This window comes from Theropithecus gelada, chromosome 20 (genome assembly GCF_003255815.1).
Source record: "Theropithecus gelada isolate Dixy chromosome 20, Tgel_1.0, whole genome shotgun sequence".
In the NCBI taxonomy this organism is placed as follows: Eukaryota; Metazoa; Chordata; class Mammalia; order Primates; family Cercopithecidae; genus Theropithecus; species Theropithecus gelada.
In genome coordinates this window covers 16,783,166-16,855,254 of record NC_037688.1, presented here as the reverse complement: position 1 = coordinate 16,855,254, position 72,089 = coordinate 16,783,166, and positions in this window count along the sequence as shown.

The window sequence follows — 72,089 nt, the reverse complement described above, 5'->3', positions numbered from 1 at the left end:
CGGTCAATTATTGTATTAGTCCATTCTCAACACTGCTGATAAAGACTTACCCAAGACCGGGTAGTTTATAAAGGAAAGAGGTTTAATGGACTCACAGTTCCACATGGCTGGGGAGTCTTCACAATCATAACGGAAGGCAAAGGAGAAGAAAAGGCACGTCTTACATGACGACAGGCAAGAGAGCCTGTGCAGGAGAACTGCCCTTTATAAAACCATCATATCTTATGAGTCTTATTCACTATCATGAGAACAGCACGTGATTCAGTTACCTAATACTGGCCCCTCCCATCACACGTGGGAATTATGAGAGCTACAATTCAAGATGGGATTTGGGTGGGGACACTGCCAAACCAAATCAGTTACATTCGGAGATCTGTAAGGTACAGTCTTATGGCTGCCACATGAAGTAAAATACAGGTTTCCGGTTTTTAAGAAAATTTTCTTTTTTATGTATTTTATTAATATGATGATTAATGTGGAAAGCAGATAGTAATTAATAAATACAAAAAAAGAGGAAATATCTTAATTCTCTCCAAATCTTCAGCTACTGAGTTTTGAAACAATGGTTTGGTGACTGAGTAAAACACATCCTCTCCCAACATCTCTCCCAAGCTCCTTCACAAGGAGAAGGGTTATTAAAATATTTTGTCAATGTCTGGGACACAAATTGGGCTGTGTTTATTAATGAACAGGTAACTATTGCACTGAACAGTAATTCACATGGGTGTACCTCATGCTTATTTTTCATTTCCTTCCTCAGTGTAAATTGGTAAATTGACTATGAGACTCATCTCAGAGTATCTTTATCATTGTTTCATTCCCCCATGTATTGCATCAACCCATAGAGTTGATAATAAGGTCCTGTGCTCTAGATTTGGGATTCAGAGAAACTGGCAGTCTTACATAAGCCTTAAACCTAAGACATATGCTCCAAAACTGCTTTCCCAAAATGCTGCTCTGAGGAGCAGTGAGCCTTGGCCTAACCAGCAATGCAGAGGCACTTTGTTTTCACTTCATATTATTGTGTTCACTTCTTCTGCTGACGTTCAAAAAGAAGGAGACTCCTGGAGGCATAATCCATTTCAGTACTGACCAAACTTAATCTCACCCAAAAGCTTCAAAAATAAATAATATATAAATACAAAATTAAAATTATTAATACAACATAAAAACCCAATCCATATTAAAATGTTGTTAGCTACCTAAGACCATCTGAGACCCAAGTCAGTTTGACCACCTATGTTACTATAATGTGAGAATTTCTAGCATTTTGAAGAGTTGAGAATTAATTATATAACTGATTTCTTATGTCTTCTTTTTTTAGATATTATTTAAAATATCTATATCTAATCAGTAGAACTTTCAAAACCAATCAGAGTAAAAGGTTGGTATTTAAATATGTTTATCCTCTAAACAGGTGTTTTCATTGACATCCTTATGCCCTGATTCACAAACGTAAGATCAATATAAAATTGCAGATCTTGAGGAAAAGGAGAATTTTAGGCTGGCGATGCACATGATAAATAGAAATACAATATTCACATATTAAAGCATAGTATTACCATGGGCCTTTCTTCATAGGGTACCCCCAATTCTAGTTTTATACAACAGTTTTATACAACAGTTTTATGAATCTTCATAAATGGCTCTATATGTGTGTGTCTGTATATGCACACACACCAATATATGTATGTGTACATATTACATATATACACAAATATATATTATATACACGCACTTCTTGATCTGCAGTCCAATGTTCTACCTCTGAGCTATACCCCCTTCCTCACACCCACCTACCTAAGTTGCTCACAGCAATGTCCTTGAAAGTAGTCATTTCAATGGTTAAGTTACCTTTTGTGACAAGGCTACAAATGCCTAGCAGTATCTGTAGCCCTTGCAACACTACTAAACTAGATTCCTCAGACCCTACCATCAAAGTGAAGACATATGACTGAGTTTTGGCCAATGGAGTATGTGTCACAGTTATATATGCCACTTCCAGGCCTAGACCCCTAAGACCAGTATTGGCTGCTGGAGAGGCAGAAGTGGGGTAGAAGGAGTCATGTGTGTAGCATTTGCTAATTTTCTATTATGTAAATACTTTCACCATGGCTAAATTCAAGGTACCAGTGTAACATCACTGAGTGTGGAGTCAGGAGAAATGTATTAAGCAGTGCAGTTGACCTTTTGTATCCGTGGGTTCCACATCCATAATGTCAACCAACTGAAAAATCAAATAAATATATATATAAATATATATATTATATATATATTTAATATATAATATATATAAATATATTTATATATATTATATATATTTATATATAATAAATATATTTAATATATTTATAAATATATATTTATATATAATTAAATATATTAAATATATTTATAATTTATATAATCATAATATAATTATATATAATATAATTAAATATATAATTAAATATGTTTATATATATTTATATATATGAAATAATTAAATATATAATTAAATATATTTTTTTATATATATATATCTTAAACCCCAAAAAAGGCCAGGCATGGTGGCTCACGCCTGTAATCCTAGCACTTTGGGAGGCTAAGGCAGGCAGATTGCCTGAGCTCAGGAGTTCCAGACCAGCCTTGGCAACATGGTGAAACCTCGTCTCTACTAAAAATACAAAAAATTAGCCAGGCATGATGGTGAACGCCTATAATCTCAGCTACTTGGGAGGCTGGAGCAGGACAATCGCTTGAACCCAGGAGGCACAGGTTGCAGTCAGCCGAGATCATGCCACTTCACTCCAACCTGGGCAACAGAGAAAGATTCTGTCTCAAAAAAAATAAACAAACAAAACTCTAAAAATACAAGAATTTAAAAATACAAATAAAAAAATACACTAAAATAATTTGCATAACATTACACTGTATTAGATGACTTAAAGCATACAGGAGGGTATGTGTAGCTTATATGCAAATACTATGCCATTTTACACATGAGATTCGAACATCTCTGGATTTTGATATTTGTGGGAGTCCTGGAACCAATTCCCCGCAGATAGCAAGGGATGATTGTATTTCTGCCCTACAGATACAATAGATGTAAATAACCTCAAGACCATAGATAACAGCAAAATATAGTAATAGAATTTGGAAATGATGTTTTGGTTTTAATGTGATTTATTATTCATAGATGTAAATAATTTAATTTTTCATAATGGTCATATTTAAAAACCAGCTCACAAATTTCCTAAAAATTTAGCAATTGGCTCTCACAAGCCGACAAAGCCAGCTCCAGCATGTCACTGCCAAGGTCTTTCATGTGACACTGCACACACTCTTTTCTTTTCCTGTTTCCTAATCAGACCCCTGCCACGCCGCAGTTTCGGGGTCCACAGAACCATTAGGAGAGCCTGGTCCCTGGCTGACTTCATGGAACAGTTCCCCCTTTCTTCTGATCCTGCTGACCCACAGTGGGTTGAGAGTAAGAAACAACACTCCCTATGTTATGATACGTGATTGTGGGGCTATTTGTTGCTGCAGCTGGTACCAAAAAAAAAAAAATGCATTCTTTCATGTATTGGTTTTCATGTTTGATTAATCTTCAAACCCAGCTGAGAATGTTTGGTGAAATATAGATTCCTGGATCCCTGGTGATCAGGACTTTGGGGTTGGAAAGACTCCCTGATTATCGGTCAGGCTCGGGAACTAGTGACGCAGTTAGTCCCACCTCTCCCCAGTTGTTTTTACTAAAGCATCCTACAGCTTTGCAGAAGGAAGGAATTATTTAAGACATATAGGTCATAATTAGAATAAGCCAATTTCAAATTTGAAATTTGTTCAAAATTTCTCTTTCATCTTCAATATTTATTCAAATTCAATATTTTGTTTCATAGTAAATCTGTGTTTTTGCTGTAATATATTTTTTAAGTTTCGAATTATTTTTCAGTTACGTTTCTTGACTTCCTCCCTTTTCCTTTCAAAACCTGTGAAGTAAAACTAATGCTTCAGAGAGACGCCTTGTGGTGTTAGGTTTTGAGAACCATATCATTATTCCACCTCCCTTTGGAGGTACCCCCAGTAAACAGTTAACCGAACTCTGCTTAAACACCTCCAGAGATGGGGGGCTTTTTATTACTCCAGGCAAGCATCCCTTCCCATTATTAAATACCTCTAAATATCTGAGAGCTCTTCCTCATAATGAGCTAAAATCTAAATTTGTTATTTCAAGGAATCAGGTTTGTTCCTTTTGCCCACAAAAAGCAAATCGAATTTCTACCCATATGACAGTCTTTCATCCTATAGGACAGTTATCATGATTTGTCACTTCTGATTATTCAGTTCCACAATCCTAATATGGTCAAGATCATAGAGAAACAAAGAGAGGGAGCCACCCTGTCTGCCAAAGGAAACTCAAACAGTATTTACAGGAAACATTTCAACTTGGCCTTGTAGTAAAAGGACAAGTTTGAAAGGCAAAAAGGGAAGCAAGTGCAGTGCTAGAGGAGAAAATTATCTGAGCAAGGTTTAGGAAACGATTTGATATGTTCAAGATTAACATGAGAGTTATGACGTACAGTAGACAGAAAATGGTGAGAAAAGTTGCAAAGATTAAAAGGTCTGTTTTCTTGCTTCAACAGTGATATGGTTTGCCTCTGTGTCCCCACCCAAATCTCATCTCGAATTATAATTCCCATGTTGAAGGGAAGGAGGTGATGATTGGATCATGGGGGCAGTTTCCTCCATACTGTTCTCATGAGATCTTACAGTTTTATAAGCATTTGACAGTTCCTCTTTCACATCCTCATACCCTCTGCTGCCGCCTTGTGAAGAAGGTGCCTGCTTCCCCTTCCGCCATGATTGTAAGTTTCCTAAGGCCTCTCCAGCCATGCAGAATTGTGAGTCAATTAAACCTCCTTTGTTTATAAATTATCCAGTCTCGGGTAGCATCTTTATAGCAGTGTGAGAATGAACTAATACAAACAGCAACATCACCCGGGAAACTTTTAGAAATAAAAAATTCCCAGGCCTTACCCTACACTTACTGAATCAGAATCTGCATTTTTGCAAGATCCCCATGTGATTAGTATGCCCATTAAGACTGAAAAGCAGGGAAGTAATAATAAACAATCTACATAAAGACTCATCAAATGCTCTGGCACTCAAGAGAGGAGATGGAAAAAGAAAATTTGATATTACAAATACAAACAAAATCCACAAGTAGCCGCCATGGGAAAAATGATAACGTTTTCAGTTTAGCATTGTTTTCATCTTTTATTACATATGAAGTATGTACTATAATATTTTCAGTGCTTACAGTCTCTAAAGGTTTTAGCCTAGCTCTTTTGTTATATCTAAGACTTTGAATTTTAACTTGTAGGGAATGAGAAATCATTCAGATAGAGAACGACATAGTCACATGTGAATTTTAGGACCTTCCCTCAGGTACATGTATGGAAAGTGAGAGTAGGAAGAATGATGTTTCCAGCATACTGTTAGTTTTGTGCAGTTTTGTTTGATCCATAATTGCCTGGAAATACAGCATTGTGCATAAATGCTCCTTCACTTTTCTGTTGTAAATAACTTATTTCTTTTAAAAACAATCTGAACCATCTCCTCTTTTGCATACAGTCACATCTACTTTGACCCTAAAGATTCCGTTGTCCTTCTGACTGTATTAAGAGTTATAATGCTAATCCTCATTTCAAATTCAAATAGGCCTTTGTTGTAGGGCAAAGATGTCATTGAATCTGTCAATCTCTGGCCCAGCATGGTCTACTCTAACTATGAGGAGACACTGGCTGGTATAACATGAGAACTGTGGATCTGATGAGAATGCTTTTTCCTCTGTGATGTCCTGGACCCCAGAGGGTTAGAAATAGTGCAAGTCTAAATATTTCTAGATAACTGCAGATCCACAACCATTTCTGTTGGTTAATGGAAAGAGGTAAGTCAGGGAGAGAGATCAGGAGAGAGACAGTGATGGACCTATATTACTACTCATGCCCAGTGTGTCCTTGGGGCACATCCTTTCCCCATCCTCAGCCCCTGTGGTTTAAGAGGAGCTCCCTCCCTTGCCATTCCTGTGGGACATAGAAGGGGGTGGTTCTGCCAGTAAGGACACAGCATGAACCCTGCCCAGTGATAGGTTCAGGATGGACATGAACCAAGCTGAACGAATGAAAACCAGTGTCTAGAACTTCTTCAGGAATCATCAAGGAAAAGAAAGTCCTTCCACTTAACATGAGAATTGCTAAATTCCATTCATATATCCCTAGAGCTGTTAGTGGCTATTTTTGCTCCACCATGCCACGTCCACATAACCATAAATTACCCACAGAAGAAAGAAGAACATAAAGATGGAAAAAAACAGATTGCCAATAACATTATGAAGTCCTGCCTACTTCCATCATGCATGAAATGTAACCTACACTTGAACTACACTATTTATAAGCCAATACATTCCCTTTTAGCTTAAGCAAGAGCAAATCTGATATATAGTATTTGCCACCAAGAAAAATATTTACTAATATAAAGTAAAAACAAAAAACGGGGTGGTGGAGCAGAATGTACTCAGGCAAATGACGTGGATGGAGTTTGAAGCCCCTCTCCCTTTGTCGTAGAAGCAGCAACACGTCTGTTGGGGCAGGATGTAAAACTTAGGCAATATTTAGGATGATTAAAGGTTGGCATCTAGAGTGGACTTCCTGGGTTCAAAGCCTGCCTCATTAGTAAGTTGAGCGATGCCAGGCAAGTCATTTGACCCTACCATGCCTCTGTTTCTTCATCTGTAACTTGGGGTGAGTGATGGAACCTACTCAATAGAGTTGATAAATTAAGTGAGGTAATAACATGAAGCGTTTAGAGGGACTGGCCCTGAGTAAGCATAACTGTGATGGCTATCATTATTTTTAAGCCCTCCCTTCTTTCCTAAGTCCAACATTTATTCTTCTACAGCAGAGAATGCACAGTGCTTAGGAACTGAAGATGGACACCCCTAAGTCTGGCCCTCAAATTTCGCAGTCTGATGCAGAAGACCTCACACCTTATTATGAATCTGGGTTTACGTGCCACATGTGCAATGATTAGGCAGCAGGAACTAAGAACCAGATTTCTCCCCCAGCCCCAGTGTGGTTAAGGAAGGTTTAGGGAAAAGTATCACTCAAGACATACACTACAGTCACTGTAGGGCATGGTGATGATGTTGTGGGAAAATGCCTCCTTAAGGAGATTTGTAGAAACATCCCACATTGGTGGCTGGCAAGATGGCCAAATAGGAACAGTTCCTGTCTGCAGCTTCCAGTGAGATCAATGCAGAAAGCAGGTGATTTCTCCATTTCCAACTGAGGTAGCCGGTTCTTCTCACTGGGACTAGTTACACAGCGAGTGCAGCCCACGGAAGGCAAGCAGAAGCAGGGTGGGGCATTGCCTCACCCGAGAAGTGCAAGGGGTCAGGGAACTCCCTCCCCTAGACAAGGAAAGCCATGAGGGACTCTGCCGTGAGTAACTGTGCACTCCAGTCCAGATACTACACTTTTCTCATGGTCTTCCTAACCCATGGACTAGGAGATTCCCTGGGGTGCCTAGGCCACCAGTACCCTGGGTTTCAAGTACAAAACTGGGTGGCTGTTTGGGCAGACACTGAGCTAGCTGCAGGATTTTTTTTTCATACCCCAGTGATGCCTGGAATGCCAGTGAGACAGAACCGTTCACTCCCTTGGAAAAGGGGCTGAAGCCAGGGAGCCAAGTGGTCTAGCTCAGTGGATCCCACCCCCACGGAGCCCAGCAAGCTAAAATCCACAGGCTTGAAATTCTCGCTGCCAGGAGAGCAGTCTGAAGTTGACATGGGATGCTCCAGCTTGGTGGCGGGAGGGGCGTCCACCATTACTGAGGCTTGAGTAGGCGGTTTTCCCCTCAGTGTAAAGAAAGCCTCCAGGAAGTTCAAACTGCCATAGCTAGGCAAAGCTGTTGTAGCCAAATTGCTCTCTAGATTCCTCCTCTCTGAGCAGGGCATCTCTGAAAGGCAGCAGCCCCTGGGGGGGATTATAGATAAAATTCCCATCTCCCTGGGACAAAGCACCTGGGGAAAAGGGAGGCTGTGGGCGCAGCTTCAGCAGACTTTAACATTCTTGCCTGCCAGCTCTGAAGAGAGCAGCAGATCTCCCAGCACAGTGCTCGAGCTCTGCTAAGGGACAGATTGCCTCCTCAAGTGGGCCCCTGACTCTTGTACCTCCTGACTGGGAGACATCTCCCAGCAGGAGTCGACAGACACCTCATAGAAGAGAGCTCCAGCTGGCATCTGGGGGGTGTCCCTCTGGGAAGAAGCTTCCAGAGGAAGGAATAGGTGGCAATCTTTGCTGATCTGCAGCCTCCACTGGAGACACTCAGGTAAACAGGGTCTGGAGTGGACCTCCAGCAAATTCCAACAGACTTGCAGCAAAGAGGCTTGACTGTTAGAAAGAAAACTAACAAACAGAAAGAATAGCATCAACAGTAGCATCAACAAAAAGGACGTCCACACAGAAACCCAATCTGAAGGTCACCAACATCAAAGACCAAAGGTAGGTAAGTCCACGAAAATCAGGAAAAAACAGTGCAAAAAGGCTGAAATTTCCAAAAACCAGAACACCTCTTCTCCTCGAAAAAAATCAGAACTCCTTGCCAGCAAGGGAACAAAACTGGATGGAGAATGCGTTTGACAAATTGACAGAAGTAGGCTTCAGAAGGTGGGTAATAACAAACTCCTCTGAGCTAAAGTAAAGGACCATGTTGTAACCCAATGCAAGGAAGCTAAGAACCTTGAAAAAAGGTTAGAGGAATTGCTAACTAAAATAACCAGATTAGAGAAGAACATAAATGACCTGATGCAGCTGAAAAACACAGCATGAGAACTTCATGAAGCATACACAAGTATCAATAGCTGCATCGATCAAGCAGAAGAAAGGATATCAGAAATTGAAGGTCAACTTAATGAAATAAAGCATGAAGACAAGATTAGAGAAAAAATAATGAAAAGGAATGAACAAAGCCTCCAAGAAATATGGGACTATATGAAGAGACCAAACCTACATTTGATTGGTGTACCTGAAAGTGACAGGAAGAATAGAAACCCTCTTCAGTATATTATCCAGAAGAACTTCCCCAACCTAGCAAGACAGGCCAACATTCAAATTCAGCAAATACAGAGAACACCACAAAGACACTCCTTGAGAAAAGCAACCCCAAGACACATAATTGTCAAATTCAACCAGGTTGAAATGAAGGAAAAAATGTTAAGCGCAGCCAAAGAGAAAGGTTGGGTTACCCACAAAGGGAAGCCCATCAGACTAACAGCAGATCTCTCAGCTGAACCCCTACCAGTCAGAAGAGAGTGGGGGCCAATATTCAACATTCTTAAAAGAATTTTCAACCCAGAATTTCATATCCAGCCAAACTACGCATCATAAGTGAAAGAGAAATACAGACAAGCAAATGCTGAGAGATTTTGTCACCACCAGGCCTGCCTTACAAGAGCTCCTGAAGGAAGCACTAAATATGGAAAGGAAAAAACCGGTACCAGCCACTGCAAAAAAATTATCAAATTGTAAAGACCATCAACACTATGAAGAAACTGCATCAACTAATGGGCAAAATAACCAGCTACCATTATAATGACAGGATCAAATTCACACATAACTATATTAACCTTAAAGGTAAACTGGCTAAATGCTCCAATTAAAAGACACAGACTGGCAAATTAGAGTCAAGACCCATCGGTGTGCTGTATTCAGGAGACCCATCTCATGTGCAAAGACACATGTAGGCTCAAAATAAAGGGATGGAGAAAGATTTACTAAGCAAATAGAAAGCAAAAAAAAAAAAAAGCAGTGGTTGCAATCCTACTCTCTGATAAAACAGACTTTAAACCAAGAAAGATAAAAAACAACAAAGGGCATTACATAATGGTAAAAAGATCAACACAATAAGAAGAGCTAACTATCCTAAATATATAAGCACCCAATACAGGAGCACTCAGATTCATAAACTAAGTTCTTAGAGACCTACAAAGAGACGTAGCCTCCCACACAATAATAGTGGGAGAATTTAACACCCCACTGTCAATATTAGATCAACGTGACAGAAAATTAACAAGGATATTCAGGACTTGAACTCAGCTCTGGACCAACAGACATCTACAGAACTCCCCACCCCAAACCAACATAATATACATTCTTCTCAGCACCACATCGCACTTATTCTAAAATTGACCACATAACTGGAAGTAAAACACTCCTCAGCATATGCAAAAGAATGGAAATCATACAAACAGTCTCTCAGACCACAGTGCAATCAAATTAGAGCTCAGGATTAAGAAACTCACTCAAAACCACACAACTATATGGAAACTGAACAACCTGCTCCTGAATGACTACTGGGTAAATAATGAAATTAAGGCAGAAATAAAGAAGTTATTTGAAACCAATGAGAACAAAGACATAACATACCAGAATCTTTGGGACACAGCTAAAGCAGTGTTTAGAGAGAAATTTATAGTACTAAATGCCCACAGGAAAAAGCGGGAAAGATCTAAAATCAACACCCTAACATCACAATTAAAAGAACTAGAGAAGCAAGAGCAAACAAATTCAAAAGTTACCAGAAGACAAGAAATAACTAACATCAGAGCAGAACTGAGGAAGAGAGAGACAAAAAAACCTTCGAAAAATCAATGAATCCAGGAGCTGATTATTTGAAAAGAGTAACAAAATAGACCACTAGCCAGACTAATAAAGAAGAAAAGAGAGAATAAAATAGACACAATGAAAAATAATAAAGGGATATCACCACTGACCCCACAGAAATCCAAACTACCATTAGAGAATACTACAAACACCTCTATGCCAATAAACTAGAAAATCTAGAAGAAATGGATAAATTCCTGGACACATACACCCTCCCAAAGCTAAACCAAGAAGAAGTCAAATCCCTGAATAGACTAATAACAAGTTCTGAAATTGAGGCAGTAATGAATAGCCTACCAACCAAATAAAGTCCAGGACCAAATGGATTCACAGCTGAATTCTACCAGACGTACAAAGAGGAGCTGGTACCATTCCTTCTGAAACTATTCCAAACAACAGAAAAAGAAGGACTCCTCCCTAACTCATTTTATGAGGCCAACATCATCCTGATACCAAAACCTGGCAGACACACAACAACAACAAAAAATTTCAGGCCAATATAACTGATGAACATCAATGTGAAAATCCTCAATAAAATACTGACAAACTGAATCCAGTAGCACATCAGAAAGCTTAGCCACCATGATCGAGTCAGCTTCATCCCTGGGATGCAAGGTTGGTTCAACAAATGCAAATCAATAAATGTAATCCATCACATGAACAGAACCAATGACGAAAATCACGAGTATCTCAATAGATGCAGAAAAGGCCTTCGATAAAATTCAACACCCCTTCACACTAAAAACTGGGAATAAACTAGGTAGTGATGTAACGTATCTCAAAATAGTAAGAATTATTTATGACAAATCCACAGCCAATGGGCAAAAGCTGGAAACATTCCCCTGAAAACCAGCACAAGACAAGGATGCCCTCTCTCACCACTCCTATTCAACATAGTATTGGAAGTTCTGGCCAGGGCAATCAGGGAAGAAAAAGAAATAAAGGGCATTCAAATAGGAAGAGAGGAAGTCAAATTGTCTCTGTTTGCAGATGGCATGATTGTGTATTTAGAAAACCCCATCGTCTCAGCCCCAAATCTCCTTAAGCTGATAAACAACTTCAGAAAGTCTCAGGATACAAAATCAATGTGTAAAAATCACAGGCATTCTTATACACCAATAATAAAGAGAGCACCAAATCATGAGTGAACTCCCATTCACAACTGCTACAAAGAGAATAAAATACCTAGGAATACAACTTACAAGAGATTTGAAGGACCTCTTTAAGGAGAATTACAAATCACAGCTCAACGAAATAAGAGAGGACACAAACAAATGGAAAAACATTCCATGCTCATGGATAGGAAGAATCAGTATCATGAAAATGGTTATACTGCCCAAAGTAATTTATAGATTCGATGCTATCCCCCCATCAAGCTACCATTGACTTTCTTCACAGAGTTAGAAAAAACTCCTTTAAATTTCATATGGAACAAAAAAACACCCTGCATAGCCAAGACAATCCTAAGCAAAAAGAACAAAGCTGAAGATATCACACTACCTGACTTCAAACTATACTACAAGTCTACAGTAATCAAAATAGCATGGTACTGGTACCAAAACAGGTATATAGACCAATGGAACAGGACAGAGGCCTCAGAAATAATGCCACACATCTACAGCCATCTGATCTTTGACAAACCTGACAAAAACAAGCAATAGGGAAAGGATTCCCTATTTAATAAATGGTGTTGGGAAAACTGGCTAGCAATATGCAGAAAACAAAAACTGGACCCCTTCTTTACACCTTATACAAAAATTAACTCAAAATGGATTAAAGACAAACATAAAATCTAAAACCATAAAAACCCTAGAAGAAAACCTAGGCAATACTCTTCAGGACATAGGCATAGGCAAAGACTTCATTACTAAAACAGCAAAAGCAATGGCAACAAAAGCCAAAATAGACAAACGGGATCTAATTAAACTAAAGAGCTTCTGCACAGCCAAAGAAACTATCATAAGAGTAAACAGGCAAGCTACAGAATGAGAGAAAATTTTTACAATCTATCCATCTGACAAAGGGCTAATGTCCAGAATCTACAAGGAACTTAAACAAATGTACAAGAAAAATAAAAACCATCAAAAAGTAGGTGAAGGATATAAACAGACACTTCTCAAAACAAGACGTTTATGCAGCCAACAAACATGAAAAACAGCTCATTATCACTGGTCATGAGGGAAACACAAATCAAAACCAAAATGAGATACCATGTCATGCCAGTTAGAAAGGCAATCATTAAAAAGTCAAGAAACAACAGATGCTGGAGAGGATGTGGAGAAATAGGAACACTCTTAAACACTGTTGGTGGGAGAGTAAATTAGTTTAACCATTGTGGAAGACTGTGTGGCAATTCCTCGGGGACTAGAACCAGAAATACCATTTGGCCCAGCAATCCCATTACTGGGTATATATCCAAAGGATTATATATCATTCTACTATCTATAAAGACACATGCACACATATGTTTACTGCAGCACTATTCACAATAGCAAAGACTTGGAACCAATCGAAATGTCCATCAGTGATAGACTGGATAAGGAAAATGTGGCACATATACACCATGGAATACTATGCAGCCATAAAAAAAGGATGAGTTCACGTCCTTTGCAGGGACATGGATGAAGCTGGAAACCATCATTCTCAGCAAACTAACACAGGAACAGAAAACCAAACACGACATGTTCTCACTCATAAGTGGGAGTTGAACAATGAGAACACATGGACACAGGGAGGGGAACATCATACACCGGGGCCTGTCAATGGGGTGGGGGGCTAGGGGAGGGATAGCATTAGGAGAAATACCTAATGTAGATGACAGGTTGATGGTTGCAGCAAACCACCATGGCACGTGTATACCTATGTAACAAACCTGCATGTTCTGCACAAGTATCCCAGAACTTAAAGTATTAAAAAAAAAAAAAAAATCCACATTGATTCCCTCCCAGCTAAGGCACAAAGCACTTCGGTGTGGACCAAGTATGAAGTTGTGGGCAGTGCAGACACTCAAATTAACATGACATTATTCCTGAGAAAATACAACTAAGCTGTTTGGAGCTTTAAAAAACATATCTCTAATTGCTGCCAACTCTCTAACTCTTTTTGCACATTATGAAAGTTGGGGCTTGCAAGTCAATACAAAGACTAAATGAGATCCTGATGGTTCTATTATTAGGATGTGAAAAAAAGAAGTCAAAAGGCAGAGTGAGGGCTGTGATTAATGTGAAACACTAAGATCTCAGGAGTGTTTCGATCTGCACAGGTGAGTCATCTCGACATGCCTCCAGATAGCTGGGAATCTCCCCAAAGCCTCACCTTTGGCAATCAACACCCTGCCAGGGAGTGTGATGCCAATTTCCATACAGCTGAACTGCACAGGCCAAATATTTTGGTTTATAAGAATTATTTTAGTCTGTAACATATTTGTGCATTGCAGCTGGAAGATGCAAAACGAACAGATAAACAGGTGGATACAGAGGCACACATACCTATTCACACTCACGGCACCACACATCTATCACAACTACACATGTATGGCAATATCACCCACACAGGCGTGTACACAGTGCCTACCACAGGATTACTAATGCTCACAATATTACATTCATATACATGCCCTCCACACATTCATACCAAACACACTGAGCACTGCATGACATGCCACCTGCATACACATGCCTCCCACACCCCCAACACCCAAGGCACAACCATCATATGTGCCAGACCAGGTATGTCACACCAGAGGTATATATATCAGGCTGGGTGCAGCGGCTCACACCTGTAATCCCAGCACTTTTGGAGGCCAAGGTGAGCAGACAGCTTGAGCTCAGGAGTTTGAGATCAGCCTGGGCAACATGGTGAAACCCTGTCTCTACCAAAAATACAAAAACTTAGCCAGGCATGGTGGTGTGTGTCTGTGCTATCAGTTACTTGGGAGGCTGAGGTGGGAAGATCGCTGGAGCCTTGGGGGGCAGAGGGTACAGTGAGCCAAGATCACGCCACTGCACTCCAGCCTGGGTGACACAGTGAGACTCCGTCTCAAAAAAAAAAAAAAGGATGTATCAGCCCCACACCCCAGGTAGTCATCCAAAATATGCATCTTGATATGCACATGCACACACAAAGCGCACTTAAAATTACACTCTAAATTTAATGGTCTGTCACTAGATATGAACATCTTTATTTCTGAAGAAGTACAACAGTAGATGGGAGCAAAAAGAGGAGATACTTTTAATTTTAAACATCATCAAGAAGATCCATGCTATTAAGATTCAACATTTTTTGTATAAGCAGGCTAAAGGTGTCCTGGAAGATGTATGCCACGTTTGCTTCACGCTGCGCCAGGCATGCAGCTAGAAAAGGTCTGAGGAAGCTGTCTCCTCAGAGCTCCTCATAAAGCAGGGCCTCTGAGTGTGGCGCTCAGTGAGAGGAACGGTGGGAAGGCTTCACTCTGTCCCTTCCTTTGGCTCTCTCTTTATGCCTTCCCCAGGAATCCACAACCTCAGGGTGAATCTACAGGGCTCAAACCCCTAAGGTGAAGAAAAGCCTGATGAGACATGAGAGCATTCAATTCTTGCCCCAACAGAGACAGAAGCAGCACCACATGATAAAGGCCACAACTTAAAGTGAAACCCCTGCCATGAATGGCACAGTACTACACCGTAAGAGAGGAAGAAAGGGAGAGACTCCATTGAGTAAGTAACTACCATGCAATAACTCCGGGCTGAATGTCTCAAATATATTATCTCACCTATTCTGCACAGCACTGACAGTGCCCTAAGATGGGCCCATTCTACATCTTCTGCATAGGTTAAGTTGTCCAGCAACACATTGTTTAGAACTAGTTTTGAACCCAGGTCTCTCTGGCTCTAGAGCCTCAGTTCTGCCTACATTGTTATCTGGCCTGTTATTATTCTAATTGGCATCATGTCTGTATTAGTCTGTTCTCACACTGCTATAAAGAAATACCTGAGATGCGGTATGTTATAAAGAAAGTAGGTTTCGTTGGCTCATGGGTCTGCAGGCTGTACAGACAGCATAGAGGCATCTGCTTAGCTTCTGGGGAGGCCTCAGGAAAACTCAAAATTATGGCAGAAGGCAAAGGGGGAGTGGCACTTCACATGGCCAGAGAAAGAGCAAGAGAAGGAGGGTGTAGATGCTACACACTTTTAAACAACCAGATCTTGTCAGAATTTAGCACAAGAACAGCACTAGGGGGACGGTGCTAAACTATTCATCAGAAACTGTCCCCATGATCCACTCACCTCCCACCAGGCCCACCTCCAACATTAGGAATTACAGTTCAACATGAGATTTGGGTGGGGACACAGATCCAAACCATATCAATGTCCACACACAGAGAATCAGGGTGAGGTCGGGAGACATTGCCATGAAAATCAGGAAAAGGAAAACCTTAATACCGCTTGATTCATGTGCAACCAAACATAATTAATACTTACAATTTTAGGTTATTGTAGGTAGATTGCTGCATTGGCAAACAAATGTGATATTTTGCCAAGGGAGTCAGCTGATTTGGAACTACTGCATAAATATCATGCTAAAAGAAAAAGCATGAAGCATCTCCTTTCCATCCACATTACAACCTTCCCCCATCATTTGTCTCCCTTGAGAAAAATATATCTCATTTGTCTTTACCCCTAGTCCTGGGCACTCAATAGGCACATGATACTTTGTTGAATAAATAACAGAAGAAATGAATAAAATTTATTGTTTTGCCTAAAACAATGGAAATTTATGGAGCCCCAAAACCTGGAAGCAAGACCATTTGCATGAAATGGCTCACTCTGAGTTTGGAAATGAACTCACAAAAGGAAGGCAGAAATGGCAAGGCTATAATGCTAACTCATCATGCCAAAGCTTTGGTCCTTTGAAATCAGAGCATCCTCTCCAAGGGGTGAGACCATAGATTTGTTTCCAGCAATCTCTTTTCTGATATCTGAGGGCGATCTGCTGTCCTTTCTGATCCTGTAATCCTACCAGTGTTTATAAGGTTTTTCTGCACAGGTACCACAGTCATTAGCAAGAGCACAAATTTTAGATCCTGCCCAACAGTTCTCTGTAGAATTTCTACAGAGAAATGTTCGTTTTCAAAGTTATTCATCATGGAAAAGTCTCTAATATACTAATCCTGTAACTGCTGCTGTTGAATGAAAGAATAAACGAATGAATGAATTTAAAGCAGAAGGGAAAGTAGGAACAGAGTAAAAAGAAATGGGGATAGAAATAAAAGAAACAATAACCAATGAAATTAAGGATTACATATTAATTGTGGAGTCCTAATTAGGGAAAAGGAGTCGGGCTGGCAGGACCAAGGGAAAGCAAAAAAAAAAAAGAAGGTAAGTTGTAAGTCTGCCTTTGTTCATGGTCCAGGACACATAGCCCTCTTGTGCAAATAACTGACAATCTTCCTGCACCCAGCTATCACCAGACACCTTGGTTGATAGAAAAATGCAAGTGAGCTCACTGCAACCTTGGCATTGTCAGCACTGCACAAAGCCCCCTTCAGCACACAGCACAAGCACTGTCCTGTAAAATCCCCAGCAAGCCTCTGTCTCCTTACAGTCAGCTCCTCTCTTGCTGACTTGCCTGTTGCTTTCTTAACAATGTATTTTCCTACTTTCTTTACTAAATCTGCCTTTCTTTAACTATGACTTGGTAAATTCTTTTTACCATGCACACAATATCAGCCCCAGGTAGTCACTACCCACAACATTAATTATTGTTAAAAGCCACACCCCTTGTTCTATACATTTCATGCTTTATCACACTTAGGATCTGAGAGCTACTATTATTACCCCCATTTCTCAGAAGGATAAACTGAGATTTGGATAAACTAATTTATGGAAATAGTTAGGATGGCACTACGATTCTGACTCAATACCCATACTATCTGTCTATGGATCTTTTCTTTTTTTTTTTTTCTTTTGAAACAGGATCCCACTCTGTCACCCAGGCTGGAGTGCAGTGCCGTGATCTCAGCTCACTGCAGCGTTCAGTTCCTGGGCTCAAGCAATTCTCCTACCTCAGCCCCAAAAGTAGCTGGGACTACAGACACCCGCCACCATGCCCAGCTAATTTTTGTATTTTTAGTAGAGACGGGGATTCATCATGTTGCCCAGGCTAGTCTGAAACTCCTGGACTTAAGCGATCCGCCTGCCTCGGCCTCCCAAAGTGCTGGGATTATAAGCATGGGCCACCACACCCAGCTCAAGTTTTCTCTTTAAGGCAAGAGAAATAAATTTAAAATTTTGTTTGGTTGGTTTCGATTTTGTTTGAAGCAGGGTAAAGGATTAGGGCTTTAGAAATATTAATCTGCAGGGGGCCGGGTGCAGTGGCTCATGCCTGTAATCCCAGCACTTTGTGAGGCCAAGGCGGGTGGATCATGAAGCCAGGAGATCAAGACCATGCTGGCTAGCATGGTGAAACCCCGTCTCTACTAATAATACAAAAAAATTAGCGGCGTGGAGGTGGCAGGCGCCTGTAGTCCCAGCTACTCAGGAGGCTGAGGCAGCAGAATGGCGTGAACCCAGGAGGCAGAGCCTGCAGTGAACCGAGATCGCGCCACTGTACTCCAGCCTGGGCGACAGAGCTAGACTCCGTCTTAAAAAAAAAAAAAAAAAAAAAGAAATAGTAATCTGCAGGCATTTAGAGGATACACTGAGACAGTGCACTGCATATACAATGTAGCCAGCGTGCAGCCAGGCTGCTACAGGAATCCAGGCAAAGGTCACAGAGTTTCTACCTAAAAATACCTGATAAAAATGTTCCCAGAAAAATGTACTATATATACATCATGGAATACTACACAGCCATGAGAGAGAAAGAAAAAAAGAGAAAGAAATCACGCCCTATGCAGCAACGTGGCTGGTGCTGGAGGCCATTATCTTAAGTGAACTAACTCCGGGTTGGGAGAAAAAACAAAAACATGTTCTCACTTATAAGCGGGAGCTAAACAATGGGTAAACATGGACATGAAGATGAAAACAATAGACACTGGGGATGTCAAAAGGGGAACAGGTGGGAGGGGGACAAAGACTGAAAAATTACCTATTGGGTACAATCCTCGCTGTTTGCACAATGAGTACATTAGAAGCCCAATCCCACCAATATACAATTACCCATATAACAAACATGCACATAAACCCCTGACTCTAAAATAAAATTAAAATTAATTGTTCTAGGAAATCAGTTGAAGAAATACCAAAAATATGTTAAAATTAGTGTAGACTAAGTAGAAATAAAGATGGAGGAAAAAAGGTTAGATTCAGTGAAAATTGCTAGAATGGGGACAAATTTATGGGTGTTCCTACATACTTATTCATTTTCTAAGTAGCTACAATATGGATAGGAGTAACAGGAAAAAACAATCAGCACAATTGTACCTGCCCAATGGGTTCTTCCTGCCCACTGCACAAACAAAATCAATTCATAGAGACCATGGCATTGCAGTAGAGTTTACTGGACAAGAGGCTGGCTATGCCACGCAGGAGACGAAGTTATTACTCCCATCAATGTCATCAAAGGCTCAGAGGTTAGGGATTTTCCAAAGGTAGTTTGGGGATAAGGGGTGCAAGTGGCTAGGCAATAAGTGCTTGCTGCTGATTTGCTGGGGGTGCAATCATAGGGGTGTGGGAAATGGTTCTCTTGGGTACTGAGTTCCTGCTGGGTGGGTGGCCACAGGAGTGGTTGGTGTTCCAGGTGGAGCCACTGGTAATCAGACATGCAAAAAACCAGAAAAGATATCTCTATAGGCCAATCTTAGGTTCTACAATTGTGATGTTACCCGCAGGAGTAATTGAGGGAGTTACATATCTTTTGACCTCCAGAATAATGGCTGGTGATGATTTATGTCCCTATTTCAGTATAATTCAGGCTTGTCTATCATCCTAGCCTGGTGGTCTCTCACTAGCTTTACTAAAGGCAGTTGAGTTTGCAGGAAGGGCTATTAACATTTAAACTATAAACTGAATGTCTCCCAAAGTTAGCTTGGCCTACGCCCAGGAATCATTAAGGGCAGCTTGAAGGCCAAAGGCAAGATGAGAGTTGGCCAGATCAGATCTCCTTCATTGCCGTAATGTTCTCGCTGTTATAGTTTTTACAAAGGCAGTTTCACAATCAGCCCCTATTTTTGTGAATCACAGAGCCCAAATGAGAGATTAACAAAATAATTTAAATTTATATAAATTTTTCACATGCAATGAAAGCAAGTGCAAAATGCTCAAGAGGAAGAAAGACCCCAGCAGGTACCTAGGGCAGGGAACGAAGGTTACAAGAATGCTTTGCACAAGAAGAGATGCCGTGCTTTGGAAACAAATCAGAAGTCATTGTGAGGTGAGTGAAACTGAAGAGAAAGAGAAAATAAGATTTAGAAGGCAATAGCCATGCAAAGGAGTCAAGCTTAATCTCCATGCTCTGACTCTACTTCCCACCTCTATCCCCCTTCTTTGATCTCAGGGCTGGGCATCAGCACAGTCCACCCAGAAATCTCTGCCTGTTGGAGAACAATTGCTCTCTGCTTACAGAGAGCAAACTGAAGTTATTTGGGACTGTGGCCTGTTATGGTTACCACTACCCACTGGCCTCCACATGTGTTAATTTCATTTTGATCTGAAAGAATAAAATATAATAAGAGAATAATTTAAACAAAGAGCTAGAAATGTCCCATTTTGCAACTTGAACAAACGCTCCATGTGTCATTTTTATTAATGCTATCAGACAAAACAATTTTACTGGCCATGAGTGGGAAGCTTAAGGGCCTTTTCTGGAGTTGCTGCTTGTGCTGTGGGAAATTGCATTTGCACTCTGGGGTTCCTGTATTGATGGAATATATTCATTTCCTCTTGGAATGACAGAAAATAATTCTGGAGGGAAATCAAATAGTTCAGGTTTCCAAGGACCACCCTTGCTTATTCTCTAGATGTGAAGAGAATCCATCAGGTTGGAAATTGGCCAGCTGTGAGTGGTTCGAATGATTTTTGATACTGATAGTCTATTTGGCCTTGGCCCATAGAGGCTATCACGTAACATATACAGTTGTCAGGACTGCCATGTGGCATAACACAGAAGGATGTTGCAACCCAGAGCGGCGCAATCCAGCAGCACTAGAGATAACGTCTACTGCCTCTCTTGTTAATCTTCTACGAAAAGGTTTCGCTCGAAAGCTAAGAAAGAAAAAAAGGTCAACAAACATATTTGTGTGCCATATGTGTGAATTCAGGTATACATGGCTTCGTAAAGATCATTTTCATTGAATTACTCTGGGTTCATATATCCCGCCTCCCCTACTCTCTCAAAATGAATCCAATCTTAAAAGATACAACTGTTTTATGCGTCATTTATGTGGAAAATCTGACCTGCAGGCCATTTGTGCCAGTTAATTAATTTTCCTTTGCTCGCCAGACAGCTGTCACAGAAGTGGAAGATGCTCTCATTTCATGCCTAAATTGTGTAGAGAAGGGTTCTTCAAATTAGAAAGCAAGAAGCCACTCAGAGCTAGCCCCTAAGGGGGAAAAAAAGCATAAGACTGGAAAATACTTTAGACTCTCTCTCCCTTCCTTCCCATCCGTCCTATATGCCTTCTCTCTTACATAATCCTATCCTTGGATTATAAATAAGTCATTCTCTCTCCATCTATCAAGAAGGCTTCCTTCCATTTATGCATCCTTGCGTTGTCAGTCTCTCAGTCAGTCATCTGTCCATCTGTTCATTCAGTAACTTATTCATCAGTTCAGTCATTAAAGTCTTATTTTCCTATGACCCACAAAAGATCATTCTGAGCTACTACTTCTTGTGCACAGTACCCGTGTATGTTTTTTTTTTTCACATACTACTTTGTCTGTCTTCCCTAGAAGCATGTGAGATCCTTGAGGGTAAGAACCATGCTGTGTCCCTTTCCTCTGGGGTCCCTTGTCCTTGTTGTTGATTCTGCCTGGAATATTCTTTCTCTCACTCTATTTCCTCCCTCCCCTTAGGACTCAGCTTAAATGTCACCCTCTCAGAGGTCACCCTCTCCTTACCCTCCTCCTCAATAGCCTGGTTTCTTACCTCTTCATAGCATTTATCACTATGTAGTTCTTTCGTGTATTTCTTTATTGACTCTTTATCTTGCTCCCCAGTTGGCTACTAGGTCCACGAGGACAAGCACCAAGTTGGTTTGCACTTTTAAATGCCTAGTACACATAGAGTGCATTGAACAAAATTGTTACTCAATAAATATTGTTAGCAATCCAATGTATGAACATTTTTATAGTTGCACCCCCAGCTAATGGTTGAGGATTCTGCATTCTACATGTAATAGGCACGTGGCTAATGTTGGCTGCTCAGAAGTAAATTCATTCTATCAAATGCAGACCATGCAATTGAAAATATCTAGAGCTGAATTCATTCCTATTTTCCATTTGCTTCTCTCTCTCTCTACCTCTCTGTTTCTCATTTTGTTGCCTGAGATCCTTTGGAGATATTTGGGGTTCTAAATACTCTCTCTTATGCCATCCTAGGGAAGATGAATAATGTTGTTACAGCAAAGCATAAACCATGAAAGTGCAACCAACTGAGCTTTTGACACTTTCACGATAGGTTCATATTTATATTTAAAATGTGAGTAAGACTAGACTAAATGAATAATTTCAGCTGGGGAGTTGCTCACCCACTTACTTTTGACATATGGCCTCAATTAGGATGCGAAGAAAATTTTAACAGAGGAAATTTTGCAAACTGTGGGTGGGGGATTTGACCTGCACCACAGAACATTCAGCAGTCTGCCTTCCCCACTGTCCATTAAAATCATCTGTGGTTCCTTATAGTTATGGACCTGAACTAGGCTTCAAAAATGCAGAAAATGCTGCTCTTCTTCTGATGTATTAAACAAAGTGGAACAAAGAAAGCTGAGGAAGACCGACACTTCGGAAGCCATGGGTTATAATAGGTGCTGCCTTCCACTCTGTTCCATAACTTCCCAAGTTGTTTAGGCTCAGGAGACAAGAGCCAACAGAGACCAGATTGTGAAACATTTGGTCTTGTAAAAATAAGATTACATCACAATACACAAAAACTGGGAACAACCGAAATGCCATCAGCTGACATATGGATAGGCAAAACATGGTCTATCGATACAATCAAACACTATCCAGCAATAAAAAGAAACTACTGACACATGGTACATTATGAACGAAGCTCAAAAACATTATGCCAAGTGAAAGAAGTCACACACAAGAGGCCACATATTACAGGATCCCATTTACATGAAATGTCCAGAAAGGGCAAATTTATAGAGACAGAAAGTAAATTAGTGGTTGCCAGGGACTGGGGGTAGAAATGAGGATTAATTGTAAATAAACATGATCTTGTTAGGGGAGTGAAAATGCTCTAAAACTGATTTAAGGTGATGGTTGTACTACTCAGTAAATTTACTAAAACTCATTGAGTTGCATTCGTGAAATAGAAGAATTTTGTGATACATAAAAAATACCTCAATAAAGTTGTTCTTCAAACTTAAGATTATATTTTTTCTTATTCAATGGCACTGCTGGCTTAGTTTAAATTGCTGTTCCTTTGATGATAATAAAACACAATGAACTTTTGCCTATAATTCTTTTTATTTACTTATATTTTAAATTAAACTTGTCTCTGTAAAATAAGATTGGATCCATTTTTTCTTTTCAGAATACTAATTCCGAAAAATTAATTGCCTTAATGTAAACGAATGGGCTAAAAATCACTGTTTCAGAGCCAAACTTTTTAAGGGAGATTTTAAATAATAAAGTTCTGAGCTTTTTCCTTTAGAAATGATATTTTCTCCTTTCACTTGGTTCATTTCACTTGATTTCAGAGATTCTAATTTCTTCTGGGCTGATGGGAGTGGTCAGGTTTTTGTACATCTTCTCAAAGGGAATTAAATTTGCAATTATCGCTAGCACACCACAGACTCCTGCAAACCCGTGTTTCGTACAGTCTTCAGATCCCTGCTGCAATTAGCATATTTTCAAGGTGAAGTGCAGATGTCAAATTAATATGGGAAGCGCCAGGACTGCCAAAGGGCCTGGGTCAATGGTATTGGACTAATTGGAGGACATGAGCCTTTCCTGTGGAAAGGGTCCAGGGACTGATGTCAGAAACAGCAAAGATCCTTCATGTGTGAGCAGGGGCAGAGAGGGGGAAAAGAAAACTGGGAACACAAGATAGGACATGTGTTACTGGGGAAAGTTAGGATTCAGAGAAAAGAGTTAAGTCACCCAGATAATTATCAAGTTCACTAGTCTTATGATGACTTCTATTTCGTTAGTCACGTGGCAGGCACTGTGTCAGGCATTTTGTATACATTACCCCATTTAAGTCTGACAAAAACGCTCTTGGCAAATTATTATTCTTATTCTGCAGAAATGAGAGGCCCCAAAAGGTGAAAGTATTTGCAATAAATGATTATTGAGCCCTTACTATATGGCAAGCATATTTCAAAATGCTGTTTATTATCAAATTTACCTCTCACAATAACCCATGAGGTCAATGTTATTTTTACTTGCATGTTGTGAATGAGAGGATGAGCCAGAGAGAATTTAAGAAGCAAGGCCAAACACAGTGCCTCACACCTATAATCTCAGCACTTTGGGAGGCTGAGGAGGGTGGATCACCTGAGGTCAGGACTTCAAGACCAGCCTGGCCAACATGATGAAACCCCTTCTCTACTAAAAATACAAAAAAATTAGCCGGGGGGCAGTGGTGAGTGCCTGTAGTCCCAGTTACTTGGGAGGCTGAGGCAAGAGAATCGCTTGAACCCAGGAGGTAAGGCTGCAAAGAGCCGAGATCTCGCCACTGCACTCCAAACTGGGCGACAGAGTGAAACTCCATCTCAAAAAAAAAAAAGCAGCAGCAGCAGCATGCCCAGGGTCTCACAGTTAGGAAACATCATGGCCTGACTCTGTAAGGCTCAGGCCACTAGCCTTACAGACAACCACACTGCCTTGTGCAAGCTCATCCGGCCAAGAATGAAGCATTAGACTCTTTGAGTGCTTGTGAAAAGACCATGAACTTCCAGGCCACAAAGCCCTTGCCTGTGCTGTTCTCCACGCTCCAAATCCAGAACTTTGCTTTGAGCCTTTTTTTATTTTCTCAAGTTGGGTTATATGCAGCCATTAGGGGAAAAGGAAAGGAGAGAATCTTACAGTCTTCAGTCTTTCAACAGAACAGTTCTGTAGAGGACTACGTGCTCACAAACAGCGTGTTCCCCATAAGTCCTGCTCTTGCAAACGAAGTCAGGGAAAGGTCAGAAAAACAACAATGTGTCTTGTGACTTGGTAACATTCCACAAACGACTGTATAAAATAAAGCAGAGTGCGCCATTCGTGGCGGCCACCATGTTTGTCTTGTCTTGTGTTGTCTTGTGTGTTCATTCCTTTGTTTAGGAAACACGCGGTCCCCAACACAGTTCTATTTACTGTTGCCTAAGTTAGGGGTTTCCATGAGGTTTCATTTGAATGAAAGAAGCACTGAAATTATAAAGAAATCATAGCTTTATTCATGTTGTAGCATGTGTCAGAATTGTCTTCCGTTTTAAGGCTAATATTCCCTTGTAGGTATATACCACATTTTGCTTGTCCCTTCATCTGTCAATAGGTACCTGCACTGCCTCCATCTTTTAGCTAATGTGAATACTACTGTAGTGAACCAAGTCAATCTTTTAAATTCTGCTTCCAGCTATGAATTTCCACATAATTATTGCAAATTCATTTTATTTAGATTTTAATCTGATCCTACCTACTTCCATAAGCAGAAGATTTGACTGCAGAAGTGACCACATCCCAGTAACAATAAAACAATTTAATTCTGATTTAAAAAAAAAAAAGAAACCATAGCTTTAAAACTAATACAACAATTACATCTTCTGAGGGTGTTCCCCAGAGAGAAATGAGGGGAGATGTGTTCAGGATATTAGATTTGGTATTGAGTCCTTACTAGGACCCATACCAGTTGTTTGTGATTTGATAAACTTATCTCTTCAAACTTCAGTTTCCTCGCCAGTTAAAGCAGAATGATAGTTGTTCATCTTGCCAATGTTACAAGGATGTTTTAAGGATCAAACGAGATAATCTGTAAGAAAGTGATTTGTATTCTATACAACAGTCTTGAAATAATACTAATATATAGCAGTGATTTATTGAACCAGTTCCTGGCATAGTCCTGAGTAAGCCCCTTTACATGGATTATCTTCCATAAACCCCACAATAGCTCTAAGCAATAGGTATTATATTATCCCTATGTAATAGATAAGAAAGCTGAGGCTTAGGGACGTTAGCAATTCACCCAGATGTCACAGCCAGGAAAGTGGTGGCACTTCTAGAATCAGAAACAGGTTTTGACTCATTTTTTAATAGCTCTTTCTTAAAGATGCATTTTAATGTCACCTCTTCTTAATATTTTAAGTGAAACTGATGATTCGCACTTACGCTTTCATGGTATTTTTGCACCCCTTTTACAGAAGCTGATCACAGTCTTTCTTGCATTCAGAATGACATGGAAGACTTGCCTGACTCTCACCAAGTACTTAGAAGGTAGGGCTGCATCTGTTCCTTCCAAAACCTGCAGCACCTGGAGCCCTGTGAGCACTGAAAATGAGGGTGTTCCTTCCTCTGTACCCTACTGGGTAGAATTTACACACTGTAATCCACAATGGGCTCTTTGTCATCTGAGTTCTGCCTGGCTTCTCTGGACTTACGCCATTGCACAAAAATTGGCATCTGGTTAAAATGGAAAATAATAGTAATAACAATAGTAGCTAATATTTATTGAGTCCTTTTTCCAAGTCTGAAGCTTGTGCAAGTCCCTGACGTGGATCATCTCATTTAATCTTTATGCCAAGCCTATTTTCCAACCCCACTCCATTGCACAGACAAGAAAGCACAGACAAGAAAGCTGAAACTTAGAGGTCAGATGGCTAAGAATGTCGTAGACTCCATTTACAGCTAAAGTTTGCTGGTGCCCCAGATTTCACTCTTAACCTGCAGACTACAGCGCTGCATTTGCTAGAATCCCCCTTACAAAATTCTCCTCATTCCTCTAGACACACTTAATATGCCAGCTCCTCACTGAACCTCCCCTAATTCCCTCAGCCATTCCAATCCATTCTCAGCCTCCTCATCATTCATTCTGTCCCCACACACACTTCTTTCATTGTTAGTAACTGTCTCTTCTGTCCACTTGATTCTAACATTCTATTTCACGACCACATTTCTCACAGCATCTAGCAAAATGCCTAGTGTGGACCGGGCACTTAGCATCAAGTTCTGAATTCTCCCTTTGCCATTGGTTCATTCATTTGTAATTCAACAGGCTTGCTATATAAGAGGGCAGCTATACTATCTTTTCCCCAGCTCCCAGAGCAATGTTTCTTGATTATGTCAAATAGAGCTGTCTTAATTATTTGACTCATCTTTGAACTGTCAGTTATTGAAAGGTCTATAGAGGGAAAGTCTCCACAGGATTTCTGACATACTGTGACAGGAGGAGGAACAGGGCTCAAGTTCATGCCAGGACCCTAGAATAAGGTGACTGTGTACAATTTTATCCAGTTCTGTTTTCAATAGATCATGATATTTTAGAACACTGAACAATTGTTCGAATTTCTCTGCTCAGTGTTTACTTGCTCATATCAGAGACGCATTCCAAAAGCAGAATCTGTAAAGAGAAAGAGGTGGTGGGCAAGAGGAACGCAGCCATTAGAAATCATTACTGAGCACCTTGTATCTGCCAATCTATACAAGGTGTTCAGCTTATATTATTACCGTATCTATGTCTCACAAAAACCCTAGGAAACAGTCTGTTATTAATACTATTTCTCTAGATCATAAGATTCTATAGCCCAGCTCTTTCTTTACAATAGCACTTTTCAATATTTTAAAGTGTATGGACATATTATTCGGGGAAAAAAGCTTATTGCAATAAATATATGGGGCCATCTGCATTTTATATTATAGCAACAGATATTTTCAACATCTTATTAGGAACTGACCATGCTTCTAGGCAGAGGGTATAAAACAATGAACAGAATAGGCAAGATCCCTGCTATTCTGAAGCTTATATAACAGAAGGAAGATAAAATGCATTGGTTGACGACAGCACTGGAGGTCAGAGCTGAAGATAGACCAAAATGTTAACATTGATTAGGAGATATTTTTCCTAAGAGTTAATTTTTTTTTTTTCCTCTTTTTTGAGACGGAGTCTCGCTCTGTCGCCCAGGCTGGAGTGCAGTGGCCAGATTTCGGCTCACTGCAAGCTCTGCCTCCCGGGTTCAGGCCATTCTCCTGCCTCAGCCTCCCGAGTAGCTGGGACTACAGGCGCCCGCCACCTCGCCCGGCTAGTTTTTTGTATTTTTAGTAGAGACGGGGTTTCACCTTGTTAGCCAGGATGGTCTTTATCTCCTGACCTCGTGATCCACCTGTCTCGGCCTCCCAAAGTGCTGGGATTATAGGCTTGAGCCACCGCGCCTGGCCAACAGTTAATATTTTCATATAAATTATAACTTCCTCAATGTATAATATGGACCTTTCATATGTAGTCTATGATATATATAGTTCTCTTTTTCACTTCACTCCAGGCACACTGACATCTAAGGTCTTTCCTTTTCCTTTAATTCTCCTTCCTCAGATACCGCCCCCATGGCTGGGTCCCTCTTTTCCTGCAAGTCTGTGCTCAGACATTACCCTTTCAGCTAAGTGAGCCCTTTGCTGAACCTATCAATAAAGAAGAGCAAACATCACTTGCCTGCACTTTTTATCCTCACCCTGTTTTATGTCTCTTCATAGATTCTGTTTTGCCAACTGTAATGCTTTAGCTTTGCTTGTTTAATCATCTATTGTCAGTCTCATTTCAACAGAATATAAACTTCATGAAGGTGTAAGGCTGTGTCATTAAGCCCACTACTATATATGGAGCAACTTGTACAGTCCTTGTTCATGTAAGTGCTCAGCAAGTTGCTGAATTGTTCGGTGAACACTAAAAATCACAGTAACATCTACATATATTCTAGAAAGAAGAAACACAGACGTGTAGAATATTTAGTCTACAGATACTATTCGATGCCATTATGAATTTCGGGATCTCTTGCATTAGCTGCAGAGCAGCATCTAGCAAATAAAGAAAGATGTACCAGAGAAAGTCTTGCACTAAGATTGAAGAGAGCTCACTTCTAGTCTTGCCTGTGGACATAAAGAACACACTTAAACTTAGTTTCACCATGAGGAAAATCTGAGAACTGAGCTATCCGGGGTCCTTTCTGGCCCAGAATCTGTTATTCTGTGGGCTATGCCCTGCTTTTGGTATCCTCAAAGAAGCACATGTGGCTTGTTGACATAAGAAGGGACCTGCAAGTTTAAAAGCTTCCTATATATTCAGAAACTCACTCATATTCCCAAAAGGTGGTAGTTGAAAAACCACTGCTTTCAGTAATTAATGGTTTTCAAATTTTTCATTATTATGATGCAGAATAGTAATTGTCACCAATTACTAAGTGCCCACACTTCAGGACTTAGTTAAAAGGACAAAATCTAATTATAGGGTGCAAACACTTGCATAAATTGATGGATTTGGGGCTTATATTAAGGTAGTAACAGTGTAAAGCCAGGAAGATTTGATTTCTATTTATTTTTTATTTTTATTTTTTAAGAAGAAAAGTATTGCTTTGTTGCCCAGGCTGGAGTGCAGTGGCGTGATCCCAGCTCACTGCAGCCTCGGCCTTCTGGGTTCAGGCAATCCTCCCACCACAGTCTCCTGGGTAACTAGGACTACAGGCATGCTCCACCACGCCTGGCTAATTTTTGTATATTTTTTAGAGATAGGGTCTTGCTATGTTGCCCAGGCTGGTCTTGAACTCTGGGCTTAAGAAATCCTCCCACCTTGGCCTCCCAAAGTGTTAGGATTACAAGCATGAGCCACCATGCATGGCCCTGATTTTATCCTTATTTCCTTTAAATCTAGTTGATTATTTTAAAAGAACTAATGAAGAAGCATGATCTCTTCTCCTGCACTCAGCCACCTGGCTTCCCATCTCAGTTACTGGGAAACTTTTATGTAAAGACAATGTAGTATCTCGATGGCTCATGCAAATATTGGAGGATGGCTGAACTGTCTGAATTCTGGTTCTGCCACTCACTGTAACCTAAAATAAACTCCCCATCTCTTCTTAACTTCAAGCATTTGGGGGTTTTTTAAAGGGAGTAATAAAAGCCAATCTAGAGGGAAATTTTTGTAAGACAATAAGCTAAAATTTGTAAAGCACTTGACATAGATTTGTCATTCGACAAATGCTAGCTTCCTTCTCTGTTTTTCCATCTTTACAGCCTTAGAGAAACTGAGCTCTCGGAGAGATACATGGGTAACATTCCATGGGCAACGTTGCCTACCCTTGCAAAGGGAAAATGGCTTCAGAATCCCACTTTACTTCTCACCTCACCCCTCTAGCAAAACTAAAATGACCTATTTTTCCATACTAATACTTCTCTACAAAAATTTGCTTAATTGGGCCAGGTGCGGTGGGTCATGCCTATAATCCTAACACTTTGGGAGGCCAAGGAGGGGGTAGATCACCTGCGGTCAGGACTTTGAGACCAGCCTGGCCAACATGGCGAATCCCCGTCTCCACTAAAAAATCAAAAATTAGCTGGACATGATGGCAGGCGCCTATAATCCCAGCTATATGGGAGGCTGAGGCAAAAGAATTGCTTGAACCCGCGAGGTGGAAGTTGCAGTGAGCCGAGATGGCACCACTGCACTCAGCCTGGGCAAAAGAGTGAAACTCTGCTTCCAAAAAAAAAAAAAATTTGCTTAACCATAAATGCAGCAGAGAAGAACATTTTCTTGTATGCATATATATATCCATCCATCTCTGTTCTCTTCAGAATAAAAGCAACAAGCTAATGCCCAATGGACTCAAAACTGGCCCACATATGTTATATATTTGTGTTTTGTTTGTTTTGGCTCTGTAGTCCTTTATTTTTTATTTTTTTTTTATACTTTAAAATACTGTTACACATGAAATTCTGAATCTGCTTTGTTTTGAAACATCAAAAGATTTGGCAAGCCCAGAAGTACAACCCTTACATATATGTTCATGTGATTTTCAACAAGGTTGCTAAAACCATTCAATGAGGAAATGACAGTTTGTTAAACAAATGGTGTTGGAAAAACCAGATGTCCACATGCAAAAGTATGAAGTTGAACTCTTCTTACTTTACACATATACAAAAAAAACAAACAAACTCAAAATGAATCAAAGACAAACATAAGAGCTAAGCTCTGAAACTCTTACAAAATATGGGGGAAAGCTTCTTGACAATGGATTTGGCAATGATTTCTTGTATGTGACCCTAAAAGCAGGCAACAAAATAACAATAGATAAATTGGACTACTCAAAATTTAAAACCTTTGTGCATCAAAAGACACAATTAGAGTGAAAAGGAAACTATGGAGTAGAAAATATTGGCAAATCACATAGTCTGTTAAGGGATTAATATCCAGAATGTATCAAGAACTCCTACAACTCAACAACAAAACAACAACCCAAATAAAAATTAAGCAACAGACTTAACACATTTTTCCAAAGAACATATATGAATGACCAAAAAGCATATAAAAAGATGCTCAACATCACTAATCATTAGGAAGATGTAAATCAAAACCACGATGAAATACCAACCATCTCACATCCACCAGGATGTTAAGGAGGTAGAGAAACTGGAACCCTTGCACACTGTTGGTGGGAATGTAAACTGATGCAGCTACTGTGGAAAACAGCAGGACAATGTTTCAAAAAAAAATAAAAATAGAGTTACCATATGATTCAACAATTTCACTTCTGGGTATATACTCAAAAGAGGGTCTCAAACAGACATTGTACAATGAGGTTCATAGCAGCAATAGGTTCTCAATTAGAAGAGGGGCCTACCTTCTATATCTAATTGACTGTGGTTTGTTTGTTGCAGGCTGGTTGTTTAACTGTATTCTGGCAGGCATTTTTTTTTTTTTTAAGTTCTAGGGTACATGTGCACAACATGCAGGTTTGATACACAGGTATACATGTGCCATGTTCGTTTGCTGAACCCATCAACTCATCATTTACTTTAGGTATTCTCCTAATGCTATCCCTTCTCCAGCCTACCACCCCCTGACAGGCCCTGATGTGTGATGTTCCCCACCCTGTGACCAAGTGAGCTCATTGTTCAATTCCCACCTATGAGTGAGAACATGCAGTGTTTGTTTTCTGTCCTTGTGATAGTTGGCTTAGAATGATGGTTTCCAGCTTCATCCATGTCCCTGCAAAGGACATGAATTCATCCTTTTTTATGCCTGCATAGTATTCCATGGTGTATATGTGCCACATTTTCTTAATTCAGTCTATCATTGATGAGCATTTGAATTGGTTCCAAATCTTTGCTATTGTGAATAGTGTCTGGCAGTCATTTTTAATGAAAGTATGCTCAAGCAGTAATTCTCTGAAATTATAGCTCACTCTCATTCATTGCGTATTTTTGAAGAAGTTCATTGTGTATTTCTGAAGAAGTTCATCGATCTTTGGAGGAAACAGCAGACAGAGTAGCGTGAGCAAATCATTTGACTTTTGGACATAGAAATGGACATTTAGGGCCAGGCACGGTGGCTCACACCCGTATCCCTATCACTTTGTGAGGCCAAGATGGGTGGATCACCTGAGGTCAAGAGTTCAAAACCAGCTTGACCAACATGGTGAAACCCCATATCTACTAAAAATACAAATATTAGCCCAGCATGGTGGCACGTGCCTGTAATCCCAGCTACTCCAGAGGCTGAGGCAGGAAAATCCCTTGAACCCAGGAGACAAAGGTTGCAGTGAGCCAAGATTGTGCCATTGTACTCCAGCCTCGGCAACAAGAGCAAAACTCCGTCTCAAAAAAAAAAAGGAAAAAGAAAGAAATTGATATTTGGGAGGCAGCCCAGCATATTCACAGATGAGAGACATTGAGCAGTAGCTGTCATAGTCTTTGATGTTTGTAAAAACTTCTAGAGAACCACACACCATTATGTCCTTTTTGCATGCTTTGTGTACATTTCCAAAATAAACATTCTCTTTCACAAGAGGGGCATTTGATTTCCAAAGTAATTTATGTGCATAAACTATGTTTGAAAGCAAGATAAACAGATATGAAAATTTCCCTTTCCTAATTTAATTTTTCAATAAATTATTATTTAGTGGGCAGAAAACTGGGGAAGTTATTTCCTAACAACACAGCAGGGATATATAAATAGGTAATGGGTAGCTGAATTCCCCACATGCGCAAAAGGTACCCAGGAAACCATCTACATTTGGCAAGGCCTTATTTTTCCCAGTTTCTGCTCCTTATCAGAGTGTCACCATGCTAACCTGTCGCCACTATAAAGGCCACTTCTCTTTTTCTCCTCTCCAGCTCAAGAGTTCTATTAGCTTGTATGCAAGCTAATAATTCAGAATACTTCTCAATAAAAGTATTCCATGGAAGGCTTTTTTTTTAACAATAAATGATGAAACTTTCAACTTCATGATTAATTAAAAGTTGGTTGTAGTCCATGCCTACTTAAAAAAAAAAAAAAAAGTAAAAACGCACTTGATAAATTTAATGAAAGCTTACACTTTGGGTCGAAAAACCAGAGTCATGACAAGCATGGAGTAGAAATAAAGCCCTCTCTCTCTCTACCCCACATTTCTTAACATTGTCTGGGAAACTCATCTTTTTAGAAAAACTGCTCTTACAATGAATCCTCAACTCAGAGGAAAAATGCCCACTCCTATGCAGAAGGGAGTGGGCATTTTTAAACTTTAAAGTGAAATAGACTTTTTCTTAAAAATGTCCTAAACTACTACAGTAACCAGCACCTCCCTTTCTCCAAAAAGGTCCAAACAAAAGGAAATGTTTTTCATCCTGCTATACGTACTTGACTAACATGCGGATGGGCCAACAGTCTTAAATAAACATTACACTGTTTTTCCAAGAGAATGCATTTTCTATTATATTATTAAAGTATATTAGAATTTAACTCTTTACCTTTACCTGTGTTTATATATGAATGAGGTCAGCAGAAATGAGGAGCATATTTATAGTGTATGGTACAAATATATGTAGAACAGAAGAGAAGCAGCAGAATACAAAGGAGATGAGCAGACACTTCTCAATAGAAAACATGCCAGTCCCCAACAAACATGAAAAAATGCTCTACATCACTAATCATCAGAGAAATGCGAATCGAAACCACAATGAGTCACCATCTCATACCAGGTGGAATGGCTATTATTAAAAAGGCAGAAAACAGATACTGGTGAGGCTGTGGGGAAAACAGAACGCCTATACACTGTTAGTGGGAATGTAAATTAGTTCAGTCCCTGCAGAAGGCAGTTTGAAAATTTCTCAAAGAACTTTAAAACAGAGTTACCATTTGACCCAGCAATCCCACTATTGGGTGTCTATCCAGAAGAAAACAAATTTTTCTACCAAGAAGACACATGCACTTGCAGGTTCATTGCGGCACTATTCACAATAGCAAAGACATGGAATCAACAGTGGACTGGATACAGAAAATATGGTACATACATGCGATGGAATACTACACGCTATAAAAAAAGAATGAAATCATGTCCTTTGCAGCAACATGGAGGGAATTGGAAGCCATTATCTTAAGTGAACAGAACAGGAACAGAAAACCAAATACTGCATGTTCTCATAAGTGGGAGCTAAACACTGGGTGCACATGGACACAAAGATGACAGTAGACACTGTTGTCTACTAAAGGGGGAAAGGAGAGGGGGACAAGGGTTGAAAAACTATTGGGTACTATGCTCAGTACCTAGGCGATAAGACTTAGTACCCCAAGTCCCAGCATCACACAATATTCACACATAACAAACCTGCACCTGTACCCCCGAATCTAAAATAAAAGCTGAAATCATTTTTTAAACCAGCAGAGTTATCATTTTGAACTTATTGAGAAAGCCAAAATTTATGTAACAGAGGTACAGTATCCTTCTGGCAATTTTATGAGACGTGTTTTAAAAGGAATCACTTTTTCAGCATTAGAAAATGTTAACTGTAAAAGATTATAAGTAGAAAAAAAGATGTTCAAAATTACTTTAAAGAATTACTGGGTCAGATGAGGCAGCTCATGCCTATAATCACAGCACTTTGGGAGGCTGAGGCGGGCAGACTGCTTGAACTCGGGAGTTCGTGACAAACCTGAGCAACATAATGAGACCTTGTCTCCATAAACAAAAATTCAAAAAATTAGTTGGGCATGGTGGTGCATATGTGTAGTCCCAGCTACTTGGGAGGCTAACATAGGAAATCATCTGAGTCTGGGAGGCTGAGGCTGCAGTGAGCTGAGATCATGCCACTGCGCTCCAGCCTGGGCAACAGAGTGAGATCCTGTCTCAAAAAAGAAGAAAAGCAAAGAAATAATTATTTTTCTGGAATATTTTTTCCCGTTGGGTTTTTACAAGATTTTCTACCAATAACTTGCACTTTTCCTTAAGAAAAGGAAGCGACCATGGTGGTGGTGTTAGCAGAGGTGGTGAGGGCATGGTGGCAGTTGTGGGTAGTGGGAGTGACAGGTGTGAGTGATTCTGGTAGGTGATGGTAGTTGTGCATGGTGTGGTTGTAGTTGTAGGTTGTATGGTGGTAGTTGAGGGAGGTGGCAGTGGTGATAATTATGGGTAATAGTGGTGAGGAAGATGGTATCTGCAGGTAGAAGTGATGGTAGTACAGGTGGTAGTTATGGGAGAGATAATAGTGACATTTGTGGACGGCAGTAGCTATGGGTAATGGTGGTGATAATGGTGGTGATAGTTTGAGGTAATCATTGTGGGTATGGTGGTGATGGAGGATGTGATAGTTATGAGAGGTGATGATGATGGAGATAGCAATTCTGGAAGATAGTGGTGACAGTTGTGAGTGGTAGCAACTGTAGGTAGTAATGGTGATGATGTGGGGGGCAGCTGTAGGTGGGAGTTGTGGTGGTGGTGGTGGTAGCTGTGTGGGGTGTGGTTGTAATTGAGGGTTGTGTGGGAAATGGTGATGGCAGTGGTTGGTGGTGGTGGTGGTGGTAGCTGTGTGGGGTGTGGTTGTAATTGAGGGTTGTGTGGGAAATGGTGATGGCAGTGGTTAGTGGTGGTGGTGGTGGTGGTGGTAGCTGTGTGGGGTGTGGTTGAAGGTTGTGTGGGAGATGGGGGTGGTAGTTGTGGGTGGTGGTAGTTCTGTGGGGTGTGGTTGTAATTGCAGTTGTGTGGGAAGTGGTGATGGCAGTGGTTAATGGTGGTGGTGGTAGCTGTGTGGGGTGTGGTTGTAATTGAGGGTTGTGTGGGAAATGGTGATAGCAGTGGTGAGTGGTGGTACTGGTGGTGATGGTGGTGGTAGCTGTGTGGGGTGTGGCTGTCATTGAACATTGTGCAGGAGATGAGGGTAGTTAGTGGGAGTGTTAGTTGTGGTGGTAGTTGTGTGGGGTGTGGTTGTAGTTGAAGGTTGTGTGGGAGACGGTGATGGTAGTAATGAGTAGTAGTAGTAATTGGGGATCGGAGTTGTATATATTTGGCTGAGGTGTGGGAAACCTATGAGCAGAGGCAATTTTTGTTAATGGGAAATTTTAGGGATCATATTGTATGACTGACTATGTTGCTTAAATATGACAAGACGTAGTTTAAATAGCTTATTATAAAACATCCACTGTAGCCAAAATTATCTGGGTTTCCTTATCTGTTATCTCTTCTGTCTGTCACTGAGGAAAATACACCAGCAAGACACAAGAAACTGTAACACTACTCCAATTTACAGTAATATTAACTACTGTATTATTAACGCAGTGTCTGCCATGTAACAGATGCTATGTGTGTGTGTGTATACACATACAGATTTAATTTAATGTTCATAAAGGTACCCATTATTCCCATTTTACAGGTAGAACGGCTTAAACTAAGCGAGCATTTTGCCAAAGGTCATACAATTAGGTGGTAAAGTTGGATTTAAAATTAATTCCAGAGTTGGGTGCCATGGCGCATGACTCTAGTCTCAGCTACTCAAGAGGCTGAGGCAGGAGGATCTCTTAAGGTCAGGAGTTTGAGCCAGCCTGAGCAATACAGTGAAATCTTGTCTGAAAAAAAAATTTTAATAAGCAAATCCCTGTATTGAATTTTCACAATCGAACATAGTCAAATCCACAGCCTCACACTAGAAAATTTTTTTGGAAAGCACCGGATGTCCCTCTCTGGACGGGCAGTCTACTGACTGTCTAAATGAGACTCGGGAAATCTGAAAGCTTGGTTTTCATTAGCTCCAAACTATCAGTTCATAAAAAGGCTCAGAGAACATGGAAGACAAAAGTGACTATCCTTCGCTAGGAATTATCAGAATAATGTACCTAAATTAATCTCTCCACGATTTGTTTGTTTTCTCTTCAGCATATGCCCAAGGTATGTATGATGTGAGCAGCCTCAAGCTATTCTTAATGACAAGGACTAGTTTTAGGTAGCCTCCAATCGAATTGTTTTTATTTTTCCTATGGAGATCCGGAGACATTTGTTTTCAAATGGAACAGACAGCACTGTGATACTGACTTCGTTTATTAAAAAATAATTATTTGCAAATTAATTTCAACTCATAATGAGTTAAAGCAATTAGAAATACAGAGAGTATCTCCAAAAATCCTAACCCAAATGTTTACAAGAGTTCCTTAATCTATTCTACCCTTTCAGCACCTGTTGTCAATACCAGGCGATCAGACTGCATTTGGATGTTTTACTTGGAAAACTAATCAATCCTGACCACCACCCGAGTCTTAGAGAAGAGAAAAGGAATGAACACTCAGCCACAAATCATTCATCCTTTGAATCTAGAAAATCCCACGGTTTCTACAGCATCAAAATCAGAATGACTTCCATTCACTACTCTTGAAGAGACTGTCTCTGAGAGAGAAAAATTGAGTCATTTGATTGTTTAATTTGCTCATTAATGCAAAAAAATGTATAAAGCAGTGTCTGATTTGTGTTGGCACTATTAATTACATGGCAGCAGTAAGAAACCAAAGAAAGGAAAAAGAAAGGAATTCAGTCCCTGCTCTCACAAAGTGTATATTCTATATTGATGCTGATATTGAAGTAACTTCAGCCAAACAGAAGGAAAACTCAATGCCAAATTTTTCAAAAGTTTCCCTTTAGATTTTTGTAGTCTCTTCAAATTAACTGTGAATATCTACTTTTCTGGGGGGAAAAAAGCTATGCTATCAAGATTATAGAAAGAGACATAATTAATGTTTATGAATAACTATGAGTGCAAACAGATATAAATATGAATGCTGGTATAATTATAAATACACACACGTGTGGTAGTAGTTTAGTGGGGCAGTTTAAAGTTGGGATTTGAAGTTCAAATCCATCCCTTAACTAGTCATATTACCTTAGGTAAGTTTTCTGATCACTTTAAATCTCAGCATCCTCACCTGTAAAGCTGGAATTATAATAATACATACTGAATAGGACTAATGCAATGAGTAAATGCGAGAATTTGCACTAAACACTTATTCCAGTGGCTGGAACCAAGTTTGTATCTAACCGCTATTATCATTATGGTATCTCTATTAATCATGTGTATATTAGATGGAAATTAAGAATTCCATCAGCAAAATCTCATTCATGGTTTTTAATTGTCCAAAAGCATCATTCTCAGTCACCGGGGCACACTTTCTTAGGTTCTTGCAGAAACTTTGTTTCTAAAATTTGATATCAAATACTGGCAGAAATCCAACTGAAAATCTCACCGCAGGGCTCCCAAAACACATCTTAGCCTGATTCTGCTTCACTTGATTCCCCAAAGTAGGTCACTGGCATATGACACCTTTTACTCTGCTGTAAAGAAAAGCAGCAAAAGTCCCACTGCTTTTGCATAAATACGCTTCTTTTCTTCCCTTCTATTTAGCATTTTTTTCCTTCCCTTTCTTAGATCTAAGCTTTAACAGAAGCTACTTAGGAAGAATTTCTTTTTCCAAAATGTAATAAAGCAAATGAAAATGTCTTTACCAGATGGCCCTGAACATAATTTTAACTTTTTGTTATGATGCTGGACCATTTTATGCAAACCAGTTTTTGCTTTGATAATATGTAGTTCTTTTCTTAGGAACTCAGTGCTATTTTCCCTAAACCATATAGCTCCAAATGTCTTGAATATAGTATTTCTCTTGTTTATGATGCTTCAAAATGTGTCACTTCTCAGTTCTCTGGTTACTAGACCTAGTTTCCCTTCCTCCCTTACCTTTCACCAGTGCACGCGGTTCTTTATTACACTCCACTTTCAGCTAGAAAAAGTTTCTAAGACAAAATAGATAAATACTCTGGCTAACTATGAAAGTTTGAGTAAAAACAAAAATTCTAATGGCTGCATTTCTCTTCCAGTTTAAAATGTGTGGACTTTGTGACAGATATATTTCCCCTAACAGAATGGCATATTTTTTACTCTAATTCTTGAAACTCTTCAGTAAGTTCTTACTGAGAAAGTATGTTATTACTTGATTACATAATAAAAAAACGCTGAGTTTCAGCAATATTAACTGGATCAAGTATAAAAATACAGGACTCCATTTCTATTTTGTATATGTGAAAATTCACTTGAATTGAGTCTTCTGACGACGGGGTAATGTTGAAATTGTGGACTGGACACATGAGCATCAGAAACTCACAGGTTGGGTTGCTGTTAACAATTCAGATTCCCACCTCCCAGACATTACACATTCTAGTCCTTTAGGTCTGGGGTTGAACCTGGTATCCTAAAATTTGAGAACATTTCTCTAGGGGGTCAAAGGATTTGGTGAAAAGCTCACTTTTAATAAGCTGCATGCCATGTGTTCAAACTCAACCTTACCTAATGTTTCTAAATTTACCTGTAAAGACACTTTCTAAATATACTTTCCTTTTATCTAAAATAAGTTGGAAAGAACTGGGTTAGGTTTTTGAAAGAAAGCCAATTATTGCTCTGCAAAATAAAGGTAATATCAGTTTCATTGCAGCAGCGTTTCATACGCTGATAAAATCTAAGGAAATAGGCATGTACTCAGTCCTTTGAAGGCAGTTTCATGAGAAATAGGGATTTACAAGATCCTTGATTTTTCACTTTCAAGATAAAATATAGACGAAATCCCCTAGGACACTATCCTATTAATGTAATTACACAGATATAGGCAAGGGAGGAAGTGCCAGGTTGATTAGAAATGACAGCGAAAGAGTTGGCAAGCACAAGTAGAGATTTCTGAACTGACAAAATCAGGACTAAACAGCACACATTTAGGTTAGAATAAATCTTGCTGAAGAATATAGCCCTCTTTAAAGAGAATCCTACAATGTTAATGGAAGTGGATTTGCTGGTATAAAATGGCATCTGGTTAGCAATCCCTATATCAACATCTCCAAACATGCCCTTGAAATACCTACGAAGACTCAGAAAGAGATGGAACTCGAAGCCTGGAAACTGAAACAGACAGCCAAGCCATTGCCAGAAGCTGTTAGGAAATTCCAACAATTACAAGCCAACAGCTGAAATGAGACAACTCGCAAATGATCTCATAGCACACACACCACCCAGAAGATACCTGGGAGGAAGTTCAGATCTCTGTTTATTATCCACTTTGGATTCAATGATTCAGCAACCATGCTTAGTTATAAAATGAGGCAAGCACCCCAATCCTAGGGGACTCTCTGTGTCTGCCTCAGCCCCTTCCTAACGTCTCCCATTGGAAATATAATGGAGGATCAAAAAGCTAAGAAAAGCAACAGGGCTAAGAGGAGGAAGTACTGGTGGTGATATAAAAATTTAGGTTGATGTGGAAGACATGAATAGAAATGTTAATAAATAAAGGCTAAATCAGAATTCTAAAGACACTGTAGAGAGGAGGCTATAGTCTTTCAGAATTTTTCATACATTAAGATATAGGACCATGTGAGTAAAAGTTTGTCTGAATTCAACAAAGCTACGGTAGATGAATGGCTATAGGGCAATGGAAATCGGCCAAGAGCCATGCACGTTTGCCTTCCCTCCTGCCCTCAATCTGTGATGAAGACAAATGGGGAAACCAGGCGGAAGCTTTTTCAGTTGGTGTTAGTGGTTGATAAGCTGAGTACATTGTCCCACAATGTAGAGTGTCCTGACTCACGTTTAAGAGCAACATTTTCAAATCAACTTTATTGAGGTCTAATCTGCACTAAGTAAAATATATCCACAGTTCAATGTGTTTTGACATAAACTCCCATGTACCTACCACTCCAATCAAGTTATATATAAAGCATGTCCATCACCCCAAAAGGTTCCCACATGCCCCAGTGTAGTCAATTCTCTCCCCATCCCAAAGAAACGCTGATTCTAATTTCTACTGCCACAGATTAGTTTTGCCTTTGTTGAATCCTAAAATGTATAATCTTTTTTCCCTAGCTTGTTTCACTTGCCATGTTTTTATCATTCACCATGTTGTTAAAAGAATCAGTAGTTTATTCCTCTAGATTGTTGAGTATTCCATTGAATGAGGATATTCATCTGTTGGCTCACTGATGGATATTTATGTTCTTTACAGATTTTGGCCGTGGTTAATAAAACTGCTATGAACATGTATGTGTAATATCTTGTGAGCATACTTTCATTTCTCTTGGGCATATACAAAGGAGGAGAATTGGTGGGTCATATGGTAGGTATGTATTTAACTGAATAAGAAACTGTCAAGCTCTTGTCCAAAGTGACTGTGTCACTTCACAGTCACACACCAGCAATATTTGAGTTTCAGCTGCCCCACACCTTTGCCATTGCTACTACTGTCATTTTCATTTCAGCCATTAAGAGCAGTATTTTGATGCACTAAAATACACACACACACGTACGTTTGTTTTGCTTGGTTTTTTGGTTTTTGTTTCTTCTTGTTCTTGCTGCTGCTGTTTACAGGGTCTCACTCTGTCACCCAGGCTAGCATGCAATGGTGTAATCATAGCTCACTATAACTTCTTGGGCTCAAGCCTCCTCTCATTTCAGCCTCCTAAGTAAATAGAACTACAGGCACGTGCCATCTGCCCAGCTGCTCACTATGTCGCCTAGGCTGGTCTCAAACTCCTGGCCTTAAGCAATCCTCCCACCTTGACTTCCCAAAGTGCTGGTATTACATGCATGAACCACGAATCCCCAAACCCCTTATTTTGATTTTTATCTGCCTTGCAGAAATTACTTTGAAGAAGCAGTACTTTTCAAATTCATGAGTTTGAGACATATCACATGTACATCATTACATGCTCTTCACCTCACCTGTCTTCTAGGCCCTTGGCTATTTTGTTCCACTTCAGTTACTGCTGGGACCTTAAGTCCATGCATGACCACCAAATCCCACTGCCTCATGCTCTGGCTCTCCCTTATCTTTCTAGATTCACAGAAAAGGCCCAAGTCCCAGGGTATGGGATGTGACTGCTGAAGGGACTGAGTGATCCAAATCTAGAAGGGTAGAGTAGCTATCTCCCTCTGGGATAACCTTCGATGAACAGGAAATAGGAAACGGGATGGAATGGAGCTGGCAAGTCAGTATCCTCTCAGTTTCTTACTGCACTGGACTGAAGTCCAGTTGCCTTCTGCGGAGTGTTCAGCTATCCCCTCAGCATAACTTAGCTGGTATATATACTGAGAAACCAACAGAGCCTCTCTCCACGACTCATCATGAAACCACCGCCACATGGTAATGCATCACCTACATTCGTTCCCCATCCTTTCCTGCCTCGTTTCCTTTTTCTGTCTCTGCTCTGGGATTTGAACTTCCAATAAATCATTATTACTTAAATCTGGCTTTGGATTCTCGTTATAGGGAACTCAGACTCTCCCTGAGGTTCCTCTCCTGAGCTATCTTGATCCTCATCCTTCTTGGTGCCCTTTTGTTCAACCTTTCATTGAGTTTATGAGTCATCCAGTGTCTCTCTAATAAATTCCATTTTGGTCAGAGTAGGTTTCTGTTACTTAAAGCCAAGGAACCGTAACTGGTTTTTCAGACAAGAGTACAGCTTGGTGGAATATTGAAAAATATCTCTATAAAAATTTATCCTACAAAAAGGGAGACTGAGGATCACAGAGGTTAAACAAGTTAATAATATGCTACAGCAGAAATGCACAGAATAACACCTGGCAAACAGTAGATGCCAAGTAAATATTTACTGATCCTGAATCAGGGAAATCTAGTTAGTACTACAGGTTTCACTAGACTTGAATTCAAAGCCTATGAGCTTCTCATTATACTAGACTTTATCTCAATTCAAGCTAGAGATGTCAACAGGAATGAATTCTGTCTTACTTGTGCTATAAAGAATTATCTATGATTATCTGTCAACTGATGTGATTATCTAAATAGTCATGTCTGGTCTAGTTTGCATTGTCTTCTAAATCACAATTTTTAATTTTATCCAATTTAAAGAGAGGTACATCTGAGAAATCTTAAAGGAAAAGAACAAAGCTGGAGGATTTATACTATCGTCTATGAAGGCCAAGTGTAAAGCTTAATTAAGACACAGTGGTATTAGTTAGAGGTGACTGTGCTAGCAGCCCTCACTCTTTCAACCCCTCCTCAGCCTCTGGCCTCCGCGTCCACTCTGAAGGCGCTTGAGGAGCCCTTCAGCCCGCCAAGGCACCATGGGAGCGCTTCTCTGGGCTGGCTGAGGCCGGAGCCCCCTCCCTCTGCTTGCCAGGTGTGGAGAGAGAGGCGCGGGCGGGAACCGGGGCTGTCCGCTATGCTGGCGGGCCAATGTGAGTTCCCGCTGGCCCGGGCACGGGCTCGGAGAGCCCCGCACACGGAGAGGCCGGCTGGCACCGCCAGCCCAAGGCAGTGAGGGACTTAGCACTCGGGCCAGCAGCTGCGGAGGTTGCGCCCTGTCCCCCAGCAGTGCCCACCCGCCAGTGCCGCACTCAAATTCTCGCCTGGCCCTAGCTGCCTCTCCGGGGGGCAAGGCTCATGACTTACAACCGGCCGTGTCTGAGCTCCTCTCCCTGCGGTGGGCTCTGGCGCAGCCTGAGCCTCCCCGACGGGCGCCACCCCCTGCTCCCTGGCGCCTGGTCCCATCAACAGCCCAAGGGCTGAAGAGTGCATGCACAGCTCTGCCTGCAGCCCTGGTGCAGGATCCACTGGGTGAAGCCAGCTGGGCTCCTGGACTGGACTGGGACTTGGAGAACTTTTATTATCTAGCGGGAGGATCATATGTGCACCAATCAGCACTCTGTCTAGCTCAGGGTTTGTAAATACACCAATTGGTACTCTGTATCTAGCCAACCTGGTGGAGACTTGGAGGACTAGCACTGTGACTCTGTGTCTAGCTCAAGGATTGTAAATGTACCAATCAGCACTCTGCCAAAGCGGACCAATCAGCAGGTTGTGGGTGGGGCCAGATAAGTGAATAAAAGCAGGCTGCCTGAGCCAGCAGTGGCAACCAGCTCAGGTCCCCTTCCACACTGTGGAAGCTTTCTTCTTTCACTCTTTGCAATAAATCTTGCTGCTGCTCACTCTTTGGGTCCACGCTGCCATTATGAGCTGTAACACTCACCGCGAAGGTCTGCAGCTTCACTCCTGAAGCCAGTGAGACCAAGAACCCACCGGGAAAAATGAACAACTCCAGACGCGCTGCCTTTAAAAGCTGTAACACCACAAAGGTCTGCAGCTTCACTCCTGACAGCGAGACCACGAACCCACCAGAACGAAGAAGCTCCAGACATATCTGAACGTCTGAAGGAACAAACTCCGGACACACCATCTTTAAGAACTATAACACTCACCGCGAGGGTCCGTGGCTTCATTCTTGAAGTGAGACCAAGAACCCACCAGTTCCAGACCCATGAGCACAAGGGTTGACAAAATAACCAATGGAACAGCATATAGAGTTTTCAAAAATAGACCTCTAATGGTCACATCGGATAGACTGGGGATTTTTTTGTTGTTGTTCTGGGTCAGATATCCATATGGAAAAAATGTATCTTGTCATCTACTTCAAAATAGGTACAAAAATAAAATCCAGATGGATTGCAGGACTAAATATAAAAAGTTAAAATCATAGAGGAAAATACAAAACATCCTAATGGTCTTGATGTAGATAAAGATTTTAACAAGACATATAATGCACTAACCGTAAATGTAAAGAATGATAAATTGGACTATACTAAAATTAAGAATATGACTATAAAAGATATTGCTAACAGAGAATGTAACCCACAGAATGAGAGAAGACATACGAGATCTCTATATACATACACACACACACACATATACAAGTACAGACATATATATATGGATAAAAGGATATACACATTCTGTTGATTCTGCCTCTCTGGAGAACCCTGACTAACCAACATGTAAACTTATCTTTATTTTACTTCAACAGAAAGTTTTCAAAAGTAACACATCTGTAATAACATTTAATAGAAGACAGTATCTTTGCAGCCTATTTCCTGAAGTAAGCTATGATTTGCATCCAATTATAAGAATTAGCAATAACTATAATTTGCTAAAGCTGTGTCATAAAAAGAGGTTACATTTTTATTGTAGAAATTTAGCTTGTCTCTTGCATGATACATTTCACAGGTCTGATGCATACTTCCAGTTACTTACCAAAGCAATATGCTCTCTCGAACTTATTTCAAGTCAAAGCCAAAAAAAAAAAGTCTTAATGCAGAACAACAAAAAAAGTACTATTCAAATTTAAAAAACTAAAAGAATATTATTCTCTCCCTCATCCCTTCTCTCACTTGGTAGACCCCAGTTGGGTTGAATTTATTTTGTGGGTACCTCATGTATACCACAGAATACTACGCAGCCATAGAAAACAATGAGAACATGTCCTTTGCAGGGACAGAGATGGAGTTGGAGGCCGTCATCCTTAGCAAAGTAATGCAGGAACAGAAAACCAAATACCGTATGTTCTCACTTGTAAGTAGGAGCTAAATGATCAGAACACATGGACACATAAAGGAGAACAACCCACTGGGCTCTATTGGAGGGTGGATGGTGAGAGGAGGGAGAGGATGAGGTTTTTGGGTATTAGGCTTAATACCTGGGTAATGAAATAACTTGTATTTAAAAAAAAAAAAACCCATGACACAAGTTTACCTACGTAACAAACCTGCACATTCTGCACATGTACCCCTGAACTTAAAACAAAAATTAAAAAAAGAAATTTAGCAATCAGAGCAGTTTTTTTATTGCATTAAACATAGATTATTCCATGACTATCACTATGTGTTATTAACTGTCTCTGGCAAAGAGTAGATGAAATTTTTAGTTCTTGCATTCTAGTATTTTATGACGAGCCATTTGGGGATAATTTTATTTTTCCACAGAATTTTTAAGTGTTTTAAAAATTTCCCAGCTAGGTGTGGTGGCTCAAACCTATAATCCAACTCTTCGGGATGCCAAAGCAGGAAGATAGTTTGAACCTAGGAATTCAAGACCAGCCTAGGCAACATACCAAGACTCCATCTCTACAAAACAATTTTTAAAATTAGCCAGGCATGGTGCCACCTGTCTGTTGTCCCCGTTACTCAGGAGACTGAGGTGGGAGGATTACTTGAGCTGAGGAAGTTGAGGCTGCAGTTAGCCATGATCACACCACCGCACTCCAGCCTGGGTGACAGTGACACTGTCAAAAAAGAAAAAAAAAAAAAATCCTTCACCATGTATCTCTTTAGCATGACATTTGACATAAGATATGCATTCATCTTATTTGGTGAATTTAAAAATTCTGTAATTCATGTGACTTGTCTAAACACATGGTAACTGTACTTTAAAACAGCTATTTTCAACGTGGGGTCCACAGACTTCCAATGGTTCCAAGACTTGGATGGGAAAAATGACATCTCAATTTTCATTAACTGCTAAGTGAATTCTAACATTTCCTTCAGTTGGCACTATGTTATTAGTGAAAATCACAGATATTGCTATTTAACAATACAATTGTTATCTCGAGATACTTTATCACTACATCATTACATTGAAATTATGATAGTTAATAGCCCCACACAAGAACATGCTATTTAGTGCATTAACAAAGCAGCTCATTTTGCTGCATCACAATTTTGACTTATCATAACAGTATTTCAACATAAGTGTGCCCTCTGTAATCTTAAATATTATATTTTTTATTTTTGGTTTTTTTCCGAGACTGAGTCTCGCTCTGTCACCCAGTCTGGAGTGCAGTGGCAAGATCTCGGCTCACTGCAAGTTCAGCCTCCCGGGTTCACGCCATTCTTCTGCCTCAGCCTCCAGAGTAGCTGAGACTACAGGCGCCCACCACCACACCTGGCTAATTTTTTGTATTTTTAGTAGAGACGGGGTTTCACCATGTTAGCCAGGATGGTCTCGATCTCCTGACCTCACAGTGCTGGGAGTAACTACAGGCGTGAGTCACCGCGCCTGGCCTATTTTTGATATTTTTAAAGATTATTTTGAGAAAGAATCCATTGTCAGCTTCAGGCTGCCAAAGAGGTCCGTGGCATGTGGACAGGTGCACACACAAAAATGTTACATTTTCATGCCAAGGTTGAGTTCAAGGCACATTTTCCCCCAACATCAGAAAGAGAGGCCGGACGCGGTGGCTCACGCCTGTAATCCCAGCACTGTGGGAGGCTGAGGCGGGCGGATCACGAGGTCAGGAGATCAACACCATTCTGGCTAACATGGTGAAACCCCATGTCTACTAAAAAAATACAAAAAAATTAGCCAGGCGTGGTGGCGGGCGCCTGTAGGTCCTAGTCACTCGGGAGGCTGAGGCAGGAGAATGGCGTGAACCTGGGAAGCGGGGCTTGCAGTGAGCCGAGATTGTGTCACTGCACTACAACCTGGGTGACACAGCGACACTCCATCTCAAAATAGAAAAAAAAGAAAAGAGAGAAGAGATGGAGAGAGGGCCAGAGAGTGCTGCAATCTATATGCAATATTCTACAGTGCCATGGCATAAAGTGAAAATACATTCCAAACACAATAAACCCATAAAAAAGTTCCTCTTTCACATTTTGCGTAGTTTCCTGACCGAGACTGCCAGACCTCCCACCCCTTCTCACCCCACCTCACACCCCTGGCAAATCTTTCTCAGTGAGTTGCTTCTATTTTTCAAGGTCCAGCTAAAACCATACTGCAGGATATTGTGCTTGTGTCCACATCTATTCCCCAACCTTCTCCACCCTCTTCTCCTTCCCAAGAAGGTCACCTGCACGAGCAACACCTGTGAAGGGTCAAGCCCTGACTTCCAGTTGTGTCCAGGCAACAAAGAGCTTTGGTAGCAGGTCTGAGGAGGAAGAACATTGAGTATTTCTTCCCTCTCTTCACACTGAACCTGCAGCTGGTACTAACCCCAGCCCTGGGGTTATGCATTATGCCTTATGGTTTTTTATTCCCTGGCTACCCTTTGTAAATGGTCCTTTATTCGACTGACCTCACATTATCTTACTTTGAGTATACCGTCTCCTGTTGGTATCTGGACTGTTCCAGCCATTAAGTGAATTGAGCCTTTCCATCTTCCCTCAAAGTCATAATCAGAGGCAGCCAACTAACTGTTCAAACCATGTTCCAATAAGGCAAACGCCAAGCTGTTGCCAATCTGGCTGTTTCTGTGCCTCACGTCCGTTTTCTATACGTCATTTTCCTTTTCCTGTCCATAAATCTTCCACCACGTGGCTACACTGGAGCCTTTCTGAACCTATCCTGGGTGAAGGCTGCCCAATTCATGAATAGTTCTTTGCTCAGTTAAACTGTTAAATTTAAAAAGAAAAAAGCAGTCATAGGACCTCTTCTATTGTATCTTTCTTTACTTGTCTGTGTTCTTCACTTGCTCCTTAAGTATCAGAGTAATAATTGTATAATACCTGAACTCCCCATACATAGCAAAGACTTCATATATAAAAGGTGTTTAATAAAAGTTTATTGAATAAATGTATAAACAAATGGTAGAAATTATAAGGATAATTCTCAGCATAAATAAATGTTTTTATCAGTTACACTGGCCCATCTCATCCCATTATTGCCACCAGTAAATACTTTTAGCTTTAGCTTGATCCAAGAATTGGAAAAAAATTTTACAAACTTTATCATTTATCACAACAATGCATTTTCATAACGGTTTTATAACGCAACACATTACTAAAAAAATTCCAATTGTCTACTTGTATCAAATGGCATTTACTTTTCATCTTTGTAATTTCCTCCACAAGAATTTCAGAGTTCAGGGGGCACTGCATAACATAAGGAACTGACTATTTCGTTTTTACTCAAAATTAAATATTTAATAGATTGCCAAAAGCAAATCCCTATTTATGTTGTATTATTTTTCTCTTCAAAATATTTATTATGGATTTTAAATGACAGATTTCATTCTTGGAAAATGATTGTATCGATTTAATTAGATTGTCACCTCAGGGTCCATTCTTTTATATTTAGGAAGTTTGGAACAGAAAAGATCCTGAAAACAGAAAACCACTGCAACTAGGAACCTGGAAGCGTGCCTATCTATAATTTCATAAAATAGTTCATAATTATTTCTTTTATTTACTCTTAGAACTTTTACTTAGCAATCACACATTAAAGAAACAATTGAAACTCCCTCTGTAGTCGGCTCTAATTTTTTCCCCTTACTCTCTCAAAGTGTATAGCTTTCCCAAACATGTTTTTACCTTATAAATACATACACAGGTAATTCGTTAATAACAGATATTCTTACTCTGTGTGTGGCTTTTTAAAAACCATATAAAAATTGTATCATACCAGGATATTGATCTGTTACTTAAATTTTTTTTTACCCAAATTATGTTGGTGAGATGTATCCACGTTGTGAATGTGGGTAAAGTTTATCCTTTTCAACTTCTAAATAGAGGGGACAGACAGTGCCAGCTGTCTACCCAGTAGTAAGCCCCCACCTTTTTTGTTTTACTAAGAGAAACATCTTTTTCAATGCAATCATGTGCCCTGAAAAATTAGACAATACTTTCCAAGCTTCTTGCAGCTAGATTTAGCTCTCTGGCACAGTCATAGCTAATGAGATGTAAGCAAATTCGGCCGAGGTTTGCTCAGGAGAGTTCCTGATGGTTCAGCTGCTTCCTCCTCCTTTCTTTCCTCTTTACTATTTCCTGCCTAGAATGCAGATGTAATTCATGGTGGCACTGCAGCCATTTTGTAACCGTTAAGAGAAAGACCTGCCTGCTAGATAGGAGAGAGTGAGATGTAAAGAAGTTTGGGTTCTTGATGACTTTGTAAAGCTCTCCTAACAAGCGGTCTTGCCTCTGGACTTCATATCAATCAAATGAGAAAAGCAGAATTCACATTTTGTTTATGGTACAGTTGTTGGTTCTTTTTTTTACTTGCAATCTAATTAATTCCTAACTAATAATATAACCCATTTAATGAGCATGCCATTGTTTATATGTCCACTTATGCCTTTCAATTAGTTATTTTCTTCTTTCCAGCTACAAGCAGATTGCAATCAACATTGTTGCACAATGAACTTCTCTGCACACATCTGAGTCTCTGAGGGTATAGGAAGATTCTAAGGTTATATCGCTATTCAACTCTGGAAAAGTTTAAAACACCTAGAAAAGTGGAGGTTCTTGACATTCCCACAGTATATGAGTTCCTGTTTTCATATTCTTTGCCAACTTTGATAATGTTAAGTCCTGCCCAATGAAATTTTTGTAAGTTTAGTGGATATAAAATAGAATCTCATTGGTTTTAAAATTCATTAATGTCCTACCAATGGGGGAAAGAGTTCCTGTTCAATAAATGGTGGTGGGATAACTGGCTAGTCATATGCAGAAGAATGAAACTGGCCCCCTACCTTTCACCATATACAAAAATTAACTCTGAATGGATCAAAGACTTAAATCTAAGACTTCAAACTATTAACTTCTAGAAGAAAACCTAGGAAATACTATTCTGGAAATTAGCCTTGGCCAGGAATTTATGGCTAAGACCTCAAAAGCAATCACAACAAAAACAAAAATTGACAAATTGGTACCTAATTAAACTAAACTGCCTCAGCACAGGAAAAAAAAAAAAAAATCTATCAACAGAGTAAACAAATACCCTTCAGAACAGGAGAAAATATTCACAAACTATACATCCAACAAAGGTCTAATACCCAGAATCTATAAGGAACTTAAACAAATCAACAAGCAAAAAACAAATAACCTCATTAAAAAGTGAGCAAAGGCACTTTGGGAGGCCGAGATGGGTGGATCACGAGGTCAGGAGCTCAAGACCATCCTGGCTAACATGGTGCAACCCCGTCTCTACTAAAAAATACCAAAAAAAAAACTAGCCGGGCGAGATGGCGGGCACCTGTAGTCCCAGCTACCCAGGGGGCTGAGGCAGGAAAATGGCGTAAACCAGGGAGGCGGAGCTTGCAGTGAGCCAAGATCCGGCCACTGCACTCTAGCCCAGGTGACAGCGTGAGACTCCATCTCAAAAAAAAAAAAAAAGTGAGCAAAGGACATGAACATACACTTCTCAAAAGAAGATGTGTAAGTGGCCAACAAACATCAAAAACTACTCCACGTCACAAAGCATCAGAGACATGCAAATCAAAACCACAATGAGATACCATCCTACACCAGTCAGAATGGCTACTACTAAAAAGTCAAAAAATAGTAGATGTTGATGAGGCTGTGGAGAAAAGGGAACACTTATACACTGTTGGTGAGACTGTAAATTAATTCAGCCACTGTGGAAAGCAAAGCAGTGTGGCAATTCCTCAAAGAACTTAGAACGGAACTACCATTCAACCCAGCAATCCTATTAATTGGGCATATAACCAAAGGAAAATACATTGTTCTACCAAAAAGACACATGTACTTATATGTTTGTTGCAGGTTATTCACAATAGCAAAGACAGAATCAACCCATCAATGGTGAATCAAATAAAGAAAATGTGGTACATATGCATCATGAAATACTATGCAGCCATAAAAAATAACCTTGTCCTTTGCAGCAACATGGATACAGCTGAAGGCCATTATCCTAAGCAAATTAATGCAGAAAGAGAAAGTCGAATACCACATATTCTCACTTATAAATGAGAGATAAATACTGGATACATGTGGACACAAAGACAAGAGCAATAGACAGTGGAGACTCAAAAGGGGGCAGAGAGGGAGAGGAACAGAGCCTGGAAAACTATGTATCTACCCGAGTAGATACTGGGTACAAAAACTATGCTCACTACCTGGGTGATGGGATCAATCAAACCCCAAACCTCAGCATCACGCAACATACCAGTATAATAAACTTGCACATGTATCCCCTGAATCTAAAATAAAAATTGAAATTAAAAATAAAATAAAATAAAATTCAGGCCGGGCACAGTCGCTTGCGCCTATAATCCCAGCACTTTGGGAGACAGTGGTAGGCAGATCGCCTGAGGCTGGGAGTTCAGAACCAACCTGGCCAACATGGCATCTCTACTAACAAAAATACAAAAATTAGCTGGGCATGTTGGCACGTGCCTGTAGCCCCAGATACTCAGGAGGATGAGGCTTAAGAATTGCTTGAACCCATAAGGCAGAGGTTGTAGTGATCCGAGATCATGCCACTGCAGTCCAGCCTGGACAACAGAGTGAGACTCTGTCTCAAAAAATAAAATAAAATACTCATTAATTTCTTAGCAAGGTTGACCTTTTTCATATTAGACTTTCTTGGTTTTTATTGGGCTTTTGACTATTTTTTAAATTAATTCATGGAACATAATTACATGAATATATAAGTAGGCTAGAAGTCATTGCAAATGAAGAAGAAAAATTAAATTCAATAATGGCTTCTTTTTGTTGACTACTTATTACATCCCATCAATGCTAATCTCTTCATCTTCATTCTAAAAACTGGAAAAGTAGAAATTACTGTTCCTGTGGTTTTTATTATTTTTATAGAATTTCTTATGCTATAGACATTATTTTGAGGCTTTTTACAGGCACAGAGAAGTTATTATATGTCCAAAGTCAGATAGCTAGAAAGCAGGTGAGCAGAGATTTCAAAACCTAAATCTACTAACTCCAAAACCTGCATGTTTTTTTATTACACAGTACTGATAAGAATTTTTTCTAGTATAAACTGTGGCACAAAAATTATTAGCTGTGGCAGAGAAACAAACACCAAAACAAGCCTCTTTTAAATTATGAAATAAAGAACACAAATAATCATACTGATTTTCAAATGTAGAACTGAAAATTAGACATATTTAAGAAATAACTCTTGGTCACAGAAAATATGAGGTAAATAGAAATTCAAAAAAAGATTGACTATCACTAGAGTAATGTGTCATAATTGCTACTTGGACACAACTTTAATTTTAGTAGGTTAAGTGAATGCAAGTGATCCATCTTAGTTTTAGAGAAGCAGGTGCTGCTTTTGCTCATGAAATTCTCCTGGCAGATTAATTGAAATAGGGTTGGCTATAAGTACTCTCAGTTGATTTGGGAACTGGCTCAAGAGTCACGAACAAGGAATAATCATAAACCTCTGAGTACCTAGTTTTCCAGCAGGGTGGCATAGGGATTGATGGATTGAGTTTCATTTAGCGTCTTCATTAATGGTCTGAAAGAGGCAGCAAATAGCTTGTTAATGAAATTCACAAATGGTAATACATGAGACATCACAAACACTGATAAAGATTGCTAAATTATCAAAGAAAACTCAAAGAGGAAAGATATCTAGACACAAATGAATAACCTATAATGCAACATGGAAAGCCAGAGTTGAAAAGAGGATGTATGGGGAGTGGTATTTGGGAAGAAGTTGAGGGGGAAAATTTTTTTTTATAATGTCAAATGGTTTTATTGTTTACTTATAAATATTTTTTAATTTATATTATCATTTCTGCTTCCATGAATCATTTGGGAAAAAGTAACTTTTATGATGTCATCTGCTAAGAGGTTTCTTCTTCCAAAGCACCATTTCTAAAAGTGACCCAGGAGTTACTGAAAAGTCAATTACATCTTAGCTTATAATGTGAAATGGCAGCCAAAAAGGAATCTCTTTGGCTTACTGCCCTGTGATAGAGCAGAATTTGGAGTCAATAAGACAGATCTGAGATTCAAACTCGGGTATCCCATATGATCCAGTTTTTTCACCTCTAAAATGAGAGAAAGAATACCCACCTCAGAGGGCTGCCTTTATGGCAATGAAATGAGACAGTGTGTGCAAAAAGCAACAGGCATGATGCCTACCCTGACTGGAAGCCCAGCAAATCTTGGCTACATCTGAAATGAAGCAGGCTTTGATCCATCCCTGCCTCAGGATGGGTTGCTGGACTCAGGAATGAGCACTTGAACTCCCAAAATACGAAGTTAAACCCAAGAAAGCCCCAAGAAGAGAAACAGAAAAGGAAGCAGCCAAGCCAAGAGAAAGACAGAAGAACTTAATCCAGGTCACTAATTCCAGAAACACACCCGAAGTGCGCAAGGCTGAAAATGGAGAGTAAATTTTTAACATGAACAAGATGAAAGTAAGACTAATGGGGCGAAATTAAGAGAAAAAAAAATAGCTTAAGCTTTAGATCATAGAAAAAAATTGTACTTGACACTTCTATTAGATATTACAGAATATTCATACAGGGGAATCATAAGTGAATCATTTCTTAAATATTTCAAATTAACTGGATAATGGTTCAAAAAGTTTATCATTAGGGAAAAAAAATCCTCTGTCTCCTTTTGGGCTCTAATGCCTTTGACAATAATTCTCCTATTACCACGCTCAAAACTATCCAAGCAGCAGTACACAGGAAGGACAAGAAAGAGTGTGCACTTTTTTTTTTTTTTTCTTTCTTCAGGACAGGGTCTCGCTCTGTCACCAGGCTAGAGTGCAGTGGTGCGATCTTGGCTCACTGCAACTTCCACCTCCCGGGTTCAAGAGATTCTCCTGCCTCAGCCTCCTGAGTAGCTGGGATTACAGGCATGCGCCACCACGCTCCGCTAATTTTTGTATTTTTCGTAGAGACAGGGTTTCAACATGTTGGCCAGGATGGTCTCGATCTCCTGACCTCATGATCTGACTGCCTTGGCCTCTCAAAGTGCTGCGATTACAGGTGTGAGCCACCGCACCTAGCAGAATGTGCACTCTTAAAGACAGCATTAACCACCTTTGGAGGACCCCCCTCCCCCTCAACCCACAAAACTTGGGAGTGACAGTCGCTGCTCATTGAAAGCTGACAACTATGACTGACAGTAAAGTTAACTGTTACCCCAAAAAAAATTATCTAAGAAGTTCCAAAACTGTAATAGAATAATTGACCCTTTTCTTCAAATGCTTACTAAAAAACCCCTAGTAAGTCACTGGACAGAATTTTCACAGACTTAAGTTTCCTTTCTGTTTATAAATTATTCTTAAGCATTTTGGTATCTGCTAGTACTCTACATAATGGTATCTGATTTTTTCACATAATTATATATGCCATTATTTCACATTTAATTCACCCAGATTTCATAAGATTCTGCAAAATAAATTAGTCCTTTCAGATGCTCCAACCACTTGGTAAATGTGACATCCCCTGAGTACTGGAAAAATCATATTACCCAAGGCAAGCAAGAGGTTTCTGATGTGGCACAGGTTGGATAGCCAGCAGATTACACATAAGGGCCAGGAGAAGAAATATCCAAGGGGAAAGGCTGGCATCTGATTTATGCATCAAGATATCAAAAAATACATATATTGCCCATTATGTGCCACTGTATGTCGTCTTAGCAATTTAACAATGACCAATGAAAACTAAAGTACTACCCTCAAAGACTTACATGCTCATGAGGAAGACACTCATAAGGAGACAAATGACTGCAAATGTAGTATGTTTTCCAGGAGACAAAAGTATTATAGAAAAGCATGAAAGGATTAAGGATGACTTGGAGATGGGAATAGGGGATACAGCTATTTTAGTTTAGGCGGTGAAAGAAGATCTCTTAGTAGATGACATCTGGGGGGAAAATCTGAAGGAAGGAAGGGAGGAAGCAAATCACATTCCAGGCAGAGAAAAAAGCAAGCATAAAGGCCCTACTCCTGCATATTTCAGAAGCAGCAAGGTGTAGCTAGAATGGAGTTACCAGGAACCAGTAGATAGTCTAGGTGGGGGCAGCAAAGGTGACAGAAGTGATAACCAAGCAGAGGTCAAATCACACCAAGCTCTGAAGGCCACGGGCAAGGAATAGGACGGCACTGAAGGTTTTTGTTTTTGTTCTTTCAGACAGAGTCTCGCTCTGTAGCCCGGGCTGGAGTGCAGTGGCACGATCTCGGCTCACTGCAAGCTCCGTCTCCCGGGTTCATGCCATTCTCCTGCCTCAGCCTCCCGAGTAGCTGGGACTACAGGCGCCTGCCACCACGCCCAGCTAAATTTTTGTATTTTTAGTAGAGATGGGGTTTCGCCGTGTTAGCCAGGATGGTCTCAATCTCCTGACCTCGTGATCCGCCCGCCTCAGCCTCCCTAAGTGCTGGCAATACAGGCCTTAAGCCACCACACCCGGCTGGCACTGAAGGTTTTGCAAAAGTGAGTAACAGGATCAGATTCACATTTTTAAAGATCACTCTATCTGCTTTTTGGAAAATAGATTTTATCAGGTGCAAGGTAAAGGTAAAATGAAAAGAGTGGAAATATGGAAGTCATTTTACTAGGCGAGGAAAATATGGAAATGAGGACAGGAGGGATAGAAACTAGCCTATAGGCTGGGCGCGGTTCTCTGGGAAAACACCTGTAATCCCAGCACTCTGGGAGGCCGAGGCAGGCAGATCACTCGAGGTCAGGAGTTCAAGACCAGCCTGACCAACACAGTGAGACCCCTGTCTCTAGTAAAAACACAAAAAAAAAATCAGGTGAGGTGGCAGGTGCCTGTAATCTCAGCCACTTGGGAGGCTGAAGCCCAAGAATAGCTTGAACCCAGAGAGGCAGAGGCTGCAGTGAGCTGAGATTGCGTCACTGCACTCTAGCTGGGTGACAGAGTGAGACTCCATGTCAAAAAGAAAAAAAGAAGCTAGCCTATAGCCTCAGAAGACATTTTGAAGATAAAGCCAGTATTTTTTTTTTAATGTGTTAGATGAGAGAAACGCCAATTACTTGAGCGAACATGCTGCTAAGACACTCTGAAGAGGTGCTTTGTAAGTGGGCTGCCTATGCTATCAAAGACAAGCAACGTGTGTATGTTTGTTGTCTCTGGCAGAATGAATGATGGTGATATTTTTGTTCCTTTAGTAAATCCCCTTCACTATCTGGTGTCCATTAACCTCCTGAATCTTTTTCGGTTGATATATGTGGGTTTTGGTAAATTCCTGAATCTGTACATCATTTTGGGAAAGTCATCTTTGTTGTCATTCACTCTAAAATGGATCCTTCATGTTCCAAACTATGCGTGTCCTTTTCCAAAGTCACCTTACACAAAACCCAAGTTTATCGTATTACCTATTCCTTGCCCCTGGACTTCAGGGCTTGGTGTGATTTGACCTCTACCTAGTTATCACACCTATCACCTTTGCTGCCTCCACCTAGACTATCTGCAGGTTCCTTGAAACTCCATTCTAGCTACACTTGCTTTCCTGCTGCTTCTGAAATATGCAGGAGTAGAGCCTTTATGCTTGCTTTTTTCTCTACCTGGAATGTGATATTTTCTGAATCAGGTTTGCTTCCTCCCTTACTTATTTCATATTTTCCCCCAGATGTCATCTAGTAAAGACTGTCTTTCACCACCTAAACTAAATACGGTCAACTTGAGCATATCCTCCGCACCTTTTCCAAATCATGGGGATTTCAGAGCGCTCCATCCTGAGTTCTGTTGGGGAATCTTGCTTAATGGGGAAATGGGATCCCATTCTATTCCACATTATTCCCGAAACAGGTCATATTCTGCTTCTCTTCCCAAGTGCCTTTTTGAAGACTGCCCTCTGTATGTCCAGCATGATAGCCCCATGCTCTGGAACAAGGGAGACAGTCTTCTTTGGTTTGTTTCCTAGTGATACCTAGAACTTCCTAATCAATCTAAACCAATTAGAAAACCCCACTCTTGGTGCTCCTACCTCCCCTACACCTGGTAGGTTAAGATGTTACAATGTCATATTATCACACTGATTCTACTTCACGCCTGACTATGCATCTGTCCCTCTTTATTTTCATCATCATAGCTTCCCCCCCACCCCCGAGGCAGGATCTTGTTCTGTTGCCCAGGCTGCAGTGCTGTGGCATGATCACAACTCACTGCAGCCTCCACCTCCCAGGCTCAAGCGATCCTCCCACCTCAGCCTCTCGAGTAGCTGAAATCTCTGAGTAGCTGGTGCCTTCCTCATCAGAATGTAAATCTGTCAGTGCCTTCCTCGCCAGCAAAATTAGTGCACCACCATGCCAGACTAATTTTTTTTTTTTTTTTTTTTTGTAGAGATGAGGTCTTATGTTGCCTAAGCTGGTCTTGAACTCCTGAGCTCAAGCGATCCTCCCACCTTGGCCTCGCAAAGTGCTAGGAGTACAGGTGTGAGCCACTGCAGCCAGCCATTGTAGCTTTCATGCCAGCCCTCATCACTTCTCCCTTCTATTACTGCACAAGACAGTTTGGTCTTCTTTCTCCATGGAGCTGCGGTAATCTTTCTTAAAAACACCAATGTGGTGATTTCCCACTACCCAGAGCAGGCTTTCAGACTGCGCTTGTTAAGCTCTAGAAAGCTCCTGCCCATCTCCGCATCCTCCACTGGAGGTGAACCCCATTTTCTTTGTTACATATTTGTCTTCTGAATGAGACTTTTTCAACAATAGGTTTCACTGCAAGAGGGAGACAGAAGAATGAGCTTGGAAAACAGTAACTTGGACTGGTCCTAACTCCTTAACATATATTCAAGTGCCTAATCTCTTATTTCATCCTCCTCTCCAGTGGTTTTCCAATAATGCACACTATAGCCCAGCCATACTGGACTTCCCACACTTTCTAAAATATGTCATGCCCTCAAATATGGCCAGGCAGATAAGTTATTACCATGACATTTCATATATTCTCAAAAGTTGCCTCTTCTCACCATATTTATCCCTTCACCATCTCCCCTCATCCTTAAGGGACTCAAATTAAATATCATCTTTCTGAATCTTCAAATGGGATGAATTTCTCTTGTGTCACTACAGTTTATTTACGTATTTCCCAAACTGTGACATAAGAATGAATATTCAGGAACCCATACTGTCTCTGAGGCTATTTCAATGTTATGTTTTTATTTTCCTGATAATCTACAAATAAAGTTTATCAGTTTTAAAACAGAAGCTTTCTCGTGTGTGGATGAGTCTCCATTCAAATAAATTTTCATAGGATAAAGTTCTAGTTTTCTTAAGTGAGTATGGTTTCAAATCGAAGTCATAGGCATCTCTGGACATTATTCTGGGGTTCTCGAGTTGTGGTTCTTTTAAAAAAAGTTTGTGCAAACATTTGATATTTGCTTTTATGTATCTCTTTGTAAATAACAAGCACGTTTTGTTTTAGGTGTTTGATTAAGTGTCTCTCTTATCCAATAGATGACAAAAGAGCCGTCTGTAGTTGGCAATATGTTAGTTGAGCAACTCCTCCCTGTCTCCCATGGCAAAAAAAAAGAAAAAAGTTGAATTTGTAAATGAGTCCTAGAATCCTTTTGAGCTCTCACTGATAGGCAGTTTGGGAAAGGCTTTGATTCCAGGATTTCTGACCCTAAAATCTAATTATCCACCATAACAGACCTCATGGATACCTCATGAGTGGCCTAAACAGTATATTAGCAACATATCAGAGATTTGGAGACAGATGGCATAAAAGAGACAAAACAGCTGGACCTGAGAAACAACGGTTCTGCAGCAATTATGTATGAGACACCTGCTCTTCTCTTCACTTAGTGATCACTGTAAAAGCAAGAAAATGTCCCTTTCCGCTTCTCAGGTCCTGCCACGTGGCAAGTGGGAACCAGAGATCACGCAGACTTGGTGGCAAGCCATTAAAAGTTTATATGCTCTAAAAGCCTGTATCAGTCAAGGTCCTAATGGGCAACAGATGGCATACTCAAGGTGAGCAACCTGGGGGAGAAACTAATGAAAGAGAAATTTACTAAAGAGTGAGCAGGGTGATGGAAAACCAGTAAGGGAATGGCAACGAAAAAAAGTAGATACCAGAATCCAAAGAGAAAAACTAAAGCTGTAAGAGAAAGTTGCCTAGTGGAAGCTGTAGCCAGAGAGAGAAAACCAAAGGCAATACTTAGACCCAGAAAACAGAAACCTGCCCTAACTCTCTCCTTACCCTCCTGGGTTCTCATTGACTTAATCCAAAGGGAAACTAGAAGATAAGCAAACAAATTAATGGAGTCCATAAAATTAATACATAGAGCAGTTCCTGGGAAAGGATAAAGAGTAAGTCTGGAGATTCAAATGGAAGCTATCAAAGATCATAAGAAGGTAGATAGCCCTAGGGGACATCTGAATATCAGCAGTGTTGCTTTCCATGTAACCAGCATGAATCCTGCTGGGACATATCTTATCTCTGTGTCTTTGGAAATAGGATAAAAAATAATGAGGAGGAGGAGGAGGAGGAGGAGGAGAAAGAGATGTGAAGAAGATAAAGGAATAAGTAACAGAAAAAATGCTACTAATTTTCAAACCCTGTGCATTCAATAACTATTTGTTGAATACATCCTAAGTGTTAGACGCTGAGCAAACCACTGATGACAAGAAGACAAGACATGGTCTGTATACTTAGGAGCTTCCTGTTTATTGGAGGAATCAGCTCTGTGAATTGATCGAGTACAGCATTAGCTACTACATTTATTACAAATAAATGTAATTCAACTAGCTTCTATGGTTATTTTATTCATTGTAATTATGATTATTACAGTTATTAAGCTTTACATATATCAAGCAAGCTGCTAAACTACTTAAATCAGACCTACCTCATATGATCAGGAGAGGATTAAGTTCAATTGTCTACTACTATCTTCACTTTACAGATGATGAACTTGACACCTAGGAAGTCTGAGTGTTATTCAAAGTCTTCTGGCTAGTAAGAGGTAGAGCTGTGATTGAGACACAAGCATTCTCATTCAAGAGACACACACTCCTAACCATTACAAGGCACTGCCACCTAGGGTGAGAAAACCCCACGGTGGAGTTTTCCTTGAAACATGCATGCAATCTGTACTCTTTCCAAATCCAAGGGAGTTTTCTTGATCTATCAATTTACCATGTTCCTTTTTATCCCTCTCAATATCTAAGACTCAATTTACTAATTGCATCAAATATTACATTAGCTCAGCATTACACTAATTGGCACCATTTTGTTTACTAAATGATGACAGGGTAGAATAGAGTTTCTTTTCCTTGAGGCCCATCATTACAATGATTATTCCCCAGGGGGTGGCGTGGAAAGTAGGAATGAGCTACACTGCAGCATGCATGGATACCTGTGGCCTTTAACAAAGACCACACACAGATACCATACATGGATACCTTTGGCCTTACCCCAAATTATTCCATCTGGCAGAGCTGTTACCTGCTGTAGTTCACACATGAATGGCAATGATTTGCATGCAAATAGAAGCCTACATGCTTCTTGGAGCTAAGAGCTGTATTTCAACATTTCACAGTGGAATTAGCAGTGGACAGGATGCTGCAGCTTTGTGGATGTGCCAGCTAAAACCTTTCTAAATACCAAGCTCTGTGTTTCACAGCAAGATTGTTTATTGAACCAGTTCGTGGAAGCTCCAAAGACTCCTCTGCTGAAACACTGCCAGCTCCAAGCTCTGATTTTGACATTGATGTTGTCAGATGAGATTAAGCATTGGTCATAATGAATGCTGGCAGACTTCTGCTGAGGTATGATCATCCGTGTTCCCATGGCTAAGTAGCAAAGCTCTAGACAGGAGTGAAGCTGTGGTCTTGGGAGTTACTAGTTGCTGTTTTAGTTTCTTTTTCCTGCTCCCTGATACGGTTTGGCTGTGTCTCCCTGCCCAAATCATCTTGAAGTGTAACTCCTAATTCCCACATGTTGAGGGAGGGACTGTGTGGGAAGTAATTAAATCATGGGGGCAGGTCTGTCTTGTGCTGTTCTCACAATAGTAAATAAGTCTCACGAGATCTGATAGTTTTTAAAAGAGGAGTTCCCCTGCACAAGCTCTCTCTGCCCACCACCATCTATGTAAGATGTGACATGCTCCTCCTTGCCTTTTACCATGATTGTGAGGCCTCCCTAGCCATGTCAAAGTGTAAGTCCACTAAACCTCTTTCTCTTCCCAGTCTCGGGTATGTCTTTACCAGCAGCATGAAAACGGACTAATACACTCCCCTTCATCAGTTGCCAATTTCCTAGAAGATAAAGGGCAAGTTGCTTGCTTGATCTTCACGGATCTTTATATTCTGAGTCTCATTGATCTTTAACCCTCATGCTGTCTCACTCCTTTATACTCCAGCAATCCACAAATACTGTTCTTTGCCCTTACACATGATGCAGTACTAAACTTTCTTTGCTTTGCCCATACTGTTCCCACCTTCTGGAATGACTTCCTTCACGACTTTTGGATAGTAAATTTTTCCTCATCTTTCAAAAACCTGTTCAGGCTATTCTGAGAGATCTTCCCCTCCTTGTTTCAAATAAAGATGATTTCTGTATCTCCAAAACCTCATCTATATCTTTCCTATTACTGCATGAAACAAACAAATAAGCACACAAAAGTCTTGCCTGTAGAGTCTTATCTTTATATATCCAGATCTCAGCACGATGTTTGGCATAAAGTGTATACTTACTTGTTGAATTTAACTGAATTCTTCTTCCCAGGTACAAGGTATAGGAGGTATTTGGGAGTTTAAAACAAACCACAACATTATGTTAGCAATTCATGAATTAGTACTGAAGTTTTTGTTTTTGTTTGTTCATAAAACTGCACTGATCTTACCAAAAAAGACAAAAAAAAAAAAAAAAATACCAAAAAATTCCTTGATCTTCTTAACCAGAAACATTGCTTTCAATAGTATGGGCCAATGCATATCTACAAGCATGTTTATATCTATACATACATATGTAAATGTTCTTATATAAGCCAGAAATAGAGCTTTGATTGTTAGATTTTTTAAGAGAGATTTACTTTGAGTAGTAGGAATGAGTTATCCTTTGCAGACAGAAATGACACAATGGAGAAATAAGTATTCCCTCCTGATGGAGCAAGACAGTGAGGCTTCCTAAAATCCATTTAGCACAATCAGTTGGTCTATTATCTCCCAATTATGAAAGTGGAGAAATGAGATATTTAATCAGGACATATTTTACAAAGTTGTAACATATTTGCGTATTTCCCTAAGGCTTGTAATGAAAAGCTCTTAATATTTCATTTTCATTATTACCAGAAGAGAAAAGTTATAATAAAAACTCTCCTTGTGGTCTTGATCCCAGAGTAAGAGAATTTCAGCATCTCTAGGTCATCTGAGCAATGACCCTCACAGTGTAACTACATGGAGAACTACTGGAGATCAGGATTCTGGATCCACTTCCCAGTCCATTGCCATTCTTTGTCTCTGCCAATAATCTCTACTTCTAACTCACAGGACATCTTGTATTTAGAATCTCTTCTGTGCTTGGAAGGTTATGGAAAATCATCATTCCTATATGCATGCTAAGGTGGACACCTTCCACTGAACACCAAACTCCTCAAGTTCAGGACTGAGAGCCACAGGTGAGTAAACTGAGGCACATTTGGGAAAACATAAGAAGATACTGGAGTAGGCCATCTTTAAGATCTTTTTAAGCTAAAAAGTTATCTCATTTAATTAGCACCCCAGTATTATCTGCTGGAACAGAGGTGTAATCATTGAACCAGGAAATATCATCAAAGACCAAAATGCTGATTGTGACTTGATTGCTAATTTTGGCTGCCAAATCCTTCTATTTTTTGAGAGGTTAGACTTACCTCTGTTAGATCTAGGTTACAGCTAAGTGTTTTCTGTTCCTAAACAGATTAAGAGCACATCGCTGAGAACTGGGAATAATTGTAGAATGCATAAACAAATGATTGCTCTCTGGATAAACACACAAATGTCTAATATCTTGTTCTCATATTCCAGGTCTAAGACTAGTCATGCCCCAAAAAAGCAGTTTTTACTGATACAGCGAGAGTAAGGGTCCGTCAAACCAAACAGGGCTGCCTGCTTCCCATTTCCAGTGTGCTCTGCGGTGGTGTGTCTGATAAGAATAAGTGACAAAAAGCTGATAGCATGATCACTGTGATGAAAAATAAGTGAAGAACAACCAGGTCCCAGCAACCCCTGACACAGTGGCCCTGGATAGCTAAATTTCAACCATTCCTAAACATCGAACGGGAAGGAAGAGGTTCAATTCATTAGGTGTTTTCAACCTGTTTTTTCTTTTCATATATGTATACTGTGATAAGAGTGAGTTTGTGTTTGGAAAAACCAATGTATTTATTTGCATTTAGCTGTCATCTATTCGGAGAGGAGTAAAATTAAAGCATGGAAAGGAGAATTATTCGAAAAGGCAAACTAATATAAGCAGGAGAGGGCAAAACTTTGCATAGTTTCTTTAAAAGAATGTCTTTTAAAGGTCATCTAATGGGGTGTGAGTGTCTGTGGAAAACACACTGGTTTATTCACCAAAAAGAGCCCAATCAGGCATGCAGCATAGCTTTCTCACAATCCAGGGAAAAGGGACCAGGGACTTTGGAAGCTCAACAGAGCAGAGTAGCTCTAAGTGCCTGTCCTCACACGGACATCCGAAGTCTCACTCAGATTTCATTCTCATTCCCCCCCTCCCTTTTTCCTCCTCCTTTCTCTCCATCTCCATCTTTTTCAAACTATTTTCACAAAGGGTCCTGGCTACATCCTGTCTCAGTCCTCTGTGTCCTAACAGGAAAATCTCAGTCCCTCCTCTCTTACCTCTTGCTCCCATCCTGGCAAGCTTCCAATTCAAAGATGTATCAATTAGCTAAGCATGAAGACAGGACCAAATGCTTCTGTAAATACCGAATGCTTCTTATAAAGTAACTTTGACTTGAAATAAGGTCTACAGATAGATAACAGCATTGTGTCAATATTAATCTCCTGATTTTGATCATTGGGCTGTATTTACAGAAGAGAATGTCTTTATTTTCCAAGACACATACCAAAGTATTTGAGGTTAAGGAGACATCATAGCTGGAAATTTTTTAACATTTAAGTTCAGGAGTACATGTGCAGGATGTGCAGATTTGTTACATAAACATGTGTCATGGGGATTTCTTGTATAGATTATTTCATCACCCAGGTATTGAACCTAGTATCCATTAGTCATTTTTCCTGATCCTCCCCCTTCTTCCTATTCTGTGCCCTCCAGTAGGCCAGTGTGTGTTGTTCCCCTTTATGTGTCCATGTGTTCTCATCATTTAACTCCCACTTGTGAGAATATTTGGTTTTCTGTTCCTGCATTAGTTTGCTAAGAATGACCTCCATCGCCATCCATGTCCCTACAAAGAACATACTCTGTTCTTTTTTATGGCTCCATAGTACTGCATGGTGTATATGTACCGTGTTTTCTTTATCCAGTCTATCAACGTTGGGCATTTAAGTTGATTCCATGTCTTTGCTATTGTGAATAGAGCAGCAATGAACATACACATGTGTCTTTATAATAGAATGGTTTATATTCTTTTAGGTATATACTCAGTAATGAGATTGCTGGGTCAAATGGTATTTTTGTCTAGGTCTTTGTGGAAGGTAGTGTGGTGATTCCTCAATAGCTGAACTAATTTACACTCTCATGAACAGTGTAAAGGCATTCCTTTTTCTCCACAACCTCACCAGCATCTTTTATTTTTTGACTTTTTGATAATAGTCATTCTGACTGGTGTGAGATGGTATCTCATTTTTGGTTTTGATTTGCATGTCTCTAATAATTAGCGATGTTGGGCTTTTTTCCATGATTGTCGGCTGCAAGTATGTCTTTTGAGAAGTGTCTGTTCATGCCCTTTGCCCACTTTGTAATGGGGTTGGCTTGGTTTTTTCCTTGTATATTGTTTAAGTAGCTAGAATTATTTTCAAATGTTTTCTAAGAAAAATCATGTATATATAGAAAAAGAAAGCAAATGTGACAAAATGTTAACATTTGGAATGCCTGGGTGAGCAATATCTGGAATTGTTTGTACTATTCTTCCAACTTTTCTGTCATTTTGAAGTTATTTCAAAATAAAAAAAAATTAAAAGGGGCTCTTTTATATTTTTAAAAATTATCATTTTTATTTGTAAACATCCTCTTTACTCAGTGATTCTATTGGGGAGGATGATTGAAAAGCAAGGAGCTATACCCTGACACAACTCAAACCAAACATATTTAACGCACACAACCAAAATTGTATTCTAGAAATCTGGATAAATTTTTCCATAGAATTTCAAATGAAGTTGTTCTCATCTTACCATTTGTCCATTCACTTAATCATAGAATGTTTATTGAGCACCTCCTGTTCAAAATGATCAAAAATGCTCTGGTGCTCACAGCCCGCAGAGGAGACAAACACAGTCACTTCCAAGAGTGCATAAGTGTTAAAACAGGTCTATGGAAAACAGGGAAGGAACTCCTGTAATCCCAGCACTTTGGGACGCTGAGGCAAGCAGATCACTTGAGGTCAGGACTTTGAGACCAGCCCAGCCAACACAGTGATATCCCATCTCTACTAAAAATACAAAAATAGCCAGGGGCGGTGGTGCACACCTGTAATCCTAGCTACTCAGGAGGTTGAAACAGGAATTGCTGGAACCTGGGAGACAGAGGTTGCCGTGAGCCAAGATTGCAGCACTGCACTCCAGCGGGCGTGACAGAGTGAGAGTCCGTCTCAAAAAGGAAAAAAAAAAAAAAAAACGAAAATAGAGACAAGGCAACCTTTGCCCAGTCTTTTAAGGGATCAGAGAGGCCTTCCTAAAAAGGGCATGTTTAATATGAGATCCCTAGGGAAAGAGGAGTCAGCTAGATGAAAGAGGTATGTGTGAGCATGGCAGAGCAGTAATATCCCAAAATGTGAAGAGACTCTGGAGCCTAGCATTGGGGATGGAGAAGAGGGGAGGCTCTAGGTTACAAAACAGCTACAACTGAAGAGTCAAACAGAAGCTTTATATACTGTCATGGTTGGGAATTTTATTCTGAATACGACAGGATTTTTAAGCAAAGGGGTAATTTGAAAAAAATTGTTTTTTATAATTTTAATTTTGTTCCTGGTGGAAGTATTGATTTGAGAAGGGCAGAAATGGAGCTCAGGAGACCATTTAAACGATCAACAACAAGGCAAATTAAATGATCTTACATCATTTCTGTCTTCTGAAACCCAACTCCTTTAGGTCATATGGATAAACTCATGTACCCTACATCAGGTGGATGATAAAGCCAGGTGTTCACACTCTAATCCTGCTTGAGATCACTGTGGGCTCAACTTCCATGAAGGCTTTGCTATCCTTGCTCTAAATTCCATGACTGATTCTGGGAGTTTATCCCACATCCCTTTACAAACCCACCGACCCTTCTAACCTTCTCTGAACCCTTCACTTCTTGCTATGAAAGTCAGTAAAATGACATCACAATGAAGCCAAAATTATATTGCTTAAAGCCATAAAACTAAATATAAATCAGGTTATCAAAACAGACTTTTCAATGATGGTTTTCACTTCACTGGGCTTCACAAATGAAACCAGAAATGCCTCTTATGGTCAGTTAAACTCACATATTACAAATACTGAAATGTCCTCCTGTTAACCTTTGTCTGCCAGGTGAACTCTTAACGATGCCTTAAGACCTAAATCAAAGGGTACCTAATTTGGTAACACTTCTCTGAATGGCCCCCACCCTAAAAAGGTGAGACATTCACTCCTGTGTTCTTACAGTACTTTGTGCTTGCTTCTTAATTACATGGGTCCAAACCCTAGCTTTGCAACTGATTTTTAGGTAATGCTGATCATGCTTCTTCGCATCAGTAAAGCAGAGAAAAATAGAATTTACTTCCTGATATCACATGAAATAATCACTAATGAAATCTTGCCTAGGTCCCCAGTACATGAAAATAATAGCTAATGGTTGTGGAAGGCATACTATGGTGTTATTTATCATTTCCCCCATTAAAATAGGAGCTCCTTTAGTGAAAGAGACTTAATTCCCTATGAATCCTTACTATCTAACAAGCAGTCTGGCATGTAGAGGGAGCTCCATACATACTTGTGGAGGGCATGAATGAGTGGGTCTAAGCGGGATATCCCGTGATCAGTGTCCACTGCCACAAATAAATTAAAGCCCTGGTTCTTGGCAGATTCCCGGTGATGAAGTGTCTGGGTTGGTTCACAGAGCCACAGGTTGAGCTCCGGCTCGGCGAGCCTGCTGAGTCGTTTCTGCACACTGACTATCTCTGACTGCTCTTCATCCCAATCGCTGGCTTAATCACCTCTGCTGGCTTCTTTCCTGCGTCTTGGTGAGTGAAAAGTTTCTGCTACTGAAAGAATGACTGCCTGTGATCCCATCCTTTCCATTTGGACAGTCTCCTATTATTGTCGAGTCTCCCCTTGCTTTAACAAGTGGCTTCCGCTTCATCACAAAGCATTCTGTGCTTATATCTCTCTTTATCTCTGTGTGGAGTGGAGCAGAGCAGAGTGTTCCTCCCTGCCCACATTGTGCTGACACTGAAAGAGACACAATCATCAGGCGGGAAGGAAAGGTGGCTTTTGAATCAGAACAAATGCATCCCAGCTCAATTCTATGCTTCGTTTAATTAGGAATCAATTGGCTCTGGCCACCATGACTGAGTTCCTCTTTTCATAGGAAACCAGAACTCAGTCTCTATTTGTAGAAGTGCAGAGAGACGAGGAAGAATTGAGTGGAGTTTGGAATAAAAAGCAGCACCCTGCAGAAGGAGAATCAGAGTGACCAAAACTACATCCCAATCCCAAAAATGTATGAAGCACCTATTACTAATTTTTTGCCAGGAACTGTGCTAGAATCTGGGGGTGCACCTTTAGTTACTGCATTCAAGAAATTTGGTGAAATAGCCAATAGATTGAGTCTAAGGATTTGGTTGGAAAGCCACCGGGCCTTTTAAAGCAGCAGAAGTCCAAAGACACATGCTTCAAGCATTACTCTGCAATGATCTGTTGGAAACCACAAGGGTCACGAATTACAGCACCATGCTAGGCCACGAACACATTAGCCTCCCGCCTCCCTCTCTATTCCCTTTCTACTGAAGTCCGTGATTCTGGTACCTGAGAAGACTGGAATGAAATGTTTCCCACTTATTACAGAAATTCAGCTTCTTTGTTACAGAGGAATTGTCACACTTGAATTTTCTGTTTAATATGGAACATTGCTTTTGAGAAACCAACAAATAGTTATTAAAGGAATGTTTAGCAAAAGAAATTTGGTGAAATAAAAATCATGATGATTATTGACAGTAACATTATTTAGCCTGAGAAGGGAAAGCAAGAGGTGGCATGAGACTTGTCTCAAAATACATGATGGGGTGTAGAAGTGAGCTTCCTCCAAGCCCCTTAAAATTATACAAAATGCTACTGCATCTTGCAACATCACCGTAAATGGGAGTTTCATAGGGCTGTACCTGAAAGCACCTAAAATCACAGCACTCCTGAGGAACAGTAATGTATAAGTGCCTAAGTTTATCTGCTGCCAGTGATCCTGCTTCTTCTACCCCAAGCCAAAGAGATTCATGTGCTTGTATTTCCCAGCCATAAATATTGGTATACCAATATTTATAAAATACCAATAAATATTGGTATTTTAAAATACAATGCTTGTATTGTTAACATACAAAGAACACGGGAAATGAAGACTAGGATACACAGCTTGATAGCAGAACTGGAAGTTGATCATCTTTCACATGCCCTCAGGAAGTGTGACTTCAGCTGTCATATGGGGGCTTTCCAGCCACAAAGTGTCCTTGTCAAGAGTGGCAACCTTTTACTCCATCTCTTTAAATTCACACTTCATACCATTTGTCACACCCGATGGCTCAGATCCAACTCCAAGTTAGCACAGCCCCTCTACTTGAATGTTTGCAACTCTATCTCTGGGTCACCTGGCTTCATGGCTCTCCTCCTCACTTTGTATTCCCTCCTTCTGAATTAGCAAACTGACTTCAGAGGCAAGGCGAGGCTTGGCTTGGGACCTGGATGGCTGTGAGCACACATTTACTAGTCATAACTCTTCAAATTGCAAATTAATGAAGATTCAACTCAAAGTGACAAAAGTAGAACAGGGGAATTGTTCAAACATAGAATGGAAAAAGACTAATAGGAGAGTTGGTTTTAAGCATATCCCTCTCTATCTGTCCATCTGTCTATCGATCTCTATCTGTATCTCCCTCTCTTTTATTTCCCCATGCCCTGGCTCCACTTTCATCTGTGTACATTTCATACTCAAACAGGAGCTCTCCATGTGGTCTCTGGAAGCTCCAGCCTTTCATCTTTAAACTATAAGAGCAGGACAAAGGACTGCCAACAAGTTCCTTCCAATCTCCCCAGTAAAAATCAAAGTATTAGCTCTGATTGGATTAACAGGGGCATGTGTCCATTCCTAAGGAAAATGCTGTGGCACCAGGGATTGGATCAATTGATGGCCAGGCTGGTCTCTCGCACACCCCTGAGCTTAAGGTGTCACCTCTTGGTCCAGGAGAGAAGATGCTGTGCTTCCTAAATGAGTCTCCAGAAGCGGTTATTAGTGGGACTAACGAATGCTGAGAAGAGAAGGGAAAAAGCCAGAAATTTCTCAAGTTCCCACATTGGAACATGCCATCCTAGCTGAGCCTGTAGCTTTCAACTATTTGATATGGCAAGCAACAAAGGCACCTGAACCCAATTTTAGGTGTGTAAGACTCAGTTTGTTTCCTATAGCTCATCCTCTCATGTCTTACCAGAAGGAAAAACTGATAGAAATTGAGGGTGAGAGAATACACAACAGCCAGAAGGACATCTGTTCTCCGTCTTTTGTGAGGATCACTGACATCACATGTTAATAGAGGTAAAATATGACAGATCCAGATGACAACTGCTGGCAGGATTGTGGGGCTTTTCTAGCGGGAAGCTCTCACTTGATTTTTCTTTAGGATAAGCACACTGATGCAGAGCTGGACTATTCGCACAAAGAAAGAAGTTGTTTCTGAATTATAAGTGCTATAAAGAGGATTATACTGAAGATTTGAACTTCAGAGTCTAGCTTTACTTTGCATATGAGAAAGAAATTATCCATCACCTTTTCAAACCTGAATTCTCTCTCTTTACTTCTCCAATCAATTACAAAGCTCACGGATATGGAGAAACTGGAACCCGGATGGTTTAGTTCATATGAAAATATGTAAAATATATTTCCACAGCAGAAAGAAATCTTATCAAAGCATTTTTTAGTGGATTTCTGTTGTTTGGTTTTGCTTTTTCACTTTATCTGCTGCTTCCCAACGTCCCATCACCTAAGGGTCACTTTATTGCACATTATTTCATACGTGGCTCTGCTACTGGGATCTTCGTATGGTGCGTTTATGGAAACTCAAATTTTCTGTTCTCATGGCACAAAGTGGAATTTCTAATAACGTTTTAAATACTATCACTCTCATCATTATCATTATCAATACCAAAAACTATAAAACAAAAATTTAGTATAAGTTTTTATGCTAAGTTTAATAGCCATACTGATAAGTGTCTACGACGCATCGTGTTCCCTGCTAAGCACTTTATCTATATTGCCCAAAGTAAGTTTTACAGCAAAACTATGAGGCAAACATTTTTAATCATCACATTAAAAAACGAAAATTTATACTCAGAAACCAATGCCTCAACCAGTAGAGGCAGCTAGTGTCTCCTCCCCAACATGTTCCAGGTCCCTCTCGCCAAACATACATCCTTCGTTCATTTCCTCTGCCTGTTGCGCGCTCTGCAGCATTTGCAACTGCTGCTCTGTATTCTTGATGCTCTGCCAGGAAAGCTATGTTTTCGGGGCATATTCTCCACGGCTGTAAGTCGTGACATATCTCCACCTGGCTAACTTTCACCACCTGGCTAACTTCTACTCTTGCCCTTAGAATAAAAGTCGCCATCTCAGAGTGGCCACTTTCAGTGTCCCCCTCCTTAAAACAGGGTTTCACTCTGTCAACCAGGTTGGAGTGCAATGGCATGATCACAGCTCACAACAGTGTAGACTTCCCAGGCTCCAGCAATCCTCTCACCTCAGCCTCCAAAGTAGCTGGGAGCACAGGCTCACGCCACCATGCCTGGCTAACTTTTGTAATCTTTTTTTTTTGGAGATGAGAGCTGCCCAGGCTGATCATGAGCTATTGGGCTCAAGTGACCTATCTGCCTGAGCTTACCAAAATGCTGGGATTTCAGGTGTGAGCCAC